Source organism: Balearica regulorum, chromosome 4 (assembly GCF_011004875.1).
Source record: "Balearica regulorum gibbericeps isolate bBalReg1 chromosome 4, bBalReg1.pri, whole genome shotgun sequence".
Lineage (NCBI taxonomy): Eukaryota > Metazoa > Chordata > Aves > Gruiformes > Gruidae > Balearica > Balearica regulorum.
The window spans coordinates 60,957,148-61,029,236 of NC_046187.1; positions in this window are offsets into that span (position 1 = coordinate 60,957,148).

The window sequence follows — 72,089 nt, forward strand, 5'->3', positions numbered from 1 at the left end:
GTGATTAGTTTCCAAACCTCTCTTATGCCAAATAGTGTTGTTTGTTCATAAAACATGCTACAATCATATCTTCCCAAGGCTCAGGAGAACAAACTATGTGATAATAGAAAGGTGCTGAGAGTATCAGTACTTCCAGTCAATATGAGTTAACAGGAAACAAAATTTAGAGATGCTATGCCTAATAAAGAGACACAGATTAACTTTCACTTGTCCTGGGCAGGAAGTGGAGCCAAAGGCCTCTAGCCAATATGTATATGTATATGTATAGGTATAAGTATATTTATATTTATATGTATACACACACACTCTCTATATGTTTTGACATAATTTATAGTGCATTACATACACTATAAATACTTCATAAATAATTATGTTGAGAGATCTGTTTGAAATATAGAATAGATCTGTAAGATCCTAGAGTCATAGAATCCTAGAATGGTTTGGGTTGGAAGGGACCTTAAGCTCATCTAGTTCCAACCCCCTGCTGCGGGCAGGGACACCCTCCACTAGACCACATTTCCCAAAGCCCCATCCAACCTGGCCTTGAACGCTTCCAGGGATGGGGCATCCACAACCTCTCTGGGCAACCTGTTCCAGTGCCTCACCACCCTCACAGCAAAGAATTTCTTCATAATATCATCTCATCTAAATCTACCCTCCTTCAGCTTAAGGCCATTACCCCTTGTCCTATCACTACATGGTCTTGTAAACAGTCCCTCTCCAGATTTCTGGTAGGCCCCTTTAGGTACTGGAAGGCTACAATAAGGTCTCCCCAGAGTCTTGTCCTCTTCAGGCTGAACAACCCCAACTCTCTCAGCCTATCTTCATAGAAGAGGTGCTCCAGCCTTCTTATCATGTACATATTTATTTTATAAATTTATATGTGAATGTAATCTTAGTGATATTACAGGCCAAGTTCCAATATTGCAAACTTCAGCAAGATGGAAATAACTCAAAAATGGAAATATCTCAAAGGATTGCTTGGGCAAAAATTGAGGACTGGACTAAGCCATTATTGAATACTTTATTTCAATTTGCTGCACGCAGATATATATATAAAAGTATTTTATATAGCAAAATAACAAAAAATATTATTTTCACTGGTGGTGTATATTCTAGCCTAGAACATTTTAAAGTAATTCAAAATATCTTGAGTCTTACAAATTTATCCATATAAACTTAGGGACAAAGTTTACATAGTTAACTCTGCTGAAAATTCATTTGTATAATTTGCTTTTTTCAAATTTACACATTAGAAAGTCTTCAAAAATTCCTCTTGTGCACATAGGCAGGTTTCATATTAATTAGCACTTGTGAGAGACCAGGATTCCTGAGAGTACAAGCATAGAATGATAGCAAAGACTGTGAAAACACAGTGATAGGATGATAACAGAAGCTCCAGGAATATAAACACAAAATACAAATGGTCACTGAAAGAATACGGCCTTGAGAGCTCTATTCCATAGCAAAGAACAGAAAGAAATCACCCTATATATGGCAAAACCTTCAAGGATGAAAGACAGTTACAACCCCATCATGGGCAAAGGAAGAACAGAAAGAAAAGAATTACACCAGCTGTCTGTCCCCTGGGCAGGGATGCTGAACCTGATCAAAGCTACTCTTTCTCCTCTTTCTCATTCAGTGGGGGGAGAGAGAGGTTTACTACACTTTGCATCTCTAACTCAGCAGTCAAATTTAAAATTACTTTAAATATAACTATGTTAAGTAAACTAAAATTTTAAATAGCCATATGTTCTCATGTGTGTTTTTTGCTTCAGCCTTCCAGTATAACAAGGTAGTTGACTACCAAGTCTGAGTAAACTTGAATGCAGTAAGCGTGAACATGAAATCATTACTTCAGTATAATAGAATATACACTATATCTTTATTAGGTAATTCTGATATTAGAATCTGATCTCAGGTTGCTCTGTTACTCTCACAGTAAAAGATTAAGGTCTGAAACAATATCTTCTTGCATTAAGAATATGAATGATGATGATAAAAGATGACAAAGGTAATTTATACATATGCCAAAATTTTTGGTTTTTTTTTAAAAAGTTATTAGGAGATGAAGAACTTGGTTTAAAGGGTTAGGAAACCAAATAGAGAACAATGTAGGAACAAACTGTGGGATTAGTACACATTCTATCACAGATCATTCAAAAGCAGGGGCAGTGGGGACACGTAGATTTTGAGTATCAATGTTCCCAGTAATAGAAGCTATACTTGCTGAGAATTTAATTCTGTGGTGCTACATGGATCATCATAATCATAATAAAATATGACAGTAATAATAATAGGATTGTGTTGGGTTTGTGTGGCAAGGTTTTGGTATCAGGGGGGGCTACAGGGGTGGCTTCTGTGAGAAGCTGCTAGAACCTTCCCCTGTGTCTGACAGAGCCAATGCCAGCCGGCTCCAAGATGGACCCACTGCTGGCCCAGGCCAAGCCAAAGCAAATCAGCGCCTCTGTGATAACATATTTAAGAAAGAGAAAAAAACAAGTTAGGGAGAGCTTTGGCAGCCAGAGAGGAGTGAAAAGATGCAAGGTACTCTGCAGACACCAAGGTCAGTGCAGAAGGAGGGGGAGGAGGCGCTCCAGGCGCCGGAGCAGAGATCCCCCTGCAGCCCGTGGTGAAGACCATGGTGAAGCAGGCTGTCCCCCTGCAGCCCATGGAGGGAGGATGAGGGGGTGTAGAGATTCCACCTGCAGCCCGTGGAGGACCCCACGCTGGAGCAGGTGGAGGCACCTGAAGGAGGCTGTGGCCCCGTGGGAAGCCCACACTGGAGCAAGCTCCTGGCAGGACCTGTGGATCCGTGGAGAGAGGAGCCCACGCCAGAGCAGGTTTGCTGACAGGAGTTGTGACCCCGTGGGGGACCCACGCTGGAGCAGTCTGGTCCTGAAGGTCTGCACCCCATGGGAGAGACCACGCTGGAGCAGTTTGTGAAGGTCTGCACCCCGTGGAGGAGACTCACGTTGGAGAAGTTCATGAAGGACTGTCTCCCTTGAGAGGGACCCCACGCTGGAGCAGGGGAACAATGAGAGGAGTCCTCCCCCTGAGGATGAAGAAGCGGCAGAAACACCATGTGATGAACTGACCATAACCCCCACTCCCCATCCCCCTGTGCCGCTGAGGGGGGCGGAGGTTGAAGCCGGGAGTGAAGTTGAGCCCGGGAAGATGGGAGGGGTGGGGGGAGGTGTTTTAAGAGTTGATTTTATTTCTCATTCCTCTACTCTGTTTTGCCTAGTAATAAATAAGATGAATTCCCTCTCTAAGTTCAGTCTGTTTTGCTTGGGACGATAATTAGTGAGTGATCTCTCCCTGTCCTTATCTCAACCCATAAGCTTTTCGTTGTACCTTTTCTCCCCTGTCTAGTGAAGGAGGGGAGTGAAAGAGCGGCTCTGGTGGGCACCTGGCCCCCAGGCAGGGTCAACCCACCACAAGGATGAAGGCTGAAAAGCTTTCATAAGTAATAAGCAAAGAAAGAACATGGAAGGCTCCTCATATGCATGAGCAGATTTCTTAAGAGACTTAAGGAAAGCAGTAATTCCAGTGATGAGACTATTGTAACAACTGTCTCTGGTCTGATAAAACAAAAAGGAAATATCTCAACAGTTTTAAATTATCATAACTCTGTTGAAGTCATTGAAAGAATATTAGTTTATATCAGCACAGGGTATGTCACTCTATAGTGTAAAGTTCAAGACAGTTACTAACATAACTGACACACAGATGAAACAGCAGTAGCAAAAAATGTTAGTAGTTTTGATCTGACATCTTGATACTATCTGATTGAATTGAAAGAGAAGAGATCAAGGAAGAAAAAATGCTTTTGTGAAATCTTATGGATGCTTTCAATCTTGGGTATTGCCAGATTGATTAATCATCCCATTCTAATGCATTAGGTTGTTACAGAGCTAAACAAGTCTGGGGAACAGTAAACCTCCTCACACACTTAGAACATTTCACAGTAGCACCATCATCACCTGGAATGATCAGTCTTGATGTTTAGGATGCCACAGCCTGGACTGTCTGAAAATGAATGTAAAACAAGGGATAACATGACCTAGCAAATATCCTATTTGGCAAGGAGGGCATACCAGGAAAGTTGCTTGAGACACCATGTAGCATATACAGTGAGACTGTAGTTATCTTTTTGTTGTTCTACAGATATGTACCAAATAGTAAAGACATAATACTGTAATGCTGATCATTAGGGCAAACTCTGTGGATAAAGAATTGTTTACAAATTTTCAACATTTCTTATACATTAACCATTAATATTAACAGTTTTAAACCTTCTATCTGTAATAACAGTTAACATTTAATATATAGCAAAATTGCTCTCAGATTTGCACAAGACTTTGGAGACAGTGGATAAAATAGATAATGGCTTTTAGAAAACACTGAGGGAATGAATCAAATTTGTCTATAATAGTTTAGGAGGCACTTGAATCCCATTAGGTAGCTAAATTTTTAGGAAATGGGGTTCAGCCAGGCAGGGAAATGAAAGGGTTTTCCTGTTCAGATTATTTTCTTGAATACTGAACTAAGTTTTTCTGTACATATAACATTAAAAATGATGAAGTTTCGTAGGATTAGGAAACTTTTTTTTTTTAATCTGGTCACAGTTTTCTTGTGAACAAAGAAAATGAGTTGCTGGATAAATAAGAACATTAGGATTGTGGTGTAATAAACACACTATTTAAGCACTTCTATATTTTAGCATTCTCAGTACATGCTAAATATTCATAAAGAAGTCATTCCTTTATTTCATCTTCATTACATTAAAATCTGAGTGGACATTGTTCATGTTCAAATGGATTTTTTTGTTGGTTGACTTCTGGGTGAAGACTGATGCTAGAAAGTTTGGGACATATATAAGAGAATTTACTGTTCAGCCAGGCTAAAATAAACTGTTGTATTAGACTACTAGTGATCAATTTTCATATTGTAAGCAGTCTAGTGCAAAATGAAGATTACAGAAAAAACCCCACAGATTTATATCCTTTTATAGCAAAGGTACCAATCAGAAACTCTGTGATTTAAAACTTTGCACATCTGTGTCACTGTCTGCAAAGTCTCCAGTTCTTTCAACTGTATGTCCAGCACTGAGCTAATCCACTGACACAGACCTCTTGAACAAGTTAAAAAACCTCCAGTTTCACATCTTCCAGTGAAATTTCATATAAATAGCTAGCTATATGTCTTACATTAACTTGTTTTTCTAATCAGTTTTTAAAGTCCTTTCTTTATTACATATCCCACAAAACATTAACCTTTAAATTAAAAACAACTAAACAAGCAAGATAATGTCAGTGTAATAAGCAGGGCAGGATTCCATCAGGAACAGAATTTCTCCCACAAGTTGTTTTTACCACACAGCAAGTTCATTATTATTCATTTTGTAACTTAGCACAGATTCTAATGATTTTGCATTAGTTTCTTATGTGCTTCCAAGAACTCTGGACAAGATTGTTATAAGGAAAAAAGTAGTCATATGAAAGCAAAAGCTAGAAGAGCAGAATAACTAGTAGATAAAACTTCTGTTGAATAGCTTTGACATGGTGATGTTTGTAATGCTATTATGTTTTGTAGAATCATCCTACAATTTACAATTCACATGGGGTATTTTCTCCTGGATTATCATTTCGAGAGTTATAGTCACTTCTAGAATGATTATAGAAGAACAAAAGATTATTTTTAATGATCTCACAAAATGGATCTATTTTGTGAGACATTCTATTTACCAGTATTTTGTGGGACATTCTATTTACCAGTCTTGACCTTCTTTTGTTTTGATACTCATGTCAAAATAATGGACTTGTTTTAATAGGTTTCCATCAGAAACTACTGGTACCATGAGTTTTCATAGAAGGTGAAAGGGATTTTTCCCTACTGGCTACTCTATTAGATGAACTTTATAACATTTCTTCCTCATATTCCAAGCTGATAGTTAGTAGACTTCAGTCTGTGGTCTTGTGTATTTCATTCATGTTATTATCTAAATCAAGATAATAGTCTTTGCTATAACAATTTATGTTGTTCCTGCTTTTTCTCCACATATTTTGTTTTGTGGCTATCTGTCAAGTACACAACAAATTCCATTAAGAGTTGTTCCCATTGCCTTATTTCTTCTATCTTCTATTCATTTTTTTTTCTGTTTAAGAATAGAAGAATAGTTAAAGCAAGACAATATTCACTATCATAGACTTCTAAAATGGTTTGGGTTGGAAGGGACCTTAAAGGTCATCTAGTCTCAACCCCTCTGCCATTGGCAGGGATACCCTCCACTAGACCACATTTCCCAAAGCCCCATCCAACCTGGCCTTGAACACTTCCAGGGAGAGGGCATCCACAACCTCTCTGCGCAACCTGTTCCAGTGCCTCACCACCCTCACTGTGAAGAATTTCATCATAATATCTCATCTAAATCTACTCTCCTTCAGCTTAAAGCCATTATCCCTTGTCCTATCACTACATGGTCTTGTAAACAGTCCCTCTCCAGCTTTCTTGTAGGCCCCTTCAGGTATGGGAAGGCTGCTATAAGGCCTCTCTTCTCCAGGCTGGACAACCCCAACTCTCTCAGCTTGTAATATCTAGCTATCTTGTCTACTTTCTAACCCGGTGATAGGCCAAGAACAATGTATTTGCACTGGCAGTCCCCTAGTGGTGAGTGAAAATTAAATCTCCAGGTTGTTGACAGGATTGGTGTGTTCATCCTCACATGCAGATAGCATGCTCAGCAAATTGCCGCATGATGGACCACAAAATGATTTCTAGATCAGAGCAGATTCTGTGCAGTGTACCCAACCTTCTTTAGTTCCAAGAAGACGTATACTTTTCTAGGCTTAGGAAAAACTAAGCCTTCTCTGAAGAATACTGAGTCTGACTTTTGCTTATGAATGTCAGAAATGGAAGCAAAGCACAGAATTTCTTCTGTGAAAAAAAGGTCTGCTTTGACAGTAAGAGCTTTGCTGCTTCCTAAGAATTTCTTTGCCCACGTTTACCTACATTTCATCTGGAACTCTGCTGTGGGGTTGCTTAAAATTAATCAATTCTAAAATATTTTGAAATATATTTATGATTCAAATAATAATAACTAAAAAAATCCCCAGAAAATTTTTGACCAGCTTTATTCTTGAATGCCCAGTAGAGTGGTTTATTTCTCCAACAAAAGGTTTTAGCCATGCAAAAATTGCTGTTAATGCGAGAGGAAAGACACAGCAGGTAATGCCCTAATATAATTGTTTCTTCAACAGTTAGTTGCAGCCCAACAACAGCCCGACATAAATACACTCCTGAATACCCCAGGAGTACTTGCTGCACTTACGGTACAGGCTTTAGATATGCTTCCTGGTTTCTTTTTTGGTTTAGAATGCCAAAAGCTATCTGTGACACATGTAACTCTTAAATCCAGGAATCATATGGTGCTTTGAAAAAAAAATTAAATGCTGATTCATTGTTAATTTATACTTGCTTGGGGTTAAAATTCAGGAATGGTAACAAATTTCTGTATCTATATCCATTTTTCTTAGTGCATGCCCCATGAAAAGAGACCTCAGGTGTGAGCACCTAATGAAAAATCATGCTGGGGCACTGATTCACCCTTCTTCCATGTTGATACCGGTCTAGACAAGAAATTCTCGTCTTTTCTAACCAGACCATTTCTTCCAAATTTTATCTTTAACTGCCCATGTGACGTGAAATCATCTTCAACATACTCCATAGCTGTCGATCAGTCCTCCTTTAATGAAGCTTTTTTATCATTCCACAACAGGTAAGTGAAATCATTAGTCACCTTTCCCTGATGTTTTCTCACAATATATCAATGTGTTCCTCTTATATTCCAGTATGCTTAGAGAATGAACGACAGAAGTCCTGTGATGATTTTATAGTAGTTATTGAACCCCATTAGCTACATGATAGAAAAAAATAGGTGTAACCTTTGTACAAATATATAATATGTAATCTGAATAAATATTTTCACTACCTGAATGTTTTTGTTAAACTTTTCAACTGATGTATAAAGAAGCATGTAAAGTATGCTATTTTGACTTTGTACAGTACAATATTTTCCTGCTGTTGTATTTCCCTGATGCTGTAGTATTATTTAATAGTGTGGGTTGTGGGTTTTTTCTACATCCATAGCTATGTTATCATGATTTCACGTACCATCCTCGATCCCAAGGGATATGACAGTTTAGAACAGTTAATGATCTGTTTCATAATTATCCGGAACTGAATACTGTGTATGTTGGCATATTGCAATAAATTTACATACCCAGAAACCAGGAGAGCCATATGTTTGGATTTTCTACTTAGAGGTGTATCCTGATGGAATTTCTTACATTTGCTCATTTATCTCAGAGTTCTGATTTTATAGGCATAGATAACAGTGCATTTAGCCTTTCCTCAGTGTATACTCATTTCAGTCTTCAGTATGGTCTCCACATCTTCATCACTTTCCCTCTCTTGAGGTTGCAACAAGGATGGGTCCCTGAGTATGGAAGAGATACAGCACAGCTTTAATACATGCACAGGTATATATAATACACGAGTTTTGCTGGAGCCTGGGCACTGAGCACATGCAATCAACTGTGAGTTCACAGGAATGAATTGCACATCAATCAAGTCAGAAGCAGACATTCAAGTTGCATTGCAAACAATGTTTAAAAACTCAGCACAGAAAACATTGGAGACTGTAGTCAGTGGTTTGGCAAGAGTTTGGATCTTCTCAAACAGGAGCAGCTAGGGAAGATGAATAGGAGTGTAAATTATCTGAGACAGCAGAGTTTGGTTGTCATAATGAAGTTTCCTTTGCCTGAGTTCTTCTAATATGGTCTTTTGGGGGACACACAAACAAAGCATAATGTCTGTTCCCAGCTCTCCTCTCTGTCTCCACAAAACGTCTGCCACAAATATTTGCATTTAGTTATTTTTTTAAAATCTCAGAAGTGATGGTAAATATACTAGCTGCAATCACTGCCTAGGAAAGACAAAATTGCCTAAGTTTGCTAATTAGACATCCAAGATATTCTGAGTGTTTCATGTCTGAAGTAAGACTTTCTTCCCACAGAACTAGCATAGCAGTATTATTCAGTTAAGTAGAAGAGAGATTTATTTGGACCCAGGTAGATAAAACAACTTTCAACTTTTAATGTCTTCATCACAAATGTACTGAAAGAGGCTTTAATGCAGTGCATGAATCACATACTGAGTTTAAGGAGGTATAATGACTTTTTGATGCAAGCTACAAAGAAAGAAATAAAAGAACAAAGAAATTGTTTAAAAGTTCAATGAATATCACCCCATATCTATACCTCTACCAGTACTTATAGTGTTACAGCAAACAAACAATGCAGATTATCAAATATGAGCCTCTGAATAGTTCATACCATGCAAAGTATTAAATTTCATGAGTATAAGCATAGACGGCTTGAGAGAAAACAAGTTCTACAAATTTGTAAAATGCTTTGTTTCTGGGAGATGTTTTTTGTCTATTACTTCCTCATTTTGTCATTTTAAAGGATTGTTGTGGTTTAACTCGGCAGGCAGCTAAAACAACCACATAGTCGTTCGTTCACACATACTCCTAGTGGAACAGGAAAGAGAATTGAAAAGGAAAAAAAAAAGGTAAAACTTGTGGGTTGAGACAAAGACAGTTTAATAGGATAAAAAAGGAAGAGAATTATAATAGTAGTAATAACAATAACAACAACAACCAACGAACCAAACAAATGTATATTTTTATATGTGTGTGTATATATATATAAAAAACAAGTGATGCACAAATGCAATTGCTCACCACATGCAAAAGGAAAATCAAATCAATGCCCAATCTGTTTCCAAGCAGCGATTCCCCCTCCCAGCTAGCTTCCCCAGTTCTACATGGAGCATGACACTCTACGGCAGGGAAAGTCCCTTTGGCCAGGCTGGGCCAGCTGTCCTGGCTGTGCTCTCCCAGCGCCTTGTGCACCTGGCAGGGCGTGGGAAGCTGAAAAGTCCTTAACTTAGTGGAACTACTGCAACTACCTAGCAACAACTATAAACATCAGTGTGTGACCAATATTATTCTCATACTAAGTCCAAAACACAGCACTGTACTGGCTACTAGAAAGAAAATTAACTCTATCTATCTCAGCTGAAACCAGGAAAATGATGAAATATTCTAATAGTAACTTTCTTTGTTATTCTAATTTGACATATAATGTTCACTAAGCTCATAATTGGTCTTCTTTTTGCTATCAAAATTATAGCACAGCAAACTAACTAAAATTCACTTCCATTTTTATTCATTTTTTGTCCGTACTGAAATGTCTATGCTGAATCTGATTAAAGTTAATAAAAACCAAAACAAATAAGTAGAAAAAATGTTCCTAGAGAACAGCTTCTATATAGTTTGAATTTAACCAGTTTCTTCATTCATTATTACAGTACTTCATGTTCACTATATGTTTTATTTTACATATGCTATCACTTTATTTCTTCCAGTCATTTTGTACTGGTAGGATTAAAGTCATAGGGTCAGCTCTGTAAAGTTGTGTGGAAGTTAAAGGATATATAAATGCCCAGAATTTAAGGATATCTGGTTTATAAGAGTATTTGATGAGCAGTTTATTCAATGGTAAACAGGAACAAGAGACAGGAAAAGTAATAAGTAAATACACAAACCCTAACAATCTGGAGATAACAGGAACTGTAAAAAGGTGAGAACTCCTAGGCCACCGATGGATGGGCCACTGACTGAGTCACCCAAGCGCCACCTTGAAGAAGCTCAGCCATAATTTTGTAACTGATAGGAAGGGGGAAACAAGATTACCATGGGACTCATGGGAATGAATATACTTTATATGGGATATATGAGGTGCCTGGTGGGACTATCAAAAACTTTGTAGGGGATGCTTTAACAGGATTGTGAAATGCGCAAAACTACTGTAGGGTGCTTAGGGGAAGGGCCAAAGGTGGGAAAATGGAGGGAGAAACTTGGATCAGGGAGAAAAAAGCATGGGAAAATGGAGAAGGTGGGGGGGCAGGGAATAAAACATCACATTTAATCAGGATGCTGATCAGTACATTTGTGTGGCCAAGCCCTGTGCCTTATCAAAACAGTGATATTAAACCTATAAGTTTTATAAAATTTATTAAACTCTATTCCTATTTTCTATGGGATTTAGCCCTTTATTCTGTATGTGGGTATACGAGCGATTCACTAGTGAACTTCAAGGTGGACTAGCTGGTATGTAGGAGACCAGACCTGAGCTTGGAGCTTGAGATTGTATAAGAGGGACACAGGGTCTGGGCATGGATTCTAGATAGGTGGATTTAGGTGGAAAACTTTGAATATAAAAGTTCTTAGATAGCTCTATTCACAGGATTGCTTTATGCGTCAAAGGAACTTGGGCTATTCTTTCAGATTGTTCGTGGAAATTTCAAGAGAAATATGATGATACACCTGCTATAATAAAAGGATGTAATTATGTATCATCATTCCAAATATAAGTAACTTCAGGATCCTACAAAAATATTTTTACAGGGTTTTTTTTTTATTATATTCAGAAATAGAACCAGGATCGGTAAGCACTCTGTGGTGGGTTAGCCTTGGCTAACAGCCAAACCCCCGCCGAGCTCACTCCTCCCCTGTGCCAGCAGAGTGAAGGGAGGGAAATGGGAAGAAAAGAAATAAGAAAGCTTACGAGTCTAGATAAAGACAGGGAGATCATTTACCAGCTACTGTTGCTTTCTAGAATTTCTTGAGCCCCACAGCAGACATCAAAAAGAACTCTGTGTATATTTGGGGAGGTTAACCTTTGCTAACAGCCAAAATCCCACCAGCCACTCACTCACTCTCTCCCCTTCTCAGTGGGATGGGTGGAGAAAATAGGAAGAACAGGAACAAGAAAACTCATGGGTTGAGATAAAGACAGGTGTTCCCTCTGCTGTTTCTCACTCCTGTTCCATCTGCTTTTGTCTGTCAGGCATTTTCTGCCCTTTCTTAAACATGTTTTCCCACAGGTGCTGCCATTTTGGCTGAGGGGCTCAGCTGTTGTGGGTCTGTTGAAACCAGCTGGAACCGGCCGTGTCTGGCAGAGGGCAGCCCTGGCCTCTCCTCACAGAGGCCCCTGCAGCCCCTCACGGCTAGCACCTTGCTGCATGTAGCCAATAAACCTTCTTATTTTAGATTAGGTAAATATGAATATTATTTCTGAAATTGAATCAGATGCCTCATGAATAGGAATAACTGAATGTGTAATATTTTTTCAGGAAAGCTGTAAACTTTTAACTGAGAAATATCTTAAATGTGTGTCTAACATACCTTACATAGTGCTGCATGAAGCATAGAGGCATTTCAACTACAAAATAATATTTAAAAGACTTACTATAGTTTCAAACTTAAAAGCTAATTCTTGAGCAAAATAGTCATATTTCAAGATAGAAATTTTTTGTAAAGTAGTATGCGATTTTAGCCATAGAGACAAAAGTGTTTTTACATGCTCATACTTTGAAGTTTTCAGTTAAAAAGAGATATAGCTACACTCTTATTTTTCAGAAGAGAGACCCTGATTGCTGTTATCCTCCCCCTATTTGCTTGGGACAAAATCAAAACAAGGAGATGCTCACCATAACCCACTCAAAGCTCCCTTTTCCCCAAAAAGGAATTCACATTACTGTATACCTCACGTCCAAAATAAAATACTCAGTTGTCATATGATAAATGAAAGTATTGTGATGCCACAGACAAAGTATTTTCAAAGTGCTTTGTGATTGCTTAAGTAGGCAGTAGCTCCTTTTGAGCTAACCAAAAAAGAAGGGACAAAGAAAGCATTTGTTTCCCAAAGGTAAGCACCTACATGTAGCTCCAAATAGGGCCCATGAGATTATAGATCCATGTCCTGGTTTTAGCTAGGATAGAGTTAATTTTCTTTCTAGTAGCCGGTATAGTGCTGTGTTTTGGATTTATGAGATTAATGAGAATAATGTTGATAACACACTGATGTTTTTAGTATAACAAATTTGTTATAGGCATTTATTATATTAGTTTAATCATCACTAGTCCACTGGTCGCAATGTTGTTTTGTTCGCAGAGTTGTTCTGAGAGTTGTGTCATGTAACAACTTACTTGCTGTATGTACTGGTTATCAATGTTTATGTGTGGTTTGTCACCTCTGGGCATTGGATGAAGGTTATCGCTCTGCTGTTCAATGTATTACTGCCTTATTGTATTATAAAATCATTGATAGTCAGACCAATTATGTATTTGTATTCAGCGACAGCTAAATCTGTATTCAGCAGCAGTGGAGGGACAGCGACGGCTTCATCTCCGTACTTCAGGAGCCATCTGTCAGAAGCTATTAATAATTGCACTTTTTACTTTTTCTCCTCGGAGAGCCAGTATGTGGGGGAGACACCCTCCTTCACCTTCCCCTTCTTATCCAGGCTAATTACAATAGAGCTTGAGAATGTTGAATATCCTTGGGATGTTCAGATCAGCGTGCTTCTATTGCTAGGTCTCCTGAATGTGGTTCAAGTCTTGTTTAGGGTTAAACAACTATTTAAGAATACCACTGGGAGATCAACCCCGCAACAGGCATGGCGGCTACTCCAACCCCTGGTGACAGGCACTGCAGTTACTCCAATACAGAGAAATAAACACAGAGAAAGAACTTGGATTTTTTTTAAATCAATTAATAAATTATTAATATTTTTACTGTGAAGAAGAAAAGCATATCTTCTGTATTTTATTTACATGTTTGCACCCACTCAAATTATGCCATTAAGAAAATAAGCATTCATATCTCTAATATTAAAGCAGTAGGCAACTGAAGGCTAGGACCTTCTCTTTCTGTTTACCTATAAAGTGTGGTTCCCACTTATGACATTTCATAAATAAATGATGATTTTTATGTTAAATATTGATATTTTCAGTTACTTCTTCAAAACCGTGAGTAGTACATGTGACAGGAGGCTTTCACTGTCCTTGAGGGACTGCACTGCTGGGATGCTTTACCCTTGACATTCACCTGTCTAATTATTTGCTGGAAATGTACACAAGCAGTCCAAATATTTTGTTTGTGCTTTTAATCAGTAGAATTTTTAAATATTTCAACCTAAAATTGCAAGTTTTAATTTCTTAGCTGACATGTTTGATACAGTATGTGATCCTGGATTGCAACAGTATGATATAGTATGCAAAGTAATAAGGTAAGAAATAGTTGATACAATATTTCTTTCCATCCCAAACAATGGTGTAATCTTGGGTGAAATCTAAGGTTATACTTGCAAACATTATGAAATGTCTTTGAAGTTCTTTATGACAGTGAATTTTAACACAAAATGTCAAGTATATATACTTTTAAATTGTGCAGAATATATGTAAAATCTGATGCCTAAATATAATCTTTCGAAGGTGAATAAACAAAAATAATCACATTTAGTTTAACATATTTGTATAATAACCTTCTCAGTCTAAGGTCTTCACAGATGTGTACATTTAACACTGGTGAAACTTATGTGTAAGAGCAAAACAGTTAAAAGAATAGGCAATAAGAAGATTCATGGAATGAATGAAATCCAGTGAAAAGTTACTTGAGATCTTTACAGGTAAGGCAAATTTTAAAATCTGTCATAGAAATGACATTTATTTCCTTTTTCTGATATCACTAGGAAAATAAATTATAATAGTATATAATAAATATAATGAAACACAAGAAAAGTTTGATTTCTATTAAAAGAAATGAAAAAATCCATGGCAAATTCTAAAAAATATTCTGGGGGTTTTTGTGGGGTATTTTTGTTTGTTTGTTATTAGTGACTGTCATTGGTTAGACTGGAGGGGCATCTGCCTTTAAAATACTACTGCATATCTGCACTTACTGAGCCCTTTTGTTTGTTGCTCTGTATTTGTCAGGTCTTATGCATTTTTCCGTAGGTTTGTATTTTAGGTTTGAGAGCATTTAGGAATGATGTGTGCTCTCTCAAGATATGTACTGACTTGGGCCAAGACTTCACCTTGATACAAGGCCACATCTAAGGCAGAAGTTTCCAGAAGAACTGAATTTACTGCACATATATGTTGTAACTATGTGCCATGAGACAAACATACACCACTTGCTGTATAAAATTCTCCAAGCAAAGAAATTTTGCTCCAGTGACTGAAGTCCCTTTTAAACTGTAAGATAAATGTAATACATATATAATATATACATCTTTTTAAAAAAAATGTGTTTAACAGTGTGAACAATATTTTATCTTTGTTTCATTTCATACAAAAAAACAATTTAAAAATGAGTCATAAATACAGATTAGCCATATACTGATTTTAACTGAAGTTGAAAAAACTTGAAGGAGTATCCTCTTGGCAGTACTGTAGTAGATTATACATGTCACAGTCAGGCAAATGTTTATCTATGAATAGCAGTTTTCAGAAGAAAAGTTGGTAAGTGATAGTTTTCAGTGTTTAACTCCATTTCAACACAGGTTTTCCTTTCCCTTCCACTTTAGTTCTCCATAAAAAGACTTTAATATAAAATATCCATTTTCAAAGGTTTTGACAAATGGGTCTCATTTAATCTTGTAGTTTTCTTTAGTTATAGCATAATTGCAATGTTCAAATGGTACAAAGAAGTAGTACCTATCTGAAGAAAATGAGTAGCTATATTGGAGATAACAATTTCATCTCTACAACAGGACAAAAATCTGAAGGGATAAACTTTATAAATTGGCCATTGTTCAAAGATGGATCCACCACAGGTTAAGTACTGTAATCATTTTCTCTTTATATTATTAATTGGTGTATTGTCATCTCTTTATAATAATATAAATTGTCAATTCTTTCATTTCAGCAATATCATGGTATCTTATTGTTATACTTACTTTTTCCATGATTAATGAGCCTAATCAGCTAAACAGTATATCTGTAGACCAATTGTGTATTTTCAGGTTCAAGCTATTACTTATTCTAGTATGTAATCATTATTTATTTATTAAATTGCATATAATTATTATGTAGCTAATATATAGTTATAATAAATGATGTATGTAGAACTAATTGTTAAGTCATTTATCATTTATTAGACCTGGTGTGTCAATAACCTTGGGTAGTGTAAAGCAAAAAAACCTTGTAGAATAGTAGGATACTAACAGTTTTATTTAAAGAGCTACACATTTTTAAAGGAGTTAGATGCTTCGTGATATTTTGCACAGGGTGTATGTTCCTTAATTCCACTGTTTTGTGTAAAACAGTAACAAATTCTGAATTTCAGTTTCTTATTCCAGCTTTTAAATATCACTGAGATCTTCAGCACCTACTTACCTGCAGTTCTGAAATGATCTGGCGTCAGTGTTGCTGCCAAGACTGTTCATGCATTTTATATTAATAGTCACTGAACAAAACCAGAAATGACCCCAGGACTCCCCAAACTAATGAATATTTAACTATTTTAAATAAAAAGTGAAACAGCTGCAGCAGGATTGATTTGCTTTTACTTACAGAAAAGAAAATGAATAAGGAAAAAATAGAGAAAATGCTAATATTAATGGCAGTTGGAATAAGATAGTGACAGCTAAAAAACTATGCCCAATCAAGCTGAGAGACAGACTACTGGGAGAAGAACAACTCATAAGAGCATGTAATAAATTGCAAGTATGGGATACAACAAAATGGACGAAGTTGAAGTAATCAGTCATTTTAGGGCTAACTGAAACATGAACATCACATAGCAAAACATCATGCCTGGAAAACAATATTGAAGTATATGTTGTGTCCAGAAATAAAAGGCATAAGCAAGCACAACAGTGTGTTATAATCTGTAATGAAATATGAATGGATAACATAGATAAAACAGAATGCATTTGAATCAGTGTTGGTCTGATCCATGTGATGGGTTGACCTTGGCTGGTCACCAGGTGCCCACCAAACACCTCTATCACTCCCCCTCCTCAGTAGGACAGGGAGAAGGAAAATAAGATGAAAAAACCCTCATGGGTGGAGATAAAGGCAGTTTAATAAAGAAAAAATAAAAACCCTGCATGGAAGTAAAGGAAAATAAAAAGATTTATTCTCTGCTTTCCATCAGTAGGTGATGTCCAGCCACTTCCTGGGAAGAAGGGCCACAGTACACATAGCAGTTGCTCCAGAAGACAAACGTCTTAATAATGAATGCCTCCCTGCATCCTCCTTTCTCTTAGATTTCATTGCTGAGCACAATGTAATATGATAAGGGCTATCTCTTTGGTCAGCTGTTCTAGTTACGTTCCCTTGCAATCTCTTGCCTATCCCCAGCCTACTGGCCTTTGGAGGGGAGGGGAATGTTGGAGAGACAGCCTTGGTGCTGTGCCAGCACTGCTCAGCAGTAGACAAAACCCTCGTGTGTTACCAACACCTTGCTTGGTACCAATACAAAGCACAGCACTATGAGGACTGCTATGGGGAAAATTAACTCCATGCCAGCCAAACTCAATACAGTCAGAACAGGGGTTTTGGGGTTATTGCTGATAGTAGTCCTTTTCAGCTTTTCCGGGATAGATTTGAATGAAGAATAGCAAATAAATACTACTGAAAATTGTGTAGTTTTGGAGTAGAAAGTAAATTCTATTAGCAATAACATGGTTCAGATACTTCTCTATTAATAACTGTTTTGATTCTTCATCATTCTGTCAACAAGCTATTAAGTTTGATGTACATTTTGGATGTGTATTTGGCAAGAAAAGAGATGTAGAAAATAGTCTTTGGGCTGGATGATCCTGTGATAAGGAAAAAAAATAGATCTGTATTTCAAAAGGGCAAATTTTGAGGAACTGAGGGAACTAAATAGTGATTCAGGAGGAATTTGAAGTTTCTTTAAGTCAGAGTAGTAGAATCATAGAATCTTAGAATTATAGAATGGTTTGGGTTGGAAGTGACCTCAAAGATCATCTAGTTCCAACCCTCCTGCCATGGGCAGGGACACCCTCCACTAAAAAAAGCCCAAAGCCTCATCCAACCTGGTCTTAAACACTTCCAGGGAGGGGGCATCCACAACCTCTCTGGGCAACCTGTTCCAGTGCCTCACCACCCTCACAGTAAGGAATTTCTTTCTAATATCTAATCTAAATCTACCCTCTTTTAGCTTAAACCCATTACCCCTTGTCCTGTCACTACACTCCCTGATAAACAGTCCCTCACCAGCTTTCCTGTAGGCCCCTTCAGGTACTGATAAGCCACAATTAGATCTCCCCGGAGCCGCCTTTTCTCCAGGCTGAACAATCCCAATTCTCTCAGCCTGTCCTCAGAGGAGAGGAGTGGTCCAGCCCTCTGATCAACTTTGTGGCCCTCCTCTGCACTCACTCCAACATCTATTCCAAACATAGTGGAAAAAAATGGTAAACAGAACTAAACATCCAATGCATAAAGAAACTACTGGTACATGAAGAAAGCTATGTCTGACAGGTCAATAAATGGTGTAAAAATAAGTACCACCAAATGGCAAACTGATTTAGTCCTTGCAAGGTATGTCAAAACAAGTAGCAAATGACTCTTCAGTTATATAGATAAAAAAAAAAGAGAAGAGAAAAAGAAGTGAGGCCATTTAGACTGTGAGGACTGAAATGAAGCATAATTTTAGTAAAAGCAGAACAATGTTTACCCTTATTTTGGGTAAAAGTGAGTGGTGGAAAACTTAATAATACTCATTATGAAGATGTATGTGATTCACCATAGTGGTGTTATCCTTTATTACTTAATAAACTTTAGAATCAGGTAGCTCTATTTCTGAGACCAATATCTTAGTATCTAGGCCAGTATTAGTATCTTTATTAATCTATACAGAATTTTCAGGTATTTTAGGAGCTTGCTAGTTCATTTGTAACTTCTGAATATTCTGCACTATGCAAATTTTATTTAAATAATTATATAGATGTATATTTAATTTGTCATGACAACTTTAAGCATTCCTGTAACAAAAATAGATATTTGACACAAAGTTTTCAAATCAGTTTTTATTTCTGCTCTCCAAAATTCAAAATCCAAACACATGAAATTCATGATGTGACTTTTAACGTCTGTGATCTGAATTTTGTAGTCCTTTCTTCTGTGGGTGACAAATTTCTCCTACTGCTGGCTCGAGCACTCTCAGTGGCACTAATTAAATAAAGAATTTACTAGCCAAAAGGAGAAAAATGTCAGTATAAATTTATTTGGGTTTGTCTTTTCACTTGGCATCAAATTCTGGGTTTTTTTACACCAAAACTATACAACTTAATGAGACCATGGTTGTAATGCAATAAATTGTTCTATCATTTAATATCAGGTTATTGAAACATTTTTCAGTTGTAAGATTTTTATTTTTTTTTCCCCCAGAAAACTTCATAAATACATGTAATTAATACTGGGAATTAATTTTCCATCAAAAAGCACTTGAATTTGAGTTGATGATTAAAGTTTCAATTTCATATTTTCTGCTCCTAAAATAAATACATTAAAGTGTATAGGTTAACTGGTATTAGTAATTCCTGTTCATAAATTATTTAATTGAATCTCTAATATTCCCCAATGCAAGCATTTCTGACTAGAGACATTTTTTAGGCTGAGGAAAGATTTTATTTTAAAATTTCTTATGTTCTGCCAGCTGACACACATTTGTTTGCATTTCCCTTTTAAAAAGTTTTTGTAGGGAGAGAATTTGCTATTCCAGTACTAATTCAAAACATCTCTAAATGTGGATATATATTAAATAATTAATTACATTGGTTCATTCCTTTATAATAAAATATAGTGAGACTAATTCATTTCTAAGATACTTTCACATAACCATTTATTAAAATATATATTTCAGAAATTCCACTGTTCTCAAGACAGACCAAATCTGTCTCTTTTATATCTATTTTAACCAGTCGTTGTTCAATATATTAATTTACCATATATGAACCTAATATGACTTTAATTTTACTTATCTCTGAATCTTCTTCATCATTTGTTCAGAAGCTCATTGATGTCTTCTGTATGTAGACGTCTATCATTTGAGAAAGTTGTAAGGTTGGAAAGAACCATCTGTACGTGACTAATTTCTTACACATTTTCCCTATACCTTCTTTTCTGGCCACTGTCAGATAGAAATTAAATGAGTAAATAAGCCTTTAATCTGACTGTGAGGCTTTACTCACTCTACTGCTAATGCAGAGATGTATCATACAGCTGTTATGTACCATTCTATGCTGAAAGGTGTCTATTTAAAAGTAAGACATGGTATATAACTTATTTTTACCAGCTACATCTAGTTTCTGTGCTTATACTGTATAACACTGTGCAATGCCATGACTCTGAAAGAAAGGCATACCTTGAAATGGAAAAAGTACTCAGACCTAATTCTGCGCTAAACGAGGGCTGCATGCAAGTGAGTAGATTGTGTCATGTGATAGTCCTGCTCCACATATCCAACGCTGACTTAGAATCATACTGCATCTATACTTCACGAGCAAAAACCCCACCTAAAAACCCAATCTAGGGGCCAAACGAGGCTTGCTGTCATATCTTGGTACACTCCTTGATTTCAAATGATCTGTTCACTGGTTGCTGTGATATTATATTGCTCTAAAACAAGCCTCATTCTTCCCTGCCATTTATAAATTCTAGGAAAAATATAGATGGATAGGTATGTTCTGTCTTTCTGAGGCAAAAAGTGTCCTGATAGTGTCTGTGAGAAAGCTCTGCATCAATTTCTATTTTAGATAACTCTACAACAAAATTTAGTTTAAGGTAAGGAAACCTGATTTTTGAATATTATTTATTATGTCCCTTTGGGAAGTCACTTCATGGTAACACTTTACTCTTTTTTATATGTAAGATAACAATTGTCTCTTTAAAATGCTCAGAAATCGAGAGCAGAAAGAGATCATGTAAAAGCGTTTAAATTACACACTTTCACTCTAAATGGCATATACTTTTTGTTTTTATTGTGATACTACTGGTTCCTGGGCTACTTTTGTGTTCTTCTACAAAGATTTTTCTTTAAAAAAATGCCTGTGAAAAAGTATTACCGATTATTGAAGTTTATATCTTTTATATGATGTATCCTTAGAAAGTTCCAGCTACAGATATGTTACAATTACCTTTGATATTTATAAGACTGTTCGGTTTTTCCTTAACAATTGTTGGTTTATGTGTCCATCTCTTCATGTTTATTGGCAGATTATTTTTAAAAAACATTTTTAAATATGTTGGATGTTTTTAGTAATAAGGCTATACAAACCTATCAATTAATATTAAAACCTCATATTGTAAAAATACATGATTTTTCAAATTTTCTGCCTATGACAGTTTGTCTCTATATATATGAAAATAGAATAACTGTTCAAATGTGCTCCTTACATGTTTTTTTTTGTTCTTAAGATTGTCCTGGGAAGTATATTTGTGGGGAAAAATACCCCACACAAAAAACCCTAAAAACCTCCTATTCATAGTTTGTGACAGAAGACAAAGATCAATTAGAACTTGGATTGGTGATTCTAAAGACACTGATACAATTATTGTGTTGTACGTTTTACAAGGCTGACAAGAATGCCGTAGTTTAATTCTTAGAATATTTTTCCTATACGTACAAGGTATTTTGCTTCTGCAATTTGTATAACATGTTTATTCAATATCTTTAATTTTTACACCTTGGAATGTAGCCCAAAAGAGACATTTAAAAATTATATATTATTACTGTATTACAGTGTGGTGGGTTTTTTTTTCTAGTAAACAAGGCCTGCAATAAGCTAACCTACAACATTATCAAGTACAACTAAAGCCTATGATGTCATTAAGATTTGCTACCAGCACAATTCTTTAGCTGTGCAAAGCAAGATGTAAAACAATTCAGCATCTTTAAAAAAACCCAACAACAACAAAAAAACCCCAACCCAAAACCCCAAAACATACCAAAAAACTTCGCTCAGCATCAGATTATTACATTCTAAAACATTAGGAATGTCTGACAATCAGCATTAGCAAGTGTTCATTGTTTTCAAGACAAAAATATTACTAGCAAATTCCAGGCTAGAGATGAGAAAATTAGAAGCTATAATTTTGGGTAAAAAAAAAAAAAAAAATCATAGTAAGGCATTAAGAAACATAATGCTTAGATCTTCAACACTCTTTTCTCCTGAGAGATTTTTAATTGGATTTGCATCTTTATTGGAGAACAGCAAAATTAAGTGGACACTAGATATTTGACTTCCCATTTGGCCATATCAGAACATACACTTCTAAGTAGAACTTTGTTTCATTCAGTACTAGTGAACTGTCTTCTTTGTTATTAGCTATTCTTCTGATATTTCCTGCAAATTTCAAAATGTAGATCTTTCTGAGTCACTAAAAATATTTATAAACACTTCAGACTTAGTTCTGCTGTCTACTAAAGTTTTTCTATCATTGTTTTGTTTCCCTTCAAATAATTTGATTCATTATTACAAACCTAATATAATTAACCAAAAAATGAAGAATATAGTAATGAGTTTTCCAAGACAAGCTCTCAATATTGCATGGCACACCTCAGTAAGAAATCAGTTAATTTGAAGAAACAAATAAACAAACAAACAAACAAAAAACCCCAACCAAACAAAAAACCCCAACAACAACAACAAAAAAAGCCCAATGCAGAGATAACTAGTGAGGCTGGCTGGACGTGTTTGAGAGTTAGGATTGGGAATGTTAGGCATTAGCTGAACAAGAAGACTAGGACATACATTGAGGAGACTGGTCTCAGGCTGCAGTAGACATTGAGGTTTTAACGTCATCTCCCTGTGTAATTCCCCATGCACAGAGCTAGATATCTTGAGGAGTCTGAGCGCCAGCACTTGCAAAGCTCACAAACTGCTGAAATAGCTAAAAACATGGCATGCATAAGCAGAAGAACTTCTTACATCGATCTGTGCCTTTTGCCAAATATACAGATAGTTTACCTTTCTGCTTTGTTTAATAAGACAATCAATCATGCTAAAGATGATTGAAGAAAATTCTCCAAAAGAGTAATTCAACATTTGAAATTTTGTACACAGTGACAAAGGAGAACAAAAAAAGGAGAAAGGCTTTTCCATATGTGCCAAAAGCTAAATCCTCTCTAAATTTGGTGAATGTGGCATGAAGTGGATTTGGATTCTAGTTTGTAAACAATACGAAAAAATATTGAAATGTCATCAATACTCCGTGTAAGGTTTCAACCTCTGAGATCTCATTTGTCCTCATGAAAATCCATGAAAAAGATTTCCTTGAAAAACTCTGACAATTTCTAGTGTCATATTCAGAAACAAAGCTATTATTTTCTAGCCAGATGTAATTTACAACCTGTATTTGTGAACACTGGGCAGTCAGCAAAAATGGGATAATGTGCTTTTTGCAGTGACTTTGGACTTAGGAAAGAAAAAACAGATACAGAATTTCAACATGCATAATATTTACAGTTCATTCTGCAAGATCTGGCTACATTTTTACAAATGGATGAGGCTTTTCTAGAGTTTAATAAAAATACAATGTTTCCTGTCACCAGAGGTAAATAAAAGTGGTCACAGAATGAGAAGATGGCTGAGGTAGGAAGGGACCTCTGGAGATTGTCTTATCCAACCACTTGCTCAAAACAGGGTCAGCTACGGCTGGTTGCTCAGGGCTACGTCCAGTTATATTTTTAATATCTCACATGACAGACACTCGACAAACTCCCCGGGCTACATGTTCCAGAGCACCTTCACAGTAAAAAAGAAAAAAACAAAACCAACAACAGCAGCAACAAAAAAAAGTCGGGCTTTTCCCTTTGTGCTTAAAAGGTATTTCCTTTGCAGTTTGTCCCCATTTGTTCTTTTTTTTTCACTGGGCACCACTGAGAAAGGCCTGGCTCTCTTGCCCTCACTCCCTCCCATCATATATTTTTACCTGTCGATCGTATTCCCCTGAGCCTTCTCTTTTCGAGGCTGAGCAGCTCTCATAGCCTTTCCTCGTGTGCCAGATGGTCCAGTCCCTTGATCATCTTTATACAAAGAACAAAACTTCAAAGTACAAAAAGATGAAAATTGCAAATTGACATTTAAAACAGAAGATTTTTTTAGCACATTATCACAGATTAATTTAAATTCGTGTGGTTCCACCTGGCTGTTTGGACATTATAGAACATAATCTAATAGTAAAACCTGATACGTTGCAAGCTGGCTTTGTGTATCACAGGAGTTAGTATGTTGCATACTCATAGGTCTGGCACCACAATTACCCTGGACTGTCACGGGATGGACAAGAAACAACAACGAGTTGTGCCAAACATGAAGCTATCAATGCTATTGACTAAGCATGTTTAATCTATATGGCACTGCAAAGGTTAATAAAATAGATAAAGTTTGTTTAAATCCTGGGTTTCAGTGAACCACAGCTTCTCAAAATTCTCAATCCTGAAGGGTCATCAGAATGATATATTGTTTGCTGTTATGTCAGCATGCTGCATTATGCAAGGAAACACAATGTTCTTTTTTAATGGGGTGTAACAACAGGTCATCCCAAGAAAGATGCATCAAGTCAAGGAACTTAGAAAATTCATGGTTCACTGAAAGTGGTGGTTAAAAATATTCCCATTTCCTTTTATAAAGTGAAAACAGCTGAAAGAGTTTAACTTAAAAGCATTTATTTTTTTCCTTTCTCTCCCCACAGAAATTTTCTGCATTGGATTAGGAAATTCAGTATTTGCTCTGTGCTCTGTATTCATATTTCAAAGATATTTTTTTCGCTAGTTTTGTCTGCTTTCATGATGATTATAGAAAGCTCTCTGTGAATATTTTTAAACCTTATTGGGTCTGATTTTGACTGTTTTTGTAATCATTCACTGAAGGATATATTGATTCCTGGAATATGGATGGCTTAATGCATCTATAACTATAAGGATTTTTCCATTGACCATACAAAATTAATCTCAAGCAATTAATAAAGGAGAGTACATATCAGAGAAACTTTTTTTGTGAATTCATTTCTTGTTCAACCATTTAAATTTCAATAAAATATGAAATGTATGCTGTGATGTGACCTGCTTGTTTTAAAGTCTAGCTAAAAAGAGAAAAGGCAGATTTTAAGAAGGCTTAGTTAATCTAGCATAACCTTCAAGGATTATCTAACATATTATTACAGTACCAGTAGGAAATTGTTTGATGCCATTAGAAGAAGTATGCTCATTAAAAAAGAGCTTAGTACAGATAATCATACAACTATGTATTTTCATATGATTTAGTTTATACAGAAATTGAGGACATGCATATTCATAAGATTGACATTCCTGTGACACCTAAATATTTAACCGCCCCTTTTGCCTTTAAAAATTCCACCCTGACATTGAGTTCCAGTGCATTTTTCCTATCATTAAACTTCCATCCAAAGTTCAGCCGCCCCCCTCTCCCCCCAAAAAAAGAAGATTCCTAGATGAGGGAAAGGAATACACTGATTTAAACAAGCAAAGTTATATAATATGCAATCAAGTTTCATAACTTTAAAACCTACTGACTGTGGCTGATTTTGGCTTCCTGAAACAAGTATTTGAATATGAAATTATAAAATACAAGACTCACAAAAGGAAAGTTTTGTAACTCAGACAACGCATGTACTACATCATCTAAATCATCTAGTCATTGGGCAGTTGTACTTCTGTGGCTTTGTGAAGTCACGAAAAAGGCAATACATATTTTACAATACCTTCTGGTTTATTCTCTTTTTCCAGTGAACAAAATTAATGTTAGACATATAACATACAACCTTTAATAAATAATATTCCCAGTATGGGAAGTGAGATATAAAATTACAGATCTTTTGATTGAATTGTGTGATTGGATTAGCAAAAGTCTTACAGTATCTGGTTTCTGTTTTTTTCAGAGCTTTTTTAAGTTCAAAGTGTCCTTTGGTTGTTTTTCAGGACTTGTTCTCTTGCTGGAAAATAATTTAACAAACATATTAACTAGGACAACTGAATTGAAAAAAACTATAGGCTGAAAACTCACTCAAGGTAAATTATTTAAAAGCTTCAATGAATAATGGGATACAACATTACAGTAGCAGACATGACATTCTATTTCATAGCTTTTTTCAATCTAAATGCAGCATTTGATAGACTCTCTGGTTTCATGAAACAGAACAAGTTCATTGTAAAATGTACAGTATAAATGCCATGTTAATGTTTGTTGAGACTAACCTCATATTTAATGAAGCCTTTCTTTTCCTATTTCCATGTGTCTGAATTATTTAAAAATAAATAGCAATTCAATAGCATTTCTATTCTTAAAGCAACAAGAAAATATTATCAAAAAGTTAAATTGGCCATATATTGTGATTGGCTGAACTTTTTTAGGTGCTACAGCTTTATACAGTATGATTAGAAAACCAGCATAAGTTAACTTGGAGGGAAGATTAAAGCCAAAATAGAAAACAAACAAAAACCAAACAAAAACTGCCTGAAAACAACCCATACTGTATAAGCTTAGATTTTTATTTTTAAAGTTGTTAGTATTTTTAACTAAAATGAAAAAAGTTATTCATTGGGATAAAAGAACTTAATCCTCCTCATATTTTTTTTTTCCCAAGCTATGCTGAGCAGAACTGCAGTGTAAAGGATCTGTATGTTCTTTCCTTCCTCTTCATTCCTTTTCACAATGAATTCACCTTCCACTGAAACTGAAACCTGTGCAAAGCCACAGAAGCTTTGAACATTCAGAATTGCCTAACTCCTGCATGTTTGTTTAGTACTGGGGAGAGAAAATACATTTTGTATTGCACAGCATCATTAAATGACTGTGCTCGTAGCAGTAGCAGACAGTATCAATGGTTGTAAACAGCAATATGAAGGAAAGCAGCAGCAAGAGCAGTTGATAATTGAAGCAGTTTTCTCAGAGAACACAATGTAGTCAAACTAGTCCAGGTATTTATGTTCAAGCAAAGCTGATTAAGGGAAAAGATATGAAGTGTATTTTTCACTGTATGGCTAATGATGTTCTGTAAAATCAAAATGTTATTTCTGTCTACCTTGTACTTGAAATCTGCATTCATATATCTGGCTAACTTTGAAAGGAATCATAATTTTTAGTTCTTGTTGAAAAATACACTTAGCTATAAACTCTTGAAGCTTTAATTTTTTTTTTGTTTTGTTTTGTTTTGTTTTTTTCTTCCCTAGGGCATTACTGAAGAGCTGTAGCTATAAAGTCATGTAACAGAATGTATTAGACAGAATAATGTGTTTGGGTCTCTGAAGCCTTCAAATATCCCAAAAGGGAAGATTGTTCAGCTACTAAGATGCATTGACTCTTCTTTGAGAAGAAGTTATATAGATTGAGATTCACAGGGGACAGAAAATGGCATATGGATATTTCATTATACATTGCAGTCTGCACAAAGAATATTTCTCCTGTATTTGTCCCTCAATAAAACAATAAAATAGATTTAAGCAATGCAGGCAAATTATAATACAATGAGTTCAGTTTTGCTAAGTTCTAAGATGAACTGGTCTAGTAGTTACTTATTTGCAGGAGAAATTGCAAGGCACCCCACAGGAAGGATTAATTTTCAGGCCAGATTTTTTTCATTACTGAGAACAAACGTACTTTTAATGTGTTTCAAGAATTCCCATATGTAAAGTATACATTAAATTGATAAGTGTAATTAGGTGCAAACCCAACCCAAAATATAGTATTCGTGAGTACAGGTTATGCTGTCTATTTATCTGATCTTGATCAATCAAAGCATGTATACTCTACAGAAAACATTAACACTGACATTTCAATAGCATTTGAGGTTTTGTTTTCCAAGTTAAGATTTTTTATTTAAATTTCATGTATGCATGAAGGAATTAGTAATTGAAAATGTCTATTAAAAATCACAACAAAAAACAGACTTCAAAATACTTTAAGTGTGTCTATGTCTTTACACACGTGTGAGCTCCATGTGAGCTCCAAGAACAATGAGCAGAGTTAACAAAACGCTGAGCAGAAGCAGATACACCCAACCTTAGCACTGTTTGCTAACATAGAGGTTAGTGATAAGTGCTGTGTTGACAAGGTTTCACACGTATTTGGAGCATGGGTTGAACAAGACCATGTCTGCTTATGAAATTTAACATAGTTACCACCGCTACATGTCATTACTAAGGTTGGAAGCTTTCCATCCATCACAGAGACATCTGTTCCTTAAAAGAATGTAGTAGTAGCGCATATCAGTTACATGGAGAAGAAGAGGGAACTTGTTGATATTTGCTCATAAATTTCACAGATACTTGCTCACAGGAGAGGAATAATAAGATTTCAGAATGCGGCCTGCCCTTGTAGATAATGGAGATTTTCTTGAGTGCGAGTTCTTCTGCAATTTTATTTTTTTATTTCCATTCTCTTTGAATCTATTCTTTGTTCTCACAGACACATCTTCCATCATCCTACTCAAATGGAAAGTCCAGTTAATAGTTTGGTTTTTATTACATTTACAATATGTGGCTCTTCATAACTCATTGTTCTTTAGTGGATAGCCTTCATTATGTGATGTACCTCTACAAAAAAGGGATAAAATTAGAAAGACTAAGAGGCAAAATGAGTTCTTTGTAATGGAAGGAAAAGATAAAAAGAATTTTTTATGAATGTATTACAGAACAAAGTAAAATATATAGGTTAATTACTTATGGGAAAGAGAACAAATTATGATTTAAACAAAGGAGGCTTAAGTAGAATTTGCTTCAGTCTTTACAAAATTAATTGTGTCCAAACACATAACAACACTAATCTTAGCACAGAAATAGTACTGTAGGCCAGAATATGGAAAGAAGACATCGAGGAATACTTTAGTTCAAGTATTCAGTGCTTGATGAACTGAGGAACTAAAGAAACCAACACTACATTAAAAACATTGAAATAAACTGAACCTCTAGTCATGCCTGAGAACTTCTGAAAGAAAGAAAAGGACGCACAAAATTGGAGTGAAAGGGAAATAAAAATGAGAGAAGGCAATTAAAAAAAAGAATAGAACAGTGACTCAACTGTTTTCCTCACAAGGTCTGTGGAGCAGTGTTATTAAATAACTAGAAGATATATAAGTGGTAAAAAGCATCTATTATTGGTCAAGAACATATTATGTTATAACAATCCAGTTTTCTTTCTGTTATGCTAACAGAATAATGAATGAAGGGGATGAAAGAAATGGAATGTTTACTAAGGTCATAGGAAGGATTTGGGGACTCTCCTATATAACATGCTCTCATGAGCAACCTCAGGAAGTATAGTTCATATTTTATTAGTATAAAATTGGTGTACACTTAGAAAACCTACACTCAGTATTTATTATTGATTCACTGTCTGTTGGAAAGATTTCAAATAAGGTCCTTCTGGGTTTTTTTCTATGACTGATTCTGTTTAATATTTTCATTCAGGAATTAGATGTTGATATACAATAATGTGTACAGATGGCGTCAAGATAGGAGGGGTCACAAGTGCTTTAGAAGATCAGAATTCAGTGTGATCTTGAGAAAATGGAAAACCGATCTGAAATCATCGATAAAAACAAAGTATGAAATGTCACAATCAAGAGTCATAAATAAAAAGTCTACAAATATGAAATGGAATTATCTATCTAGGCATTAATGCTGCCAAAAAGAATGTACAACTGCAGTGGGGACACAAATTAAACAAGATTTTATGGGTTGCTATGGCAAAAAAAGGCAGTTACATTCCAAGATTCACTTACACTTGAGAAGTGTTCTGTATCACATGTGGAGGATAACATTTCTGTTTGCATTTGGTCACTGGTGCTGTCTAAATAGGAATTATTATTTATATTGGCCTGTGGTGGGTTGACCCTGGCTGAGGGCCAGGTGCCCACCAGAGCCGCTCTATCACTCCCCTCTTTCATTAGACAGGGGAGAAAAGGTAAAACTTACGGGTCGAGATAAGGACAGGGAGAGATCATTCTCTAATTATCATCACGAGCAAACCAGACCGAACTTAGAGAGGGAATTCATCTTATTTATTACTAAGCAAAACAGAGCAGAGGAATGAGGAATAAAACCAAAATCTTAAAACACCTCCCCCCACCCCTCCCATCTTCCCGGGCTCAACTTCACTCCTGGCTTCAACCTCCGCCCCCCTCAGCGGCACAGGGGGATGGGGAGTGGGGGTTACGGTCAGTTCCTCACGCGGTGTTTCTGCCGCTTCTTCATCCTCAGGGGGAGGACTCATTGTTCCCCCGCTCCAGCGTGGGGTCCCTCTCACGGGAGACAGTCCTTCACGGCCTTCTCCAACGTGAGTCTCCTCCACGGGGTGCAGACCTTCAGGAGCAAACTGCTCCAGCGTGGGTCCCCCACGGGGTCACAAGTCCTGTCAGCAAACCTGCTCTGGCGTGGGCTCCTCTCTCCACGGATCCACAGGTCCTGCCAGGAGCTTGCTCCAGCACGGGCTTCCCACGGGGCCACAGCCTCCTTCAGGTGTCTCCACCTGCTCCGGCGTGGGGTCCTCCACGGGCTGCAGGTGGAATCGCTACACCCCCTCATCCTCCCTCCATGGGCTGCAGGGGGACAGCCTGCTTCACCATGGTCTTCACCACGGGCTGCAGGGGAATCTTGCTCCGGCGCCTGGAGCACCTCCTCCCCCTCCTTCTTCACTGACCTTGGTGTCTGCAGATGTTCTTACATCTTCTCCCTCCTCTCTCTGGCTGCAAAAGCTCTCTCCAACTGTTTTTGTCTTTCTTAAATATGTTATCACAGAGGCGCTGATTGGCTTGGCCTTGGCCAGCGGCGGGTCCGTCTTGGAGCCGGCTGGCATTGGCTCTGTCAGACACAGGGGAAGCTTCTAGCAGCTTCTCACAGAAGCCACCCCTGTAGCCCCCCCCGCTACCAAAACCTTGCCACGCAAAACCAACACATGGCCATACCACATGTGTTCTGAATAAGCAAACAGCACCCTTATGTCTGGGACAGTCTGACATCAAAGAGTGCCATTGGCCATAATGCTGTGATTGAGATCCTGTATGAGTTGGAAATCCCAAACAGAGCATAGTACTAATGAGAAAAATCAAAGATTCCTTAGTTTCACTCTTCTTTTTCTTTTTCTTTTTTCTTTTTCTTTTTCTTTTTTCTTTTTCTTTTTTTCTTCTTTCTCTTTTTCTTTTTCTTTTTCAGAAATGTAATCAATGAAGAAAGGTTGAAGGAACTGGATGTCAACACTGAAAAAAAGGGTGGTGTATAGAATGAGTGAAAAATGGGGGCATAGTACTGACCTTCCAAAATGTAGGGAGATGTCTTAGAAGAAAAAGATACCAGCTTACTAAATGAAAATGGATATTTGAGTTTGATAGTAAGAAAAAATGGTCTAATTGTAATGTTGGTGCAGAGTGGAATAGGTTACATGGCAGTACAGAGAAATATTCTTAAATAGAAGAGTTTTAAGGGAAAATTAATTGGATGCTCTCACATTTGATTCTGAATGTAAGTAACCTTACTTTAGTGAGGAAGGATTGACCACATGGTCCTTTGAGGTCCTCCTTATGGGCCTCTACTTCTAATTCTGTAATAAACCTACCCTGATTATTTGTTATTTTATAACACCTGGGAGACTAACTAATAGAACAGGATCCCTGTTGTGAGAGATTTAGTTTTTATTAATAGGACTCATAACTATATCCACCTGCAGAAATATTCTCTGATGTGAAAAACAGAAATTGTTACCATATTTTAATTGTTAATAGTATTTTGTTCCCCCCAAATATTTTTTATGCTTTGTAATGGGTAGCTCTAAGTTTCTTTTGTACTTCTATAAGTTTTAAAAAATTGTGTTAATGTCAAAAGGTATTAGCTGATTTAAAGGTAATAGGAGAGAAAATAAATACAACTTTTAACCTGAAATTAAAGTAAACTATTCAACATTTTGGAAAAAAAAAAAAAAGTTTCACGTTATATCAGCTATATCCTATCTTAATTTTGAATTGTGTTTTTAAGTTAATCTCAATAAAATGAATTCATATTTCATCACATACAATCTAATTACCTGTTACATATATTGCAGATAATTACATTTTCTTTCACAATAGTTTTACTCTGTCTTACTGGAAAGGACAAAAAAAAATAATCGTAGTTTGTTTATTTTTGATGCATTAACTACACAATGATGAACAGGTAAATTATTTAAAAAAGAATACCCTCATGAGTATACAATAGTTAATTTACTAGTAAGCCACACTGGAAATTGTTAATAGATTAGATCAGAATGTATTCTTTAAAATATAGTTATTTTCTTAAATAAAAAAAAAATATTCAAGAAGAGTACTGTGAAGAAAACACTGGTCTTACTTTGAAGCATATTAAATTGCCCATTGTAAATAAATCTAAAAGAAGACATTAAGTAAGCTGCATCTAGTGTTTTATTAGACTGTGGAGGGCAGAGTACTGGCAGAGGCCGGAGGTATGTGGTTATAGGAGAGAGAACAAAGCCCATGATAGCACAGCTTTGTGACTGTCACCCATCACACTCTATCCACAGCTTATGTTAAACGAGTGACTAAAATGTTCCCTTGGGAACACTCTGAACTTTGCAGGCTTCCTTGGCAACCAAAAGTGCCTACAGACAGCCCTGCCTATCACATTTTATGGTCTTTCTCTTTTCATATCATCTTGTCTCTCTGAAGCCCCAGTGCAGTGTTTTTCCTGCAGGGGCATTTTGCAGTTCACAGATAATACAGGTTATTTTGCAACCCACTGCTGTCTTCTACCTCCCATTCCTGTCTGCTGGACTCTTTCCATTCACAGACTTTATATTAAATCTTTCTACTAATGTGACAAAAAATACTAGAAATGGAAAACAGTAATTTTGCCCTTGTTGTTTAGCTTTGTTATTGATGGGAAAGGCTAAGGACTTGTTCTGTACAAATGCCTAACTGCCATTTTGTCATTTTAATACCTACAAAACTATTCAGAGTTTTTGATGCTTGACCTGGTGGATGGCCTTATAATCCAGATCCTCAAAGATATTAGTTTGAGTGTGAATTGCGTAAATACCTTTGAGTAGCTGGCTATCACTGGAAATATTTTGATTAACAACACTACCTGGAGGATTAAAATGTCTGAGGATCTAGTACAGCACCAGAGAATTCTTACTCTTGCTGCTGAGCCCTAGCTCAGGACCTGTCTAAGCCCTTCTGAGTTCCTCAGACTGTGTCTTTCTATTTTTGCCCAATTTAAGGGGCATTTCAGTAAATCAGCCTTCATGGAAAAGAAACTGGAATGATATTTTAATAGAGGTAGTACTGCAGCAACAGAAGGGTTTCCCGGGAATTAAAAAGAACCAGATATACCTCCCACAAGCAGTGACAGTAGCACTTATTGTCAGGCACATGGATACTCTGCATTGAGTCGTTTTCAGTCTCTTCTGTGAAGTTCTTCCAATTTTTACAAAAAATAGATATTCATGATTGTTGTGGTTTAAGCCCAGCCAGCAACTAAGCACCGCACAGCTGCTCACTTAGCCCCTACCAGTGAAATAGGGGGAAAGAACCAGAGGGGAAAAGTGAAAAAACTTGTGGGTTGAGATAAAAGCAGTTTAATAGGTAAAGCAAAAGCCACTCATACAAGCAAAGTAAGGAATTCATGACTTCCCATGGGCAGGCAGGTGTTCAGCCATCTCCAGGAAAGCAGGGCTCCATCACATGTAGTGGTTACTTGGGAAGACAAATGCCATGACTCTGAATGTCCCTGTCTTTTTCCTTCTTCCCCCAGCTTTCTATGCTGAGCATGACATCATATGGTGTGGAATATCCCTTTGGTCAGTTGGGGTCAGCTGTCTCAACTGTGTCCCCTCCCAACTCCTTGTGCACCCCCAGCCTACTCACTGGCAGAGCTGTGTGAGAAGCAGAAAAGGCCTTGGCTCTGTGTAAGCACTGCTCAGCAGTAACGAAAACATCCCTGTGTTATCAACACTGTTTTCAGCACAAATCCAAGACATAGCCTCATACTATGAGGAAAATTAACTGTATTCCAGCCAAACCAGCACAATGACGGTGTATTCTTTTTCTTTGAAGAAATGAAAGAGTTTGGGGGAGTTTATGTTGGACTTTTTCATGGGACATGAAAACCTGGATTGTGCATTTAGCTTCAAGAGTTGAGGCTCTCTGTAAGAATCCACTTTGGAGAAGGTGACTCAGGTGCCTCCAAATGTTATTGGAGCTCTGGAAAGTTCTCTGACTACTGGATTGTGCAAATTCCATTCTTTCGATATCTAACTTGCTTTACTCAATCTCTGACTCAGAACTGTTGCTTCCAACAGTTTTTAGCTCACATAACTTTTAAGTGTTCTTCTAGGCATGTAGTTTCCTTTAAAATCTAGTTTTAATTATCTGCAATTATTTTGAATATTCTTCAGATAGGATATTTTTTGTTCTGATGGACCACTCCATATTTATAATTAGTAATTACTTTCTTTTTTATTGAGGGTAATGGTACTTGCATTATGATCTGAAAGGGTTGAACTAAAGCTTATGTACCAATCAATGGGCTTAAAAAAAGGAGTGAGAACATTTAGGGAATTGCATTTTCATTTTGGTTTATGTATCAAATGCATGAGGAGCTGTATGTTGTGTTATGTTCATGTAAAATTGTCTAAGTTACTTTTTTTAACAGAATGTAATATATAAACTGGTTTTTTTGTCTGAAACTTTGTTTTCTAAATTTCAGCCTGCAGTAAATCTTTTGACCTGAATTATAAAAATCTAAAAATAAAACTAATATGATACATGGAAACACTGACAGATCATCAACTACAAGAACACCAGGGAACATTGCAAATATTAGATCTTGTTATGTTCTCCTACAAGAATGTATTCTTCCTGTTCTCTGCAAAAGAAAAGAATGTTCTTGGTTTTATTCAGTACTGAAATTGTGACATTAAAATATTTGAACTTGTGAATGGCCTCTTGAACACACTTCTTTCTTTGTGAATGATCTATGTAGCAGATGGTAAAACACCTAGATTGTCACTGAATAAAATATGTAGGTTCTGTTTCCATTGAAGGCAGTGATAAAACATAGGTTTTACTCTTGTGGGACTGTTCTTTTACTAGAAGGCTAACGGTATGAGATGTTAATTTAAAAAAAAATTCCCTTACTAGTAGGATTATGACTAGGTTTTGGAGAAGCGCATGGACACTACTGAAACAATTTCATAATGAATCAAGATTCTTTGCTGCTCTGAAAAGCTTTCCATCAGACTATTTGAAACAGCAAAGTGTATTAAAAGCATCTATAGTTGCAACTGTATTTGATATATATGTAGATATATCATTATTTGTTTGTGTGTATATTTACTCTATGCTTGTATATTTATGTATACACTGTATTTATAGAAGGAGTATAAATACATTATTTAGTATATGTTTTATACTTACTGTGTGTGCACATATGGAGAGTTGTATGTATATGGAATAGCTAACTATGGGAAATTCTGTATAGGCAAATGCTTTACTTACTGTGATAATTCTGTTTTTCTTATTATGATAATGCTCACATTTAAAGCAATGAGATTAATTTTCTCAGGAATTATTAAGTTTTCCAATTGATGTGAAATCATTATATTTGTGTTTATATGTATATTTCATATATTTACTGAGTGTGATTTTTGCACTTAAAGAATTGTAGCTTACCTTTTTTAAAAAAAAAATTCAGAGTTGAAGACAGTAAGAAGTTCAAATAGTCTAAAGAATTTTATAGACACAGGACTATAAAAGTAGAATATACCCTGGGCCATTCGGTTTGGCCCTTTCATCATTTTATACTACTACCACATAAAATTATTTTCATAAGGTGCTCAAACTAAACATGAACTAGTTTTATTTATGTACTTATTTATTACTTTATTAATGCACCCTCATACTGGAAAGCTTTTTCAGAATGTCTGGCAATTGTGTATAGTTTCTTATCACTGTTCCTAAAAACTTCATTTTCCTAGGAAATGAAATAAGAATGGTACAGATTTTTCCAAAGAAGACTATCAGAAAAACTCTCAAAAACACTTTGAAAAAATGGCATAAATATTTTGCCATCTGAAAGAAAAGACAATATAATTAACAGATTTTTTTGACAGGTTAAAGAAAATGGTTGAAAAAAAAAGAAAGGACAAGTCCTTCATACAAATAAGAATGAGAAGATTTTTTTTTAAATATTTATTTGTTATTCACAGAATAAAGATGTTTTTCAAAATGGACTTCCACACAATGAAATGAAAATGTTAGATGAAGATATCATAGATATGGTTCAGTGCTGAAATAAAATGTTTCCTCCTGGCACAACACAAGCAGTGAAGCAAATGCTTGGTGGTCACAGCAGGAAACTGCAATTTTTGTTTGCAATGTTATTTTCACTCTCTGGGGAAAAGCATCAGGATCTCCCATAAGACACAGCTCTAGAAAAGAAGTTCTATTAGAAGTCTCCTTAAGAAGAATTGTAAATAAAATGTGATATAAAAGACCTAAAAAATATTTTCTCCGCTCTCACTTTCCTCAGCACTTCAGCCTCCATTAAGAAGCCTCCCACCTAACAAGTAGTGCCACATTTGCATGTTCATTAGAAATATATTTTGGCTGGCTGTGACTGAGAGAAATAACCATTTCAAATGTAAACATAAACCTATAGTTTAACTTCAAAAATATTCTAGGTCGTTAATAACTGATGTTGCCAAATCTAGGCCATTGACAAATGTCAGTGATGAAATATGTATATCATTAAATGCACAGACAAGTATTTTCAAAACAGTCTGTGAAAATATGTGTGCTAAACTTCTCTTATCAATTTATCTGATGAAATAATTCAGAAAGATGTAGCAGTAAATTTTTCTGTGGGTTGCCTGTTAGCTGGATAGACTTCATATATGTCTGAAATAGAACAATAAGACTCCATGTATATTGGGCTAAATTTCCTCTTCTTCCAGTGTGAAAAGAATAAAATCCATTTATTGAAATTTTGAGTGCAAATGGTTAATCCTCTAACGTAATTAACTTTTGCATTTTAAAGCAACACTATAGAAAGAGTTATATGATATTCACACAGTTTAATTGAAGGATCATTCAATGAGTACATTTTTCTTAATTTCTGCAAGTTTTTTATTTTGTTGTTTCTTTTAAGAAAGATAATTTTATTCCCTCCCCCAGCATGTCTGATAAACATTCTGGCTGTAAGTCCCATTAATTGGTTAAGCATTAGCAAACAAAGTCATTTTTTGTAGTTCACACTGGAATAGGATATGTTTTTTATTATATGATTATCTGACTTCTATAAAACAAACAACAGTGATCTAGTGACTAGAATGTAAATACCGGTCTGCAGACAAATACAAGAAGAGTTACATGATAATGTCTGCTCAGAATATTTAAACTTCTTTTTAACAGTCTAAGATGAGGACCTAACTTTTTATCTATGATATTTTTTAAAATAGTCCTCAAGAAAGTGTTTCTTAATATGGAGAACATGTGGCCTGAACTGCACCAAAGATCCATTGTTTTTTTCATGATAAGGAAGACTAAAGAACTGGTATATTTAAAGCAGAAAATCCCTCAGGAGGTTCTGCAGCTAACAGCCTTTTCAAGCTGAAGCTGCACAGAACCTTTTCTGGAAGCAAGCTACTTCCTAGTCATTTTGGGGAGGCATCTTACTTGTTAAGAAGAGAGGAAAGAAAGAGAAGACATCGATAACAGCCGTTTGCATGTTTTATTCTGATATACTTTCCCCTCTTGGTAACAGAGAAGATAGTAAAAGTCTACATTGAAATGTCAGGAACTTGGACACTTGAAAAATTACAGTAAATATACAAATCAAAAATAATCACAGCACAAGGATCTTAACCACACACCTCTGATATGTCTTCCTCAAAAGAATTATTAGCATAAGAACTAGCATAGTATAGCTAGCATAAGAACTAGCATAGTATAGCTAGCATAAGAACTAGCTATACTATGTATGCCCAAACTAATAATGTTCCTATATGGTGTCTTGCTGACCATTTATGCCCATATGTGGGAGTTGCAAAGAATAGTAAAAAGCATAGAAAATTTCCCATAGAGTATGATAATTCAGTCTTTTTGAAAAAATATATTTAGATTTCACCTTACCTACACAAAAGTAGGATGAGGATTTCACATGACTTTGTTTTTAGGTGAGAGATGAGTCATGCACCAAAGAGTCCAAAATCTAGCATTTCCATAAATTAGAAATTCTATTATATTAAGTATTTAGTATATCAAGCATTAAGACCAACCATCTTTTTGTAAATCCTTCAGTGTGGAGATAATGAAGTAAAAACCTCATGAAACTCTTGTGGATGAGTCACTACTGGTAAGTAAAGTGACTCCTATTCAAAGAGACTTCCTCAGGCATTTTCTTTTCATGACATGCTAGTCAGTATTTCTCAGTTCACATATGGTGTTAAATTAAGCTTAGCTGTTTGTGTCTGCCTGGTTTGACTTTTTGACTCCCTCCCTTTTTCATCAGATACAGTGTTTTGCCCCAAAGTGCTTAGATATTTCCATAATATGTGCAGTGACAGCTACAGTAGTTTCTTAACATTTTAGTTTAAAAATCACTTTCCCCTTTGATCTGATGTGTTGTACTGAACTATTAAACTCAGTAAGAAAAATAAAGTGTAAAATAAGATGATTTTAATATATTGCTCTAAGGTTAGGACTACCAACTCGATCCTGAGTTAAACAGAGAAGGTCTTACCAATTTCAGTTATTGAAAAGTCTGCCCATTATTTAGATAAATGGGCATTATTTGCCCATTTATTTGCAACTTCCAGCAATCTAGAATTTAAATTGTAAATCACTTTAAGATATACTATAGAGAATTTGAGAAAAAACTATTAATAGCATATTTTATTATATTCAAAACATGATTTTATTTTATTAAAATTTGCACCCTTAGATCACTCATTGCTAATAAAAAATATTCTTATTAATTTCAGAGAGTGAATGATATTTGTGAAAGGTGCATGTTTCAGAAGTTAGTTAGACTTTGATTTTGTATAAACTATGATGACACAATTAATCCTTTAAAAAACACAGCTACTGTTTACTTTTGGAATGTCATGGGTAGCACAAGATTTATTACTAAGTAAGAACGGATAGGGTAACCACACTCATAAGACCAACTATTTATGGCAACAATATTTTGAGAGGATGAGTAGTTACCAAATGAATGGGCAAGATAGGAACTGATCCAAAACTTTAAAGGAATGTTCATTGGTTACTTGTTTGTTGCTGGGAGTACTAAGCTGTTGCACCAAAAACTAATAGAGGGGGAGGTTGGCTGGTGGTCACTTGGGTGTTACTCACTCAATGTGAGGGACGTTCCCTCATTAGGCACTATCTCTGACAGCACCACAAGGATCACTTTGCTTAGGTAAAGAAAGTACCATGTTCTTACTAGCAGGATCCTTTCTTAGGATTTAGGAAGTCCTGTCAAACCAAAGTGATGCTTAGGTATATGCCTGTCCAGGACTTCAACAGTGATTGCAGGGGGTACACTTACAATGTTAGAAATGTACATAAAGTTGATCTACCTATAGGAGATGAAGGTCTTATTCTTTAAAACTTAAAAATATAGATAATTGTACCCTAAGTCACTTCTGCCTGACTGAGCACTTGGTTCATGGAACAGAATGCGCACTTAGCATGTTTGCATGTGACATCTAATTGAGGTGAGCCGTTAACATGTGGGAAGGCAAGGCTGCCCTGTAAAGGACCTCAACAAGATGGAGGAATGAGCCAACAGGATCCTCATGAAATTCGGCAGATGTGTGAAAGTCTTGCATCTGGGACGGAACAACTCTATGCATTAATGCAGGCTGCAGACTGGCTAGTAAGCAGCTCTTCAGAAAAAGACCTATGAGTCCTGGTGGACAAGAAACTGAACAAGTCAGCAATGCATGCTTAAGATGGGCTTAAGCCCACTGGGCTATGCTAACAAAAGCATAAACAACAGCTGAAAAGAAATGCTTATTTCCTTCTACTCAGCATTCACGAGGCCAAATCTGAAACACTGTCCAGATTTGGGGCTCCCAGTAGGATACACATAAACAAACTGTAGTCCAGTGGAGTGCCACTAAGCTTGTCAGGAGCCTGGATCACATGTAATATAGAAAGAGGCTGAAGGAGCTGAGTTTATTCATCCTGCAGGGATAACTAAGGGAGGGCAAACTAATTATAGTGGTCCGAAAAGGAGGCAGGGGATCATATTAAAAAGCTGGAACCAGACACTGAAGTGTGCAGCAAAGTGACAGGAGGCAATGGTAACAAGCTGCAGCAAGGGAAAGCCGGACTGAAGGACAAAGCACTTTACAATGATGGTGATAAAGTACTGGAGCAGGTTGTCCAAAGAGGCTGGGGTATCTTCATCTTTAGCGATTTTCAAAAGTCAACTGGATATGGCCCCGAGCAGCCTGATCTAACTTTGAAATTAGCACTACTTCGAGCAGAAGGTTGGACTAGATGATCTCCAGAGAGTTCTTCTGACATAAATACAATTCTGTGATCAACATCAAAAGTAGCAGGTCCATGAACATCCTTACAAGCCGCTCAGCAACTTTCAGTGAGATACAGTCATGGAAGTATTTGTGAAAAATGTACATGCATGTACTTTCTTTTGGACATTGCTCTTGGTAAATTTGGCATTAAACACAGCTGGATCCCGAAGAACTAAAAGCGCGCCTTTATTTTTTTTAAGCTAAGGAAAAGTCCTTTTAATTCCTTTAGGAAAGAAATGGATAAAAATGGATACTAATGGATAAAAATGAAACTGTTAAGATCCTCTATTAATGAGAATAATATTTGCATGCATTTAGATGTACCTTAGAAAGGCGGTTGGTACTTCTACTGCCCTATATAACTCAGAATAACCAAAATGGACATAGAGATGAACTGCACCAAATAATTAGTTCTGATATCGGTCAAACAGAATAGATATGTAATTCTGTTTTCTACCTCCTTAATTTGATTTTACCAGTTATTACACAAACTGATTTCTCACTTAACAAGTAGCAGGAAGATCTTAAATGTGCTGGACTATAAGAAGAAAATCATTAAGAACATATGCAGTAATAGAAAGCAGAAGTATGCTGTAGGAAAGAATCAGGTTGATGGACCCTCACTGCTTAAGGGCAGGGGCTATATGATGGAAGGAGAGAGGAAAGAAACCTTCACAAAATTTTATCCAAGTAAAAGCAGACAGCTTTGACTAAGAGTGAGTAAAGAAATATGTATTACAGGCACTGTATCTCATTTGTCTTGAGGAATTGCAATTTCTAAAGCATTTCAGAAATACAGATTCTGATTGAATAGGCACCAGTAGGAAACAAACCATATGTAATGAATGACTACAGGTTCAAAGGAATCAGGCAGATTGCCAGGTGCCACATACTGCAAATGAGTTTTCAAACAAATGAAACCAGACAAATTCCAGCTATTAATTTTATTCTTGGTGTGCCTGTATGGCAGATACCATTAGCTCCATGTAGGATATTGATACTTGAAACGTTTCATTTCTTTTAGCTTCAGTATATTAATTTGGATCTATGATATATAGTAAAGAAACACAATCAAATTCTGTATGCAATTCAATAACAGCACCATAGGAATATTTTCTGTAGACTTTCATCTGTGTGGTCTTTTACTCTCTCATCAACACAGATCTTAAAATGCCTGTGTCATATATAATTCTAAAAGATTTAAATGAATTGTAATGGTAAGGATTCTAACCTGGAAATGATGCCACTCCCTTTGTCTTTAGCAATAGACCGGTTAACCGGATTAGAAGTAGAAAAAGCCCAAAACCAGTAGGGATACTGGTACAAGTGAAGGAGATAAGATACCACCTTTCTCAAAGACTCCATTACTACCAGCCTGAGACATTTTTCTGATATTTTCAAATGTTACAAGTATCAGTGTGTAGATTCAGCTGTCACAACTAAGCATCCTAATGTAACTTCAATGAAAGTGGACCTGCTCCTGAAATAATGAATGCATTTCATAATATATTTAAGCATCAAAACAGATAGATAGAAGATTTGAAGGGAAATCCAAAGAGATACAGAGCAATGTAAAACATTAATGGGCCTAAAGTATATTTAATGTCTGATGCTCAGGACCAGTTGAGCATTTGTTTGTATTTTAATAGGCTTTTAAAATAAATAGGATATTTAAAATATCTTGAAATTGTAGCCATTTCAGATTCCTTTTTTATACTTCAAAATGTTAAGTATATTAAAATAGAAAAAAATCTTTCCACAAAGTTAAACCCAGATGTTAAAGTACATTAACAGAATAGGAATGAGAAATGATAGAAAGAAACAGATCTTTCCTGCTGTAGTGCTGCCACTGATTTTTTTTAATGGTATTATCTGCTTTTTGTGACTGTACATATGCAATTTATTGTTAAATTGATAAATTGCCTTGTTTATTTGTCTATTATTTGTGCAAAGGTATTTAGCTAGTCTCCAGTCACTATTTATATGATACTAATTGAAAATTTAACAATTACACAAAAATCATCCTAAATTACATTAGAGTTTGGTGGTTTTAACTTCAAAGATTTGCTGTCTGAATAGAAGATCTACCTACACTGTGCTCTGCTTTGCCTATGGACATGTTTTTTAATCTGTTAATAGAATATTTCTTATTACCTAAGAATATTACCAGGTTGAGATCCTTGCTCAATGTGAACAATTTAGAAAGACTGGTAAACAGATTTGTTAGTTCAGGGGTACATTATGACACCTTTCACATCTTGGCATTTCTGGTCTATCACTCATCTAAAAGGCAACAGCTTAAATCTTTGTCATAGCCATCTGTTTAACCATAACACTTTAGTTGTAACATAAAAGTTGGTTCCAATAATTTATTTTTTAATATAATGCTAATTTAGAATTACCTATTGCCATTCCATCTCTATTGCATCTTCTTGTATTTCAGTGATATCCAAATTAGGATGACATTAAATATTTTCTGCCTGTGTTCTCATGGAAGTTGTGGAATTGCTTCTTAGAAGCCATCATAACTTTCTGCCTGATCATGATTTAAAATTCCATTAAAGGGATCTAGCCTTACCACAGCTTCTAACTGATGCAAGCATTTAGAGTTTCTTAGTAGCATTTGTTACAAGAACTTCTGTATCTTTTGGGGAAGACTGAGACATAAATGTATTTAGGGATATTATTGTTTGGGAACTGTGACATCCCTCCTTTGGAGCTATCAACTGTGAAAGAAGTAGTACCTATTCAGGAGTACTTTTGAGATGCCGCACAGAATGGTAATGTGATATGAATTCTTCAGACTGGTTATTGTCTTATGTAGGTTTCAGAACACAGGAAGGGAGTTTGAATTCCTACCAAGATCAGTTGAAGTTATGGAGCAAGTCCATCATACTTTTTAACTGACAGTTTAACAAAAACAGAAATAATATTTAAAAATTTATGAACTTTTAATAGTCTTCACTGAATTGTAGCAATATCATATATGCTCTATAGTATATTAAATTGCATTATTTAGTATTTGCATTCTCTCTCTCCCTTTCCAAGCAACGCAATAAAATGCTAATTAAAATACACATTTGCCACTGAGGAAACTCAAGATTTGTCTACAGTTTCAATGATTAATTAACTTCTGTATGTCCTTAGGTAAGTTGTGCCTCTAGACATACTAATCATCAGTATAGATATGCATTTTCAGTGATGGATTCCATTAGTGGGAATATGCAGAAGCCACCTCAAAAAAAGAAACAACTAACTTTTCTGTCATTGAAGCAAGAATTCTATAATTCTTTGATGATATTTCTATAAGCCAACTAGAGGAACATTTGAAGTTGAATGACCCTTTACATCTGTCTGTAAAACACAAAGAGTTCTCAAATCAGTCCGTGTATGCATTCAGAGTTAGGACTTGTTCCTCTGGGGACAAGGACATAGAGTGGGATAGGGTTATGATATTTAACTGAGTTTTTCACAGATGCTTTACCTCTTTTTTTTTTCCTCCTAAGCGTCTTTTTGGCACACGTCCAAGTTTATCATCCATTGCTGTTCATTAGTTTCTGTATTAGAAAAAGAAAATATTGTGCACTAACTAACCAGAAATATAATACAGCTGCAGTGAGAGCAAGCTAAACCCTATATAAAGAATGGCTCTCAGAGGGGATATTAAGGGCAGAGTAGAGATTGGTTTATATTTCTTCAGAATCTGTTTTGCTCTGTACTGCTCCATTTTGAGATTTATGTTTTCTCTGGGGAAGTCATAACACTTGCAGTTAAGTACATATGTGCTCGATACAATAATCTTCAAACTAGATAGCAATCAATCAGTCAATTCGTATTGAAATAAGTTACTTCAGGAAAAAAAAAGAGAAGGAAAAACATTACTGTACAAAATTGCCAGTATTTTGCAATATTCATGAGTTGGAAATCCAGGTCAAATAGTTTTAAAGTTCTTTCATATTAAACAAACAAAGGAACAGTAAAATCAGGTATTGCTTTTTAACAAGTTAGGACCTAAATCCATGTATTTTATTGTAAAATTCATTTGACATTGTGTTTTTAATTATCTGTAGAGATCCAGAGATTCATGTGTTTGTTCATTTACTTCTTTGTGCTGGGGGAATGGGAGGGAAAGTGATCAGCAAGAAATAAAAGAATTGAAGAAAAATACCAAAACAAACTAAACCTGTGGAGTGAACATTTCTATATATGCCTCTACTCTTAGCTACAGGCCCTACCAAGTAATACCTTTTGTTCAGGTATTAATTCCAGCTAAAGCTGATAAAAAGAAACTTTTAGGTTTTTATATTTTCATTTGAAGAGACGTTATTATCTTTTAATGAAAGTTTCGATTTTGTCAAATTAGCATTTTCCAACAAAACCAAAATCATCAGTATTACTCCAGTCAGACTTAGTAGCTACACAGAAAAATATCATAACTGGAAATAGCTGAAGAAGGAATCATGAAAGGGATTATATGAATTACTGGTAGTAGATCCCATATGAAGCAATAAATCTGTGAATTACTTAAACCACATTGCAAGTATTCTTGTCTTTTTTTCTGGTATGTCCAGCATGATGTTTGCATCGTGGATTTATACTGTATGCTAGTCTTCATCCATTCCCTCTCATCTCAGAATATGTTGAATTCCATCATTTCAGATATGTAGTCTAATGCTGAAATTTAATAATATATGAGAAGGTTCTATCTTGTTAAAGACTTGCTGAGAAACAGAGACAATAATTGTTTTAAATATATTATTTATTTTTCCTTTGTGTACCAAAAAAATCACAAAGAATTTACTAATATGTTAAGAGTTCACACATGAGAAACATGAAATTCAACAAATTTGCTCTTTAATGGTAAGGAACTGAAAAAAAAAAATTAAAATACATTTTGAAATAACAAAGACTCTAATTTTTCAACTGCTTGAATATAAAGGAAAGCCTGTTTTCAGACTCTCATTGTCCACTGAATGTCCTTTATGGAGGCATCACAGAAACGCAGTCTTAGGTTTAGAATGCTACATAAATCAACAAAGGTTCAGCTCTTCACCAGGAGAGACAAGATCGTAATTTTTTTAAATTTCTGAAAGAGTGGTAAAATCTTAACTACAAGGGTGGTGTGGTTCCTAAAGAACAGATCTGATTCAAAGATGACACTGAGATCAGGAACATAAAATCCTATTGCCAATAAATGGCACCATAAATGAGATGGGAGAAGTCAGCAGGTGATGGATGGAAACAGAATACATTTAATTTTATCTAAACTTTATCTATTAATTGCCAGTCTATTTTTCTTTCATCAGTGCCGTCATCACACTTATTTTAAGATGCCCTTGTTAACTTAAAATCAGCATGAACATCAAACAACTAGAGGAATTTAGCTATTCCTTGCCAAGTAATTCTTATTTATGTTGTTGTAAACCTTTGTATAGAAAGTACTGCTGAAATTCAGTCATCTATATATAAGTTTAGAAATATACCCCATGATTTTTAGAATATTAAATATTGGCTTATGACATTGCCTGCAGGAGATTTTTTTTTTCTCTTGGTATTTGTAAAGACTGTGGAAAAAAAAGTAAAAGACAAAAGAAAAGAAGATCGTTCTAGATTACCCAAGTGTATCAGAAATCTTTTCTGGGAATTGATGACCTATAAAAAGCAAAAGATTGCACATAGAGCTTCAATGTTTGGGCAAAGTTATCATATGCTGAAGAGTTATTTAATTTTGTTCTGCTCTCAAAAAAAAAAAAAAAAAAAAAAAAAGGGAAGAGAGGTTTATACTATAACTGTCCTGATAATTAATGATGAAACATTTATACAGAATATTGGATTTTATTTCAAAAAGTATACACAAGATTTAGTACAAGATACAGTAATGTGTCCACTAAGGGTAATAATCATCTACTTGAACTTTAGATGCCTAAAAGTTAAGTCGAAGCGAACTATGAAGACTCTTTCAATGTTAATGGAGAGAAAGATGTAATTCTGGAAGACCAAAGCATATCTACCTCAGATCTATGCATTGAGTGCACAATTCCCACACTGATACTGATAATAGGATTCATCTTACTTAAAGGTGGCCATCAAGAAGTTAGGTAACTAGTGCAGCCTAATCATTACGATTCCCTCAACAGACAGTGGAGACAGATAATTACTTAGCACTTAGTTCTCTATGAAGACAGATGTTTAAGATAGGTTGAACAACTCACCTTCCAGAAGTGCCACTCTGTCTTCACTGTCTAGACAGAGATCCCAGATGTGTAGTTCAGACTAGACACTGAACACACAAAGTTATGTGAGAAAAAGTTCTCCCCAGCCCTTCCCTTAAAGAACATTGTCAGAATTTGACTGCAGCTGACGGTTCTGCATATGGTTACATATAAGCAATGTAGACATTTCCACTTAGTGATATCTATATATATGAGAGATATATTGAATTCAGATCATCTATAAAATGCTAATAAGTGTTTATCTTTTTATTATTTTCACCTCTTTCTCAGCTGGTTCTCTCCCCAGCCTACACCAACAGCAAGTCAATGACAATGACAATCTCAATGACAAGTCTCATTGCCCATCTTCTTCCCAGCAGGAGAGGTCTTTAATCCATTGACTTGATGACAGCTTTTAAAGAAAGATGTAGACCTTTTTTTTTCCTAACAAAAAATTTTCCAACCCCTTCAAAAGTCCTGACAAAGTTTCTCTTTCTGTAGATGAGCTTCAGTCACCTTTTGGAACAATCTATAAAAGGGATAAATCTAATTTTCTTCCCTACACTATTGTCTCAGGGAACAGAAGAAAGGAATTTTCCTAAGGAAAGTTGATTTTGGTTTTGTTCTTCATTATTTTTGACACTGAAGAATTGCTGAGTGGCTGAATAGGAATTAGGATCAGATCTGGGCAAAAGACCATCCTCAGGAGATGTTTCTTCCAAGTTCCAAATTCAATTGCAGTAAGATGGATGAGTGGCTACATAAGATATAGAAGTAAGAAATTAAAAGATGGTGTTTCTTTAGCATTCAGTTGTACTAAAAAAATGGATTCAACCATGAATCAGAACTGTGTTCAGCAATATATAAATAATGCAAAAACCTCCACATCTTTTACTTAAAAATGACTAATTTTCTGTCCTGGGGAACTCATGTTAATCTTGGGACAAAGAGAAGAAACTGAGAGACTGAGGTGATGGACAGAGAACTCAAAGTAAAATTGCAGTTTTCATGAAACAAGGACACACCTTTGCAATTTATTCAGTTGCAATCAGTTGACAGTTGGCATCAAAGTAGTTCCCTAGAAATAATATATGAAAGAACCAAACTAGTGGATTTACTGATGTAAATAGAAAAAATGTCAACAACATAGGACAAGTTCAGTCCCTCTCATAGATACCATATCATCATTTTATTATTGGATGTATGTGCTCAATCCCCCTTTAAGGGAAATTTTCAAACTAATTTTGTATTAGTCAAAATGGTACAGAAAACTGTCTCTTTTGTGCCTTTGCTTGAAATTTTTTGTCCACATATTTTCAAAAGTTACTAGATGCTACTGCTGAGAGCTATCACAATGTAAGAGAAGAACAATGAAAAGACTTGCAAAGTTATTGCTAGCGATGCTCTCCATGCTGATATTATACAGTCCCCAGTGGTTCTGTTTTCTGTCAAAAGTTGCATGATTTCTTTGTGAGAAAATCTCATGAAAGACATTTTTTTCATTGAGATTTTCACTGTAGTAGCTGATTGGAGAGGTAGCAGCAGTAGGTAGGAGTTTATAGCAGGAGTTAGAGACCAACAGCTGCTTTAAAAGTTGCTGCTTTGATCCATGCAAAATGAAAAGTATCACTGCAGAACCACCACAGCCTAGTGATTGTTCAGGTGTTATCACCATTATGATTATCCTAAGAGGTACTCTTACTTTTTCTTGTATGCTTACGCATCCAGAAGAAGCGTAATATAGTTGTACCCCTATAATGACTGCCTACACTAACTCAAATTGTGGGTCTCAAAGCAGATAAAAATTTCTGACGTAGCTGAACTAAACCTCAAAATTTTAAAATTTCTCCACAGATGGAGATTAGTCAGATTTTTACAGACAGAGAAAACAATAGAGAAAAGTTTAAAAACCTATCTAACAACAAAATGAGTGTTAGACCTCAGGAATTCTCTATGTAAGAATCAACGTTAGCATTCAGAAATTTCTCTGTGAAGCCTTACTGTCTCTTTAAAATGGTTACATTGTCTGAAGATCACCCAACATCATTTTAAAAATTAGAAATTGAAAAAAAAATTGTGCAATATGTCCAAGTGAAATCAGAAATATTATGATTTTTTTGGCAAGGTAAGAAGTTGTTGCTTATGAAGATTTGACCACAGATGTGAAATGGTATTTCTGTAGACTGTGTAAGCTGCAGCATAACAAAGAAACACAGAAGAATAAAGCAATGTGGGAAACAGAATATTCAGTGTCTTAAGCTAAAAATAAGGAAATCTAAGTTTTGACTAACTAACAATAGCTCACAACTCCTGACACATAATTTTATTGTTCACATTGAATATTTTAATAAAACAGTTAAAAAAGAATATTTCAAGATTTCCCATCCTTCCAAATCCTTCTCCCTAGTTTTCATCTGGATTCATACATAGAACACAAACAAACATAAAGCAGCAATTTTTAATAAGAATAAACAGAATAATAGATACGCAGTCACAAAAAACTATGATGTTAGTCTGTCACAGGATCTGGTGACATAAATCATTAGCACTTTGTTTTGTAAGCTTGGCTTATTTGTTTATTTCTTTAATATTTTAGATTTCTAAAATCTACATATAACATTCAAATAGCTACAAAAATAAAGACTCTTTCCTCTCTTTTTTATCCTTACTGATTTTCAATCTCCTTACTTTCTCCTAACATTGTGTCTCATCTTGCTTTTGAGAACAATATCCTTTTGTTAAATATTTTATTATGATGATGACCTAAGGGACCAAACACTTCTGAAGATAACAGTGGACACTGTACTTTTTTCATATCTCCACTCCACAGCAACTATTATTTCCCCTTTGTTTCCTCACTTGTGCTTTCTTATATCGACTTAATAAAGAATTTGGGAAAGAGTGTTGTTCTAAGCTTTGCCTTCCTCCCCACTTTAGTGGCTGGGGAGTCAAGACTCCAAAGATCAACTCTAATAAGACACAGCTGCCCATCCTTGATTCACACTGCTAAGAAAGAGCTGTGAAAAAGTCTGTAGAGAGATGACAAAGGCAAAATTACAGATCTGGGGTTGTTAAGATAAAAATCTTTGGTGCAGAAGAATTCAGGAGGGAAAACACCAGTACAGAAGGGTATAAAATGCTGTGAGGAATCCCTGGGTCAAGCCAACTGTGTCAACAGAGATAGTGGATGATGCCAGCTGAGCAATATTGAGGATTCATTCCAGGGGCTGCAAAGGCTGATCCCTCCTCCTCCCAACTGATGCCAGTCAGAGTAGCAAAGACAGTTTGGGTGCCTTAGCAGGGTGATAAATGCATTAATCCTAATAATTATGCATAATTATCCACCTATGAATATTGTGCTGCTGAAATAAAATTTAGAAGATCTAAAAAATATAGAGAACTTATTAAAAATTAAGAAAACAGAAGAATCTCTCATTAATATGCTTAGAAAGGTGGTGGTTCTTCTGAATCTTTCCTTTGGCATTCCTTTTGGGTTCATTTGCTTTGCTGATCAACCACAGTCTTTCGTTTAACTAGATAGCCTTCCTCCTCTAATTATTAGGTTTTTCTCTCACATTGTTTTCATTATTAATTATTAAGCATATAGGTAGCTTTATAGGGTGTTGGAAGGGTCTAACAGTCATAGATATCCCTTTACAGGATCAGGCTAGACCTCTTCCTGAAGCCATGTATAGAAACCATTACAGATTCAAACTTCAAAACCTGAAAGTCTTCAGCTGTTCCTATGGTAACCAATTGGATCACTGGATTGAGAGGTACAGCACATTCTGAGAAGAAAAATTTTAAGAACAGGGACTCCATACCCATTTAAATACTGAAATAGACTACTGTCACTAACAGTAGACAAGTACTCTCCTCTTCGTTGCTTCCCTCTGCTTCTACTTTTGAGTTTGTTTTTTTCCCCTTTAGAGTTGTTGTGGCTTTGTGTGATTTAACCAAGCAGCCATGTGTGAGAATTTAAGGTCCACAAATGATACAGCTGGGTATCTGCAGGATGCATAATGTTGTGATGAGATGACTTGAATGCCTTCAAGATGGAGTTATTGCCTGATTTTTTATTATTTTTCTAAGAATTATTTGAATATATAAATCTCTCAACTCTCTTGAGAGCTGGGAGCTATTCAATAGGGATAGTTGATTCCTCTGTGTTATCTAAAAAAAGAACAGACTTAAACTTTGTGATCCTTTGTGGTCAGTTGACCTTGACTAGCTGTCAGCTGCCCACCAAGCCACTCTATCACTCCCCCTCCTCTATAGTACAGGGGGAGAAAATATGACAAAAAGCTTGTGGGTTGAGGTAAGGACAGGGAGATCACTCAGCAATTACCATCATGGGCAAAATAGACTCAGCTTGGGGAACAGACTGCTCCAGTGTGGGTCCCCCACGTGGACACAAGTCCTGCCAGCAAACCTGCTCCAGCATGAGCTCCTCTCCATGGGCTGTACTTACTGCCAGGAGCCTGCTCCAGCACGAGCTTTCCCCAGGGTCACAGCTTCCTTTGGGCTACATCCACCTGCTCCATTGTGGGGTTCTCCACGGGCTGCAGGTGGATATCTGCTCCACTACGGACTTCCATGGGTTGCAAGGGGACAGCCTGCCTCGCCATGGTTTTCTTAATGTGCTGCAGGGGAATCTCTGCTCTGGCACCTGGAGCACCTCCTCCTCTTTCTTCTTCACTGACCTTGTGTCTGCAGCGTTGTTCCTCTCACATATCCTCACTCTTCTCTCCCAGCTGCTGTTGTGCAGCAATTTTTACCCTTTCTTAAATATGTTATCATGGAGGCTCTACCACTGTCACTGATGGGCTCAGCCTTGGCCAGCAGTGGGTCTGTCTTGGAGCCATCTGGAACTGGCTCTATGAGGGAAGCTTCTAGCAGCTTCTCACAGAAGCCACCCCTGGACACCCACCCCTCCCCCCCACTACTAAAACCTTGCCGCGTAAACCCAATACACCCTTATTAACACTGCTGTTGGTTTGGGAAAAAAGAGTGATCAGTGCTTTCTGGCAATTTAATGGAATTAATGATATCTAGATCTTTTGTGGCTCTCATTAGCATTCTGATTTGGTCCTCCTACCCTTGGATACTTTCTGTTCCTTGCTCTGAAGACTTATCTTCCAACAGGACTTACAATAATTTGATCAATTGTGTGATCAATGCGGACCAGGAAGGTAAACAAAACAATACTTTGTCACCTTCATGACAACTACAGGCAATGGTCTGCTTTTCTTGATATTCTGTAGCTCTCACTAATACTGCAACTGGACAGATGGGATTTTCATTATCTATCTTTATGCAGGAAATATCTATTTTTATGTTTGTGCAGTACATGCCTCATGATTTCTGAACCACACTATTAGGTAGGTGTTTATATCTTTCTCTCAACTTTTAGAAAGGTTAACAATGGTAACTGTGATAATATTTCCATAAATAATGTACAAAGTGTTACATAATGTGTCCACTGTTATTTCCTCCCAAATGGCAAATGTATGGTTATTTTAGTGCAAGAAATTAAAACCATAGCTACTCTGTCATGAAAAGAAAAAAAAATAAATGAGTGGGACATTTCATTACCATAGAAATTTTTATTATTATTGTTGTTGTTGTTGTTAACATTAATGCCACAATTACAGAAATCTCCAGAAGACCCATTATATATCTGGCCTATTGACAATCTGCTTGAGCTGATCCTGCTTGGATGAGGGTGCTTGGATTAGATGATGCCAAGAGCTGTCTTCCTACCTCAACCATTCTATGATTGTGATATAATGACCTAAATTACTGTGATATATAGTAGCTTAACAGAAGGCTTGTATAAGACTCCACAGATCTATTATAGGAATTGTCCTAGGTGAGTCTTTCAATAATTCTACATCTGAAGGAAACAGTTTTAATAGGATACACCTTTGCATACAGAGATAGCCGTAATTTACTAACTTCAGTCTTATGTCATTCAGCTATACTATTGCAGCTTTTGTCTCCATCAGTGATTAATCAACTACTGTTCTCCACTGCAAACTTATGAAAATCCACAATTAGGTAAGGGGGTTATTTTTGTCAAATCAATCAGATATCGTATCTACTTAAAACTGTAAAACCATAATTTATAATACATAATTTATGATTAACAAAGACTATTAATAATTAAATGATAAGATGATATTATAGAAAGATCAGAAGAGTAATTTGTATTTTAAATACAGAAGTTTCTTTCTGTGTGTCTCCAATTAAACAGTCAGGCTGTGAAACGAAATTATTTTCATCTTGTTCACTCTGTGCCTGTGAGAGAGAGGACATTCTCATCCATATGGTACAATCTTAAATGGCCCATATTTATCAAGTAAACAGAACTGCTAAATCACACAGTACAATAGCAAAGCACAAGAATCAGTCAATTATACTGAATAGTGTTTCCAAAACTCGTTACTTCTAGTGTACTGTGTACAAGCTTGTTTCTCTGTTCTGGTAATACACTTGAAGATGAGTGTTCTCTTTAAGAAAGACCACGTAATTACTCATTCACTCAACCTGTTTTCATACTGAGTGGCGTCATCAGCTGTACCTATGGCTAGAAATTTTAGGGGAAATCCAAAGGTGGCTTTTGAAAAGCACAGAGTTGCCCTGGATGCTTCTACTGAAATATCTGATAAACTCATGCAGCTAGCAGACAAGTACAGTCAGCCCTATTGGGGAAAATCTGTTGTCAGAGACATAACACACCTATGCTTAGGAGATATTCAATTCAGTTAAGAATTAAGAGGAAATACGTAGATATGGTAAACAAAATTAGATTTTAAGAATATTGTCCATGTGACCACTTCTATTGCTTCATTGGTCTTACTGCTGTCTCTGTGACATGTTTTTAAACTAGGATAACCTTTAGTGAAACGAGCAGAGCTACGTTGGTGTGAAACTGGGGTGAGATAATAGAATCACTTGCCTGGAGTCCTCATGTTTTTCTGGTTTCTTAAAAGACAGGACAGGAAAAAAATACAGGAAAAAGTTGTGCCATATACGGTAAAGTTCTGCTATTTGTAAGCAGTGACCTTGTAGACACCTTCAGCACTTCTGTAAGAAATTCTGTTTAATGATTCTACATATTTTTTATTTTATAATTAGAGTTTTTAAAATCCCTAAGTCTTGTATATATGCTAACTCAGTCTAGAAAAAGAAAACAAAAGTAGGAAATTAGAAAGAGGACCTTTTGCACCTATAAGAAATTTGACAAGTGATAAAAGCATATGGATGTGAATATATAAAAAAAGAAACACTAATGAATATGCAGATTTCCTATTGGTACGTTTTTCTATTCCTTAGATGGCAGAAAAGCAGAGGAGAAGGCAATCTCTTTCTATTGTGGAAGTTCTTTAGTGCAAAGGATAATCTACTGGGTACTGGAGTGCTCATAATACAAGCAACGCTTTTTGTGACTTTCTATTGCTGTAGGTTTGTAATGGTCCAAGGCACTTTAATAATTAGTCTACAGGGAGCCTTAATAGACTAGGGCAACTCTTAATTAACTTAATCCCCAGTACATGAGTTGACCATGAGACATCAAACCACATTTTAGCTTGAAGGGTATGTGAACTCAGAGGAAATCTCTTTTTTTAACTACAGTGGTGCTGCATTCTTTCCTTCTAGCAGCGTGGTTATAGCTAAACACATTGTCCCGTTCTGTCCTATGGTAACCAGAAGCCTTTATTTTCAGTAGAATTAATAATAACTGAAGATGGCAATTCCAGCATAATTATTTTAGGATGCAAAAATTATCATAGGGTGACATTCATATCTTGGTTAAAAAAGGTAATTAAGAAGTGATTCTACTTAGTTTTTGCTGTATCTCTATTGTACATTACTGATGCTTAAAAAAGAACTGGACCTGTTTAAAATATGTGAAAACATGCTGATAACATTTTCAACTACAGTGATTTTTTAATTAGAAATGTTCTATACTCCTATGATATGGTACTGAGGGAAGTACCAAAGTACTTGCAGTATATGATTATGCTGCAAGAATGTATTATATTTATAAGGCTTTGTTTTGTACTTTATATTACATTCTTGATTCTTATCAAGATTTGTGGTAACTCCTAATAGCAGAAAAAAGATAAACTTCCTGAAGAGAACCAGCCAGCAGCCTTTCTGTTTTCATTTCTGTGTTACTATTCGCATATTCAGTGTTGCTTTAGGAGTATTTTCTTGAGGTACCTAAGGCTGTATGAAAATAGTGATTATCACTGCATTGTATGGAGCACCACTGTGGGAAGCCTAACACTGGTGAAAGAAAAAATGTTAGTATGATCCACGTGAAAGACACAGCTATACTGTAAGGTACATATGTTTCTGAACGAACATTGTTAGCAACAGAATATATTAAACACACCTTTTTTTTTAAATTCTTTACAGAGAGTTGTTTTGGCATTGGCAATAGTAGTATTTGCTGCTGATTTCCAACCAAGTGAATGAGATATGTATTTAAATGAAATGAGTTGACAGAAATATCACTGGGCAAAGGATTTCAATCCAAGTCATGGTACTAAGCTATTGTTTACCTCTTGGGGGAAGAAAAAAATAATTTTACTTACCTCTCTTTACTCCTGCCATAATTTGTCTGTCCCAGTCACTGAATGTTTTGGGGAACATCTTTCCTTAAGATGCATTCCATTAGTATCTTAGCCAACATCTCTAATGCTACAAATAAGTCATATTCAGGTAAACCAGGCCTTCAGCTGGACAATTACATATCTCTCTGTCATCAAGGAAAGCATACCATTTTAACAATTGCAGAGGATCTGAAGCCATGACAGAACTGAGAACATAAATGTGTTTGTGGTATATAATTATAAGGTTTATAGGATATTTCCTGACAAGTGACTTTTTACCATTATGGAGAGAATTAACTATATTTGTGTGTATTGCATAATGAGCCATATAAAGTAGTCAAAAAATAGGATAATTAGGAAAAATGTACACACATTTGTTCCTGCTATTACAGTCAAATTTAATTTATCGTGTTAAAACACTTCCCTTTATTTCAATACTATTGCCTGTATTCAAAAGCACTGCATTTAATAGTGAATTAAATTTCTTATATTATTAATCCCCTTATAAAAAGGAAAATTCAATCTCTTCAAAAATCTTGATATAGTCAGTTTAATTTCCATAACTATAAATCTTTTATAACAAATGAGTTTTAATTAGTTGCTGTCCTTGGCCATGTACAAGAGGAAGGAATCATCTTTCAATTTATCTATTGTTAGGTTATACTGAATTAAAAAGTCCCATATGTTTAAGATGTTCAGGCTACTATCCTTCCAACTTAATACACATTGACTCATAAATTTCTAAGTAGTTTTCAAGTGTTTCTCTTTGTTTCTGTTTTAGAAGAAAGCTTTTTTTTTTTTTTTAACCTGGTGGGCTGAAAGAACAACACTAGAAAATAATTCCAAAAAAAAAGTCCAAAGGTATACACAGCTACAAACTGAATCAAAATCTCCAAACAAATATCCTCAAACTTAGACTACTTGAAACTTTCCAACCTATTTTTATTTGGAGTGCAAAACTGATGGATGTTGCCTTGATATATGGTTCAACTGAATTCAGGATTCAAGGAACAGACTTGATTAATCCCCATCTTTAGTTTGGTTTATATTTTACCACTCTCAGTTTGCTTGTAGTCTCATAGAGTAATGCAGATTGGAAGATACCTCAGAAGGTCATGCAGTCAAGCCATAGGCTCAAAAGAAGGTCAGACTAGGTTGCTCAGGTCTTCGCGCAGTCACTCTTGAAAACCTCCAAGGATGGAGACTGCACAACCTCTCTGGGCAGCCTGTTCCACTACCTGATTGTCCCCATGAGGAAGAAGTTTCTCCTTTCTCACCAATGTTTATCTGAGATTTAACATTTGGTTTTATTGAGACCACCAAGTAGAAGAGGAACAGTAAGGATATTATGTGTAATTTGTTCATGTGACATTGAAAGAAAAATAAAGTTTTATGGTGAAATTTCAAGAAAAAAGGTGTTTTGAGTGACCTGGAAAGAAAATTATTAAATATTGTCTAAAATTCTGTTCATTTAAATCCTCCTTCCACAGTTAGGCTCCTTCTTTTAGTGGAGAAAACAAAGACCACGATTGCTTTCTAGTATAATTACATTAACCTAATTACGCAATGACACATTAGGGATTAAAATATTTGGGTTGGTGGTTGTTGGGCTTTTTTCTTCATGGAACTTCCAGTGAGCTATTCCAGTTAGATAAGCCGTCTGTGAGCTAGAAAATGTAACATGTACTACAACTACAACTTTTGTCAGGATGGCAAATAAGATACTGCATAATTAAGAATGCAGCACAATTGTCGCTCTTCCCTTCAAACAAAAGGCAATAACCTTTGTCTGTATGGTGCCAACGAGCCTCATGTAAACGCTTTGTTCACAGTCACATCATTACCACAAAGCAGTGTCTACAGTGAGATCTGAAAGAAGACAAATAATGTTACAGGATTTCTTCATATGTGAAGAAGTGAAAAAGGATTAGTTACATAACATTCATTAAAAATACAGAAGGTGAGACAGACCCTAGATTAGTGTCTCTTCATTATTCATCTTATCTCCTCTGTCACAATCCCCTCTATCACAATCCCGACACACATTCAGCATCAAGAAACCTACTAGGGCTATGCATTTTGACATCTAAAGATCCCTAGATATCTAAAGTACCTCTCCTGTGCTTGGGCAACATAAGTCACTTAGGAAGCCAGGGATCTCGCCTATTCCCAGTTAGTATGGGAATACAATGCTTAATTTCAAGAGGTTTTAAGTTAGCAGTACAACTTTGTGGCAATGGAGGTTGACCCCATTATGGGGCTCTATTAGCAAGAGTGCAGCCAGCCCACCAAGGAAAGTGGTTATTCCTCTCTTATGCTGCTTGGGAGGCCACACCTGGAGCACTGTGTTTGCTTTTTGGCTCCTCAATAAAAAAAAGATACTGACATCCCTGAGTGAGTCCTTCAGAAGATCAGCACAATGATAAAAGGAGCTGGACTACATAAAGAGTAAGAAGATGCTAGGAGAGCTGGGTTAAGAAAAGAAGGCTAAGACAGGATCTTATTGTTCTCTTTGGCTACCTAGTAGGAGGTATCGTGGTTTAGCCCCAAATAACAGCTAAGCACCACATGGCCACTTGTTCACTCCTCACCCTTCCCAGTGGGATAGGGAGGAGAATTGGAAGAAAAAGGTAAAACTTGTGGGTTGGGAAAAGGACAGTTTACTAGGACAGCAAAGGAAGAGAAAAATAACCGCAATACTTAGAATATACAAAGAGGGTGATACATAATGCAATTTGCTCGCACAATGACCAGACACACAGCCCATCCTCCCCCTTTATATGCTGAGCATGATGTCATACAGTATGGAATATCCCTTTGGCTAGTTTGGGTCAGCTGTCCTGGCTGTGTCCCCTTCCAGCTTCTTGTGAAAACTAATTCTATCCTAGCTGAAAACCAGGATAGGATGTTACAGGTAAGACAGAGTCAGCTCCTTCTCAGAAGTTCACAGAAAAAGGATATGGGGCAACAGACAACAGTTGCAGCAAAGGAAATTCTGATTAGATATTGGGGGGGGGGGGGTGGGGTGGGGGCAGGGAAATCACAATGAAGGTGATAAAACACTGAACCAGGTTGCCCAGAGACGTTAAGGAATATCTGTCCTTGGAGATGTTCAGATTCCATCTGGCCAAGGCCCTGAACAACCTGCTCTGATTTTGCAGTTGGACCTATTTTGAGGTCAGATCATTTCCCACGGTTCCCTCCATACTTTTTTTTTTTTCCCTCCCTGTGATTCTTGTAGGATTAGTCTAACTCCATGTTTAAAATATTCTATTTTTAGCTGTGTTCTTAGCCATGACTGACCCTTACTGGTCCAGCCTCGTAGGTTAGCACTGAAGCTGCTGCAAGAGTTAAAAGGTTCACACAATATTTATACAACTATTGGTCTTACACAAGCATATATCATCCATTGAGTTACAAATAGTTAGCAAAAGCTCTTTGAAAATGTAAAGGGCTTTTTCCATGGTAGCTCTAGATCAGATTGGCCTGGCCTAGCTCATAGAAAGTAACAGACCAAGGAGGGGACTCTAGTACTAAGGTAGGAATAAAGCTAGGAAAGGTTTGAATAGCTGTGCAGGAAATAGGAGAGGAGCTAAGCTTGTTTAAATAAAGGATGAGCTAAAAAGTGTGGAGACAGCACTGGGCAGCCATATAGCAGCACTGAGCCATAAGCACCCGATGATGGGCTGACAGAGCTGAAGGAAGTCACAGATAGAACCTGACGAAAGTCTCATAAACAGCAGCAGCAACAAACCAGTTTGTGTACTGACTGACACTAAACTGTGAATAAAACGTCAAGGCATCATACCGATTATCACCCGGCCACAGGCAGTTTTAACTACAAGGGACTCAAAAAGTGGCATGACTGTGTAACAAGAACTATGCTAACAAGAAAAAATAGCAACTACATGGAGATATTCTGGGTTAAATCATCTGAGCAGTTATGTCTCAGGTTAATAAAATTGTTCAAGTCACAAGGTAACACAACCTAGAGAGATAATAACACAGAGTAAATCCATCAGAATCTCATTCATATAGAATTTAATTCATGTAGCAGCTTCTTTCAGTTAGTTAAATGCTGTGCAAATGGAAAGGCACAGCTTAGAAAGGTGGCAGATGAGTTTCAAGATAGATAAAGTAATAGTAAAGTATGAAGTAAAATACTGAAATAAAAATAGAATCATAGAATGGTTTGGATTGGAAGAGATCTATCTAAAGATCATCTAGTCCACCCTGCCTGCCACGGGCAGGGACATGTTGCACTAGACCACGTTGCCCGAAGCCCCATCCAACATGGCCTTCAACACTTCCAGGGAGGGGGCATCCACAAGTTCTCTGGGCAACCTGTTCCAGTGCCTCACCACCCTCACACTAAAGGATTTCTTCTTAATATCATCCCATCTAAATCTGCCCTCCTTCAGCTTAAGACCATTACCCCTTGTCCTATCACTACTTGCCCTTGTAGACAGTCCCTCTCCAGATTTCTTGTAGGCCCCTTCAGGCACTGGAAGTCTGCTATAAGGTCTCCCCGGAGCCTTCTCTTCTCCAGGCTGAACAACCCCAACTCTCTCAGCCTGTCCTCACAGGAGAGGCACTCCAGCTCTCTGATCATTTTTGTGGCCCTCCTCTGGACTCAGTCCAACAGGTCCATGTCGGTCTGGTACTGGGGGCACCAGAAATGGACACAGTACTCCAGGTGGGGTCTCATGAGAGCGGAGTAGAGGGGAAGAGTCACTTCCCTTGACCTGCTAGTCATGCTTCTTTTTATGCAATCCAGGTATGATTGGCTCTTTAGGCTGCAAGTGCACTTTGCTGGCTCATATTCAATTTTTTATCGACCAATCCTTCTCCGCAGGGCTGCTCTCAATCCATTTATCCCTCAGGCTGTATTGATATTGAGGATTGCCTCAACCCAAGTGCAGGACCTTGCAGTTGGTCTTGTTGAAATTCATGCGGTTTGCATGGGCTCAAGCCTGTCAAGGTCCCTCTAGATTGCATCCCTTCCCTCTAGAGCATCAACTGCACCACTCAGCTTGGTGTCATCCTCAGACTTGCTGAGAGTGCACTCAATCCCAATGTCTATGTCATTGACAAAGATATTAGATAGTACTGGTCCCAGTGCAGACACTTGAGAGACACCACTCATTAGCGGTTTCCACTTGGACATTTAGCCATTTACTCTAAGTCTTTGGAGGCAGCCATCCACCCAGTTCCTTATCCATATAACAGTTCATCCTTCAAACCCATATGATTAGCCAGGCATGATTTGCCCTTGGTGAAGCCATATTAGCTGTCTCTAATCACTTGTCTTCCATATGTTTCAATAAAACTTCCAGGAGTATCTGTTCAATAACCTTTCCAGGCACTGAGGTGAGGCTCACTGCTTGGTAGTTGCCTTACTACCCTTTTTAAAAATGAGTGCAATGTTCCCTTTTCTCCAGTCACTGGGGACTATGCCTGACTGCAAATATAAAATACTCTAACCCATGTTTATGTGATGTTGAACTCAAGGCAGGTAGTTATAACTTAAGAAAGAAATCTTGGAATGACCACTGCCACATCTTTGTAATCATTACCTAAATGTGCAGAGGAACCAAAGCAGGCAAAACCCCCAATATTTGGACATCAGAAATTATGTTGAGAGCAAAGCAGAAGGTGTCATTTTGCTCTTATATAAAAAAAACACAGTTTGTGTTATCTATGGACTACCAAAAATTTTGATTAGCTGACTGCTCACAGTTAACGGTTTAGAAGCTTGAAGGCATTAGCAATTAAAGATTAGTTCTTTTGCCCTATAATTCAAAGCATAGATATGAAAATAAGGAAAAAATTATTCAGTTATAATTGTCATTGATGCTATTATTAATACTTTTCAACCAGAACAAGAAAAAGCTGCAACTAAGTCTCAGCAGTCTATAAATTGACATGCCAAATTTCTTCTTTCACTAGACTTAGCAAAACACCTGTTAGGAAGTGGCAGTTTTTATTACTACTCCAAGAGTTGTTCAGGCATTAAAATATATGAGGTTTGGCAGTGCTGATTCATCATGTAAGAAATCTGTTTCCTGCATTAAAATAGAGACACAGGAACAAAGGATTGCAATATATGGAGAGAAATGCAAATGAAAAAAAATGGAAGAAAATTCAATTTCTCTGACATAACATGCATGAATGTATTTCTATGCGATCATTTATTGAGAGTACTGTCTATTATGAGGTGAAAAGACATTTAATAGATGGACTTAAAATATATATAGGCTAGATAAAAAAGAAGAAAACAAAAGATAAAAGCCAATATTGTCTGATTAAATGGGCCTTTTGCTAAAACTAAAAGTTAGATCATTCAGACTTTAAGCATATGCTTCAGCTAGAATTAATAATGATTAACTGTATTTGTATTGACAAGAACATACTAATAATTAAGTTTTTATGAGAGTTTCACTGTATGAAATAAAAAGATAATGTCCTTATTCATTTTTCCCATTATGAAAGTAATTAGTATATTTTACCAGTTTCTGTGCTTAGCATTGCACATATCAGACCAAACACTATCAATAATCATCTGCCATACTCTATTCATTTCTTTAATGTAATCTTTTCCTTTTTTTTTTTTTTTTTATTCTGTAATGAAAGATTAATGTACTTGTATAATTAGTAGTGGAATTGTGTAATGGCAGTATTTTATTCTTGCAGTATACTATTTGTCTTTACTCTGGAGAAACAACTATAGACAAATATTTATATAACTGAAAACATTACTTGGTGAATTTTGGGACATTTCAACAAAATCCATCAGCAGATTTTTCAGTTAACAATTCAACAATATTCATCTTGATCTAATTGTGAGTTATATCTCTGGATTTTACTACTAGTAATAAGATGTACATTGCTTTTATTTCTGTTAGAACTGCAGAAGTAATAAAGTTGTAAGAAAATTAAGATATTTTCTTTTCTCTCTCTTACTCAGTCAATGAAGTGATTTAATTAAAATGTCTTAAGTCAAAATCCTCTTCTCAGCCTATCCAGACGTGAACAGCTTCACATCTATTACACAGAGTTAGGAAAGTTATACTGGTAATGGTAATTCAGCTGGATATAATGGAATTTGTTTCTCAGATTCAGAAAGATAAGAAATATTTTGACTTATGAGAAGTATTAACTTGGATCATAAATAAATCAAGTTTGTTCATTTTTGCTGATGCATGAAGCATCAGTACAGTTTGGATTGAGACCCAGGTTTTACATGTGAGAGCTGGACTGTAGAATAATGGCCTTATTTTAAAAAAATATTGAGGCAATAAAAAGAAAATATCAACACACTGTTAAACCTACTTTTTAGAATACATTCTGACTTTAAAATGGAAGTAATACACCTTTAGGAATTCAAATGCCTGGTCTGTAATTGAGGATTCCCATATTCCTACAGTCCTAATGGTAATCTACCAGTTCAAATATCTCAGATCTCTGATCCACTCCAAGCCATTAACATAAAGATATCAGATAATTTTACATTTCTTCAGGAGGATTACTCAGTGGGAAATGACATTTCTGTAGCTCTCCCATATCTTTTCTACACTTGACAGCCTTTCTTCAGATTATGGCATTAATCATTTCCATAAAATCGCGATGTCTATTATCAGCTAAGTCATTCGAATAACTGAAGAAAAGGAGACTGAACTTAATATATAAAGCAAAGAAAAAACTACTATTTCTGGAACAAAGTTTATGTTCTTTACACAATTGGAGTGCACTGTCAAGAAATATATTTAAATACTGAAAAGAAGAGGCTTCTTCTTTTTTTATTAAATGCAATTTTAATTTCTTTTAAGCACTTTCTGTTGAGGGTGCACACAAGTGGGGAAGAGCCTCAAGAAAAAGTCCTAGGAGAAAGAAAAAAGCAGATTAGGTCAAAGTTGCTTGGTTAATGGCTTGATTTTTCAGAAGCACTGAGCCTTAACTTATCTTCTGAAGTCAATGGGAGCTGCAGGTGACTCACTTATTGTGAATGATCCATAGGTACATATACAAGAAAATAAGTTTTTAGTACATAAATACATTGTTTGCACCTGAAGTTTCTATTGAAATTAACGAACAGGTCTATTAGGATTTCTGAGTCTACCATAGGTAGCCAGATAAGAAACATACGGCCTAAACACTGCTAGCTTCAGTCACATCTTTCTAGCAAAGGATTGCCATTGTATTTGAAGAAAATATTAGGTTGTTATCTTTATTTTAGGAATATTCATTTCTGTGGATTATTACTGAAGTTCCTGAGAGTTTAGGTATTCAGTCTTTCTGAACACCACCTGTTTAGATACTTAAAAATACAGACGAATTTCACCTTTACCTGCTCCCACTTTATCATTTGCTGCTTGACATTGTTGGCAGAGATCCTTCTAATATTATTTATCCCTAGCTTCTCATTGACTCCCCTTCTATTTCTAGTCTAGCATATATTAAACAAGTCTCTGAAAATTTGTATTAATAGGAAAGATGTATATTTCTACTGGGCTGCTGCAGGATAACACCTGAAATGTGTCTTGTTTTGTAAAGTACCTAGTTTCTGAACAGCATGCTAAGTTAGGCATCTAAAAATGGGTATATCAATAGTCATTAATCCTTTAAGAAATAATCAAGGATAAAGTTAAAGAGTTAATTATCTGTTCCTATTAAAATTTTCCCCATAGGTAAAATGTAACTGGTTTTATAGCGAAATGGTGCCAGTGCCATGCAGGGCCATTTTATTCCATACTTTAAGTCAAGGATGTCAAGACACGTAAGTGATAGTGGGATGCAAGGGGAAGATACATGACCAAAGGCCTTCTTTTTACTCCATAACCTCTCATCTTCAGGTGACATCATAAATCATTGTCACTGTCAGAAGGCTACAGTGAACAGTAGCATCATTTCCCCAGCCACCGTAAAACACCACCTGGAATTTTGCATAAACTGCATGGTAAATTATGGTAACACCGCAGTGTTATTTTACAATAACACTGTAAATAACCTGTGTCTTGACCATAAATATGTATCAACAGCAACAGCCTTATCAACAATAGCAACTCTGAGACTAAAAAAAATCTTCTTCTCTACCTGTAATGTTCTTTGTATTCTGGCTTTGCCTAGTGTCTAGTAACTATATCCTCACCTGCTCTATGAAAAAGTGCTCTGATTACATACCTGAGAAAGGTTCTTTAAATACTTGACAGCATTTGTACTCAAGACTCACTATATTTTCTGATTCAAAAATTAATGCATGCAGGGGCATCTTCCCATACTGCCCTTTTATTATTATTTAGGTGACTTCAACAGTACAAAAGTAACCAACTGCTGAGTTTTGATACAAAAGGAAAATTTATATATTTCTCAGGTCCGGGCTACAATTTATTCCTGGAGTTACTCAGGGAATTTGAGGAATAAAAAGAAGCAACAGAAAACAAATGGATGGTCCTGGATAGAACACTTCTTTTCTACACATTGCATTATGACCTACTAGGGCACTAGCAGTTGTATTGAGTATCTTTATATTCCTGTCCAGATTGCCAGTACTGGAAAAATCATTAACTTTACACCCGATACAGTAACCAGGGTATATGACTTTTTTGTGTTTGGTATTCCGCTGTGTTTATTAAAACCAGTATATAAAATAACCACCCATTTTTCAGCAGAAGGAGTTCTGTCTTGTTCAAAATTTAAAGTATTTTTCAATGTACTCCTCAGAAAGATATTAAGGGGGTTATTAGAGCAATACCTGCCACTTTCTTACTGTCATTCTATTCAGTATCCCTTAAATACTATAAAAAGTCAAAACCATCCTAAACCATCCTAAAACTAGCATATCCCCTTCTGCTTTACCCATTCTAATATTGTGTATTTTATTCAGTTAGCTTTTGCTTCATTGCTAGCCATTTCAGAAAGAGTTAAAAAAAAAAAAAGTACAGAGCTTTCAATTATTTCAAGTTTCAATTTGCACATAAGGAGATTTTTTTTTCTTGTACTGACTTTAAAGATTCCTGCATGCTTTTACTGAGTAGTTAGATTTTTTTTTTTTTTTTTTTTCAGATTTAGCAAAGCTCTGCCAGAAGACATTTAATGCTGTCATCGATATTCGCTCTACTGTCAGGGATATTAAACTGAGAAGAAAGACCTGGCACACTGACTTTCTCTTGAAGCTTTGATAGTATGTTGGCTGCAGTTTAGCAGTGTGAAAATAGTGTTGCACTGCAAGCAAAAACAGGGAATTTTCTTCTTGTCAATTTAGAAAGTTGTGAGGAAAAAAGTCAGCTTCAGGCCAGGCCACATAGTCTTTACAGATGAAAAAGATTGCAATTTTTGTTTAATTTTTTAAGTAAAAATCTACCCCTGTTCTTTTATCAAAATTAAGAGGCTATTTTAGTTTTCAGAATCCCAAGGGCTTTCATCCAATTTCATCCCTTTACTTATTCAGAAGCATTAACCCATTAAAGAGTAAATGTGCAAAACATCTAATTTTAACATAATTCAGTAGACAGCAATGAACCTGAAAGAGAGGAACTGGTTTATAAGGTACATACGTGTGAGAGATCTAAGTACCAGCAACTGGAAAGACTTGGCTCTGCTCCTGTTTCCAGTGTCTGTACGTGTGTGTACGTATGTTTGTATGTGTAATTCACCAGCAAACTTCAGGCTAAACTAGCAGGTGTGTTGGAGGAGACTCGCATCTGGGAAAATTGCATGCATGAGCCAGTGGCTGAGTAAAGAGCCCAGGGCCTGAGAATGGTGTTATATGGATGTAGAGGCCATGCTGATATTCAAAGGAACTTTGATTATGAGTGTGATTGCAAATTGAGAGAGCGAAGGCATGTGTGTTATCACTTCACCTTCAGTCCTGGTCAACCAGAAAGAAGCAACAGGGCGTGACTGTCTATACTTATCTTTTATGTGGGCTTTGGTGGTGATATATGTGGGTGCTACTAAAAGCAGTGGCCTGCCTGTGGCAATCTGGCTGGCCACCCGTGTGTTAGTGGTGTGCATGTGTATAGGCATCTATGCTTCTCTGGGATACATGCTCCGCCTTTTTACTGGCCAAATTGCAAATAGGATAAGCAGCCATGCCCATCGAACAGTGACGAAGGGTTCTCAGGATAGGCTGGGCTTTGGGTACAAGGAAGGGGGAAGTGGGAGTGCTGGAACACCTGGATTTTGTGGCTTCCTTAACATCCTTAACAGGTTCAGTGCCCTGGTAGCTGAGGAGGGGCTGGGAGCTCTATCTAATGAAGCATCTGAGCTGGCTGAGCCTAAGCCATGCAGCAGCTCCAGGAGGAAGCAGCAGGGGAACTGCTGTGGGGGATGGAGGTTGATCTCACTGGGATCACAGACATATGGTGGGATAGCCTACATGACTGCAGTATTGCAGGGCTACACAAGGCCTTTATGAAGGATAGTGCAAGAAGGAAAGGAGGGGGAATCACTCTTGATATGTGGAATATGTGGAGCTCTGCTTAGGGTTGGATGATGAACCAGCTAAGAGCTTAGGAGCCAGGATCAGAGGGCTATTGAACATGGGTGATATTGTAGTATCTGCTACAGACCGCCTGATCAGGCTGAAATAGATGAGGTCTTCTTCAAACAACTGGAAGAATCCTCATGTTTGCAGGCTCTGGTCCTCATGGGAGACTTAGACCACTCCAATACCTGCTGCAGGTATTGTAGGGCAGGTTTTGGGAATGTATGGATGATGACTTCCTCAGGAAGTCATCACCAATGACCGAGGAGCCGATGACAGGAGATGCTGTGCTAGACCTGACACTTAAAACTAAGAACTATTTCAGACTCTTAAGGTCAGGGGCAATCTTGGCTTCAGTGACCGTGACATGTGAAATTCAGGATCCTGAGAGGAGGGAACAGGGGAAAAAGCAGGACCAAAGCTCTGAGCTTCAGGACTGCAAACTTGGGCTGTTCAAGCATCTGCTTGGAAGAATCCCATGGGATACAGTTCTGAAAAATAAATGTTTCCAGGAGAGCTCTATGATGGCCAAAAATCAGGTCTTCCAGGCTCAAAAATTGTCCATCTCAATGTTCAGGAGGCCAAAGAAGGGTTGAGGGAGGCCTGCATGGATGAACAGGGAGTTCCACAAACATGCAAAAGAAGCATACCTGAAGAAGCAAGTTAAGGTGACTCAGAACTATAGAGATATTGTCTGAATATGCAGGCATAGGCCTAGGCAAGCCAGAACCCATCTGTAGTTGAATCCGGTGAGAGACATAAAGAGCAATAAGAAGGGTTTTGTGTTGGGTTTGTGTGGCAAGGTTTTGGTAGTGGGTGGGGGCATGGGCTATAGGGGTGGCTCCTGTGAGGAGCTGCTAGAAGCTTTCACAGTGTCTGATAGAGCCAATGCCAGCCAGCTCCAAGATGGGCCCGCCCCTGGCCAAGGCCAAGCCAATCAGCGCCTCTGTGATAACATATTTAAGAAGGGGGGAAGTTTTTTTTGGAGCTGGAGGGGGAAAGAGTGTGAAGATGTGACATTGAGGTTAGTGCAGGAGGAGGAGGCGCTCCAGACACCAGAGCAGAGATCCCCCTGCAGCCCGTGGTGAAGACCATGGTGAAGCAGGCTGTTCCCCTGCAGCCCGTGGAGGAAGGATGAGGGGGTGTAGCGATTCCACCTGCAGCCCGTGGAGGACCCCACGCTGGAGCAGGTGGAGGCACCCGAGGGAGGCTGTGGCCCGTGGGAAGCCCGGGCTGAAGCAAGTCCCTGGCCAGACCGGTAGACCTGTGGAGAGGGGAGCCCACGCCAGGGCAGGTTTTGGTGGCAGGACTTGTGACCCTGTGGGAGACCCATGCTGGAACAGTTTTCTCCTAAAGGTCTGCACCCCATGGAAGAGACCACGCTGGAGCAGTTTGGGAAGGACTGTAGCCCATGGGAGAGACTCCATTTTGGAGCAGGGGAGCGATGAGAGGAGTCCTCCCCCCGAGGACAAAGAAGTGGCAGAAACAATGTGCACTGCACTGACCGCAACCCCCATCCCCCTCCCCCCATTCCCCCCCCCCCCCCCCCCCCCCCCCCCCGCCGCTGAGGGGGGAGGAGGTTGAAGCCGGGAGTGAAGTTGAGCCCGGGAAGGGGGGAGGGGTGGGGGGAGGTGTTTTAAGGCTTGATGTTACTTGGTTTTTTTTCATTGCTCTATTCTGTTTAGTAATAAATTAGATGAATCCCTTTTTCTAAGTTCAGTTTGTTTTGCTCATGATGATAATTAGCTCTCCCTGTCCTTATCTTGACCCGAGCCTTTCGTTAACTTCTCCTCCCCATCAGGGGAAGGTGTGAGTGAGCGGCCACGTGGCGCTCAGCTGCCGGCTGGGCCTAAACCACGTCAGGCTTCTATAGGTACATCGGCAGCAAAAGACTAGAGAAAACGTGGGCCCACAGCTGAACGGGGCAGGAGGCCTGATGACAACATGGAAAAGGCTGACATACTCAAAGCCGCCTTGTCCTAGGTCTTTAATAGCAAAATTTTCCTGCAGGAATCCCTGGGCCCTAAGACCTGTAGAAATGTCCAGAAGCCGGAAGACTTGCCCTCAGCAGGAAAGGGTTTGTATCCATGAGTGCTGAGCGAGCTGTTTAAAGTAATTGCAAGGCCACTCTTGATCATCTTTAAAGGGTTACGATGCTTGAGGGAGGTTTCTGAGTTCTAGAAGAGAGTAAATGTCACTTTTATCTCCAAGAAAAGGAAAAAGGAGCAATCGGGAACTATAGACTTGTCAGCATTAACTAAATCCCTGGAAAGGTGGTGGAGCAAAAACTCTGGAAGCCATTGCTGAGCATATAAAGGAGGAGAAGATGATTGGAAGCAGTCAGCATGGATTTAGAAAGAGAAAATTATGCTTGAACAACTTTCACTTTCTATGCTAAAATGATTAATTCAGTGTAGGTGGGAAGAGCAGTGGATGCTGTTTATCTTGACTTCAGAAAGGCTTTCAACACCATCCCCTGTAATATCCTTATAGACTAACTGATGAACTATAAACTAGGTGAGTGACAGTGAGATGGACTGAAAACTGGCTGAACTGCAAGACTCAAAGTATTGTGATCACTGGCACAAAATTCAGCTGCCAGCTAGTTACTAGTGGTGTACCCCAGGGGTCCAATACTGTTCGGCCTCTTCATTAACTACATGGCCAATGGGACAGAGGACAACCTCAGTAAGTTTGCAGATGATACAAAACTAGAAGGAGGGGCTGATACATCAGATGATTGTGCAGACCTTGACAGGCTGAAGAATTGAGCTGAGAGGAATCTAATGATGTTCAGCAAAGGGAAGTGCAAAGTCCTTTACCTGTGCAGGAATAACTGCAGGTGCTAGTGCATATTTGGGGCTGATCATCTGGAAAGCAGCTTTGCTGAGACATACCTGGAAGTCTTAGTGGACACCCAGTTGAACATGAGCCAGTGCTACACCCTCGTGGCAAAGGTAGCCAACAGCATCCTGCATTAGGCAGAACACTGACAGCAGACTGAGAAAGGTGATTCTTCCCCTCCATTCATCACTGGTGAGCCCCCATCTGGAGTGCTGTGTCCAGTTCTGGGTTTGGCAGTGCAAGGAAAACTTGGACTTACTGGAGTCCAGTGTAGGGCCAGAAAGATGATTAAGATTCTGGAGCATGTGTCACATGTGGAGAGGCTAAGAGAGCTGGGACTCTTCAGCCTGGGGAAGAGAAGGCTCAAAAAAGGATCTCATCAGTGTGTATAAATACCTGGTAAGAGGGGGCAAAGAAGACAGAGCCTGACTCTTCTCAGTGATGCCCAGTGAAGGAACAAGAGGCAATGGGCAAGAACTGAAATACAGGAATTCTGTTTAAACATACAATCAAAAAATTAAAAATTGTTGTGAGGGTGATTGAACACTGGGACAGGTTGCCTACAGAGGCTGTGAAATCTCTATCCTCAGAGATATTCAAAACCTGACAGAACATGGCCTTAATAAATCTGCTGTAACACACACTGTTGTGCAGAGGGGTTGAGGAAGATCATGTAGGTCCCTTTCCACCTTTGCCATTCTGTGATTTTGCAATTCTTTGAAAGAGGGAGATGCTTGGGACTTTCTGTGCGACAGTTTTAACATACAATGTGGATTTTCTGTATGCAGGAATGAGTTTAAATACTGCAAGTCAGCAGAAAGGAGTGTACCTTGGTTTAAAGGCTAGAGAGTAGAAATATTTCCTTGAACAATTTGACACATTTCCTTGACAATTTGGAAGATAAGATTGTAATATTCTAGCTAAATTGAGATGAAAAATATGTTGGCTGCATCACCTATCTAAACACTCAAAACCAGTTGAGAGTCACATTTAACCAGAAGCTGAAATTCATACAACCAACTGAGGACGATAAATAACCTACAGTAGTCATCTTTCCTTAACCTGCTAGCAAGCTTCAAATACATCTAGGGGATTCACACACACTATTTCCCCACTGCCTCTCCTAACTTCAAATCTCTATTAGACACTAGTGATTTTCTCCTTGACAATAACTCTTGGGGCATCAGTCAGAAGGTTTCTCAACACAACGGCCATGTTTTCTTTCCCTGCTTGGAATATGTGAGGGAAGTCTTCAGGACACACTAGTTGTGCTGACCAGTGACCAGGAAGATTCTTCCTTCTGTGCCGCAATGGGGAGGGGAGGTGGTTTTGATTCTTACCTGCTTTATTCTTATCTGTGGACTCATTTATACCATTTAATACGCTTACATCAAACTCATTTTGTGGACTTAACACATAATAACATTGTAGTCACTTCTCTGACTCTGTTCACTGTCAGAGGCCAGATCCTTGGCTGATGTAAACTGCCATGGCTCCACACTGTGCCTTTGTTAGCACTCATAAAAATTCGGCTATGAACTTTTTTACTGCTTTGAAGCAGAAGAAATTTCGCAAGCTTTGTATTTTGTTTAAATAAGAACTGTGAACTTCAGCTGGAAAAAACCTGTAAGCCTGAACTGGCTTTCTAATGCTGAGTTTTAACTGAAAACTCAAAGAAATGTGTTGCTGCTTCTACGATTTTATGTCATTGTGTTCTATGGTGATACATGTCTTAGCAATAGTATCTTAATGTTAATAATGTCACATGTAGAAGACTTCATAAACTGAGAATAAATGTGGGTATTAGTCCTCCTTAGCAATGAATTATATAGTTAAAAAGCTATGTAATTAAAATTCATTAAAATTAAATTAATTAGCTGAGTTAATTTTTAAATGAAAGCTATTAAAATGTTTAGAAAGAACAACAGGGTTGTAATATCACAATCATACCAAACTGCAGAGGATTTCCATTATTTTTAATTATACCAGAAATAGATTAATGATGTGACATTTCAGGTTTCATTTTTATTATCCAGAAAAGACAGTAATATCTACTGCATGCCATTTCTTCTGGTTCCCTGTGTAATTTAGATTATTGTTGTTGTTATTATTATTATGCTTCTCTCAACTGACCACTCCATTTTTGTGCTTTGCAAGTAACTGAAACCTTAAAAAAACCCCCAACAATTACGGAAATAAGATAGTAAAATAATGGGCTATGTTACAATAATGTATTAGGAGAATTCATAAGGTCTATTAAGCATAAACTTTTTCATATATTATTTTCCTGGTTTTGGCTAGGATAGAGTTAATTTTCACAAAGAGCTGGTGGATAGATGGAGCATCTGTTGGATGAAGCAAAAAATGTATCAGCTTGTGCTCTCATGGTGCTGAAGGCTAACTGCATATTGGGCTGCAATAGCAAGA